General features: G+C 34.9%; 4 protein-coding genes and 1 long non-coding RNA gene across 7 annotated transcripts; 2 read left to right on the top strand and 3 right to left on the bottom strand.

The window, feature by feature from the left end:
• The first annotated feature begins 6 nt into the window (after positions 1–6).
• LOC141343561 (uncharacterized) lies at positions 7–572 on the top strand. The gene is made up of 2 exons (XR_012356775.1): positions 7–176; positions 265–572. It is a non-coding gene; the product is annotated as an uncharacterized lncRNA (long non-coding RNA).
• Positions 573–4,156: 3,584 nt separating this feature from the next.
• ackr4a (atypical chemokine receptor 4a) lies at positions 4,157–7,366 on the top strand. The gene has a single exon (XM_073849564.1). The coding sequence runs from the start codon at positions 4,167–4,169 to the stop codon at positions 5,262–5,264; it is 1,098 nt and encodes a 365-aa protein (XP_073705665.1). The 5' UTR covers positions 4,157–4,166; the 3' UTR covers positions 5,265–7,366.
• Positions 7,367–9,485: 2,119 nt separating this feature from the next.
• Positions 9,486–20,752, bottom strand: e2f5 (E2F transcription factor 5). Of its 3 annotated transcripts, none has more exons than XM_073849762.1 (8): positions 20,612–20,752; positions 18,908–19,017; positions 18,620–18,781; positions 17,271–17,379; positions 16,859–17,144; positions 12,543–12,548; positions 11,912–11,950; positions 9,486–9,695 (listed from the first exon to the last, which is right to left on the bottom strand). In XM_073849762.1, exons 1-8 carry the CDS (start codon positions 20,750–20,752, stop codon positions 9,586–9,588), a joined length of 963 nt encoding a protein of 320 aa, XP_073705863.1. In that variant the 3' UTR covers positions 9,486–9,585. The 3 variants fall into 3 exon arrangements, with proteins under 3 accessions (XP_073705863.1, XP_073705861.1, XP_073705862.1); XM_073849760.1 differs by lacking the exon at positions 12,543–12,548 and adding an exon at positions 12,035–12,169; XM_073849761.1 differs by lacking the exon at positions 12,543–12,548 and adding an exon at positions 15,813–15,834 and having other exon boundaries at positions 16,869–17,144.
• Positions 20,753–21,147: 395 nt separating this feature from the next.
• lrrcc1 (leucine rich repeat and coiled-coil centrosomal protein 1) lies at positions 21,148–38,613 on the bottom strand. Its single transcript, XM_073849660.1, has 20 exons — positions 38,521–38,613; positions 37,942–38,030; positions 37,633–37,838; positions 37,410–37,475; positions 36,164–36,331; positions 34,066–34,235; positions 33,788–33,928; positions 32,718–32,917; positions 30,361–30,535; positions 30,138–30,286; positions 25,845–26,049; positions 25,276–25,415; positions 24,941–25,142; positions 24,176–24,361; positions 23,886–24,060; positions 23,633–23,796; positions 22,994–23,202; positions 22,775–22,912; positions 22,544–22,679; positions 21,148–21,463 (listed from the first exon to the last, which is right to left on the bottom strand). Exons 2-20 carry the CDS (start codon positions 37,983–37,985, stop codon positions 21,353–21,355), a joined length of 2,985 nt encoding a protein of 994 aa, XP_073705761.1. The 5' UTR covers positions 37,986–38,030; positions 38,521–38,613; the 3' UTR covers positions 21,148–21,352.
• A 926-nt stretch (positions 38,614–39,539) lies between these two features.
• ralyl (RALY RNA binding protein like) lies at positions 39,540–55,545 on the bottom strand. The gene is made up of 8 exons (XM_073849289.1): positions 55,287–55,545; positions 44,086–44,158; positions 43,926–43,973; positions 41,937–42,088; positions 41,581–41,694; positions 40,560–40,696; positions 40,399–40,436; positions 39,540–40,043 (listed from the first exon to the last, which is right to left on the bottom strand). The coding sequence occupies exons 1-7, from the start codon at positions 55,540–55,542 to the stop codon at positions 40,404–40,406; spliced, it is 813 nt and encodes a 270-aa protein (XP_073705390.1). The 5' UTR covers positions 55,543–55,545; the 3' UTR covers positions 39,540–40,043; positions 40,399–40,403.
• Positions 55,546–64,216: the final 8,671 nt, after the last annotated feature.

Genomic DNA, 64,216 nt, shown 5'->3' with positions numbered 1-64,216 from the left:
ATTTAAATAGTAATTTCATATTGAAGAAACAGATTGACTTGCTTTACTGTGAATCCATCATTTGCCTACCTCAGTTAAAGCCGCCCCAGGAGACTGACAAAGTCAAGAGGGATGCCGGAGAATAAAGACTCCTGCCAGAAAGTTAAAGCATTACATGCATTCAAGGCTCCTTTCAGGTAACACATTGTAACGTATTTACATAACATAAAGAAAAAAATGGTACTAAGCGGAATAACAGACATTATTGTATGTTTTTCCTTACAGGATTCCGTGAATCAGAAAATAAGGAACTGCATGGAAATACATCACAGTGTTTTATAAAGAGTGTTTCAGGCTCAGGTTATGCTTGTGATAATCATTTATATTTCTATAGCTTTTCTTTTCCAAGTATATTTTGGTTAAGTAATAATCTCTATGGAAAAAAAAAAATGTGTAAGTCTTATTGGCATCTCTAGGGGGCAATATTTAGCCAAAAGATGATGAGCGCTCAAACCAGCTTGGCTTCTGTTAAAACGAACTGTTTATCTGTTCATCTGCATCTATTACAATAAAGCATTTGTGTTTAAATGTCACTTATTTACTGTGTGGAGCCAGTGCAAAACACTATGGAAAAAAAAAAATGTGTAAGTCTTATTGGCATCTTATTGGAAAAATGGCTTTCTATAAAGGATTGGCTTTTGAAACAATTGACATGTTCACACTGTTGAGCATAAATAGTCTGTGTGTGTTGACAGATTCTGTGCGAAATAAACTGCATAGCTATCACTCCTCTTTTGTATTTAAGTAGTTCTGCCAGTTTAATCTGCCAGGAAAGTTGTTAGCCTGAAAAGGCGTCCAAAATAGGCCTATGTTTTATGCCAGGAATTTGTCAAAACACATTAGCGGTCCAAAGCTGAATAGAAAAACACCCCTTCTTTCTTATCTGCATAATCCTTGATAATAACAATAAACTATTTCCTGAATGTTTCCCTTTGCGAAATGCATCTAAGATGTTCTGGGGAAAAAAAAAAAAACATTTAGTATGAGATCACACAAGGCCAGTGTGTAGCACCATCGTCTTCACACTGAGCTCCAAAAAGTAACCACAAGCAACCATGCAAAAGCAACAATTTGCACAGGGTATGTATACATTTAAGTAGACTAGTGTAGATGTTACAAACAAAGTCAACAGCACTTTTTTCTAAAATGTAAAATTTGCAGTTAAATTACCCAAACCACACTAAGGCAGAAAATAAAATATAGCACAAATAACCAGTTTTAAATAAAAAAGTTTACATACCCCTTGCAGTGTCTGCAAAATTTTAATTATTTTACTAAAATAAGAGGGATTATACCATTTTTTTTTTTTAGTTCTGACCTGAATAAGACATTTAACATGAAATGTGTTTAAACATAGTCCACAAGAGAAAATAATAGTTCAATTTATAAAAAAGACCCCATTCAAAAGGACCTTGTTTGTCCTGAAGTTAAACTGCCTGCAGTTCTTCAGAAAAATATTTCAGGGGTGAAAACTTTTGAACAGAATGAGAATGTGTTCGTTTTTTTCTTATTCTGCCGAAATATCATATTTTTTTCATTTAGTACTGCCCTTCAGAAGCTACAGAAGATACTTACATGTTCCCCAGAAGACACAATAAGTTACATTTACCCTGATCTTCAAATTCATTCTTAATGCATTGTTTCCTTCTGAAGCATCAGTAAGCATTTGAACCTTTTGTAATAAGTCCCTCAGTTGTCCTAAGTGTGAAGAAATGGATCTCAAAATCATACAGACAATGTTGGAAAGGTTTCAAATACACAAAAACTCTAAAAAATCAATTGTGGGACCTTAAGGACTTTTGTAAAGAACAGCAGTCAGTTTAGCTGTTCAGGACAAACAAGGAACTATCACTAAACAAGGGTCATTTTTATAATTTCAATTTTCATTTTCTCTTGTGGACTATATGTACACATCTTTTATGTGAAATATCTTATTCAGGTCAGTACTAAAAAACAACAACATGCATTTTGTATGATTGTTTTGGTAAAATAATTACCATTTTGCAGATTCTGCAAGGTGTATGTAAACTTTTGACTTAGCTTTATGTCATGAGCTCTCTGAAATCGTTTCGAAAGACTTTAAAGGCATGTTTGTGGGCACTTGCTGGAACCACACATAAGAACAACTAGGTTCACAGTATGTTTAGGTGTGGGAGCAAAGCTCTGCATGCATGAGTCACAGTAAACAGACTCTGTTCTCACAGGAAGAGCAGACAGAAACAATCTACTCTGCCTTCAGGCAAGAGCCCGAATATTTCAAGGTAAGAAACGCATGGCATTATCAGTTTTTTGAAGATTATTTTCTTTCTAGTTAAAAGTTTAATATGATCCAGATGTTAGCTGCTGAATTTGCACACTGTTTGGGAGATAAATCTTGAACAGAACTTATGCAATTACATCTAATGCGAACATTAAGATAAACTTCCATGAACTGCTTTAAAATGTGCATATCTGCTATTTGAAAATGATTATAGGAACATTTGGTTTTTAACTAATGTTCTATATAAAATCTCCAGAATTACTGGAAATACCATGTTTGGGTTCAAGTCTGACTGAAATAACACTCATTTAGAGACATTTTGTGCTTAATAAGTTTTGAAAGGATGGAAATGCATTCATGTGACTTTTTATTTATTTTAAAAAACATTGCACTTCTCTGAAAGAGGGAATGTTTAAAGATAAACTTAAAGTTTATGACTTGTTTAAGCAAATGTTGGATTGCACAGGAAGCCTGGAAAGGATTTACAATGTTTAACTGATATGCATCTCTACTTTCGGTTTATCTGTGATTTTAAGCATGCATAGAAAAGGGCATTTGATAAAAGCGGAGAGGGAATGTTCGGAATGAAGGTGCTGTTACACGCCTGTGGCAATAAAACATCCTGTCTGTTAGCCATATGCTTTCTTTCTGTTTTGTGAAAGAAAAAAGATCAACACTTTATTTGTAAGTCTGAGAATGCATGATCATTTCCATGTCTTCCTGCACAGTTGAGGTCAAAAGTTTACATACACCTTGCAGAATCTGCAAAATGTTCTTTATTTTACTAAAATAAGAGGGATCATACAACATGCATATTATTTTTTATTTAGTAGTGACCTAAATAAGATTTAACATAAAAGATGTTTACATATATAGTCAACAAGAGAATAGAAAATTAGTTTACATACACTTGATTCTTAATACCTGAATGATCCAAAGCTGTTTTTTAGTAATAGTTGTTCATGTTGTTCCTGTTGCTTGTTTGTCCTAAACAGTTAAACTGCCTGCTGTTCTTCAAAAAAAAATTCACAAATTTTCAGTATTTTCGTGCATTTGAACCCTTTCAAACAACTGAGAGACTCATATGCAACTATTAGAGAATGTTCAAATGCTCACTAATGATGCATTAAGAGTTAAAGGGTAAAAACTTTTTGAATTTAAAGATCAGGGTAAATTTACTTTTGTCTTCTGGGAAACATCCTCTTTAGCTTCTGAAGAGCAGCACTAAATGAAAAAAATAAATATATAGGCAAAATAAATAAAAAAATTACACATTCTGTTCAAAAGTTTTCATCCCCAGCTCTTACTGCATCATTTTCCTTCAGAGGAATCAGTGAGTGTTTGAACCTTCTGCAATAGTTGCATATGAGCCCCTCAGTTGTCCAGTTGTGAAAAGATGGATCTCAAAATCATACAGTCATTGTTGGAATGGATTCAAATACACAAAAATGCTGAAAAACCAAATAATTTGTGGGACCTGAAGGATTTTCCTGAAGAACAGCGAGCAGTTTAAAAAACAAACAAGGGACTCGTGAACAATTACCACTAAGCAAAAAAAAAAAAAAAAAAAAAAACATTGTGGATCATTCGGGTAAAATACAGTATTAAGAATCAAGTGTATGTAAACTTTTCAACAGATAAACTCAACTATTTTCTTCTTATGTAGACTATATGTAAACATCTTTTATGTAAATTTCTTATTCAGGTCAGCACTAAATAAAAAATAACATGCATTTTGTATGATTCCTCTCAATTTGCTAAAATAATTAACATTTTGCAGATCTTGCAAGGTGTATGTAAACTTTTGACCTCTGTAAAATCTAAAAGCTTTCAAACAAACTGTTGTTTTTATTTTCAGAGCTTAAGTATGGAGACCTCAGAGGAACACTACTACGACTACCCAGAGTACGAAAACAGCAGCTCCAACTTCAGCTACGATGACTATCAGACCATCTGTGAGAAGGGCGACGTGCGCTCCTTCGCGAGGATTTTCCTCCCAGCTGTTTTTGTGTTATCTCTAGTGATTGGTTTAGCAGGTAACGCTCTGGTTGTGGCGGTGTACGCGCACTGCAAGCAACTGAAAACGATGACTGACACATTTATTCTTCACCTGGCTGTGGCAGACCTGTTGTTGCTCCTAACATTGCCTTTCTGGGCTGCTGACGCCGTCCATGGCTGGGAACTTGGGGTCGCCGTCTGTAAACTCGTATCTGCCCTGTACACCATCAACTTCACCTGTAGCATGATGCTCCTGGCCCACATCAGCATGGATCAGTACCTGGCTTTGACACCAGGAGCCAGAAACACAGGAATTCCACGTGCTTTTCAGAAGAAGCATTGTAAAAAAATCTGTTTGGTGGTCTGGACAGTTTCGTTTTTTCTTGGCATCCCTGATTTGGTGTTTTCAACAGTCAGAGAGCTTCCTCATAAAAAATCCTGCATTGCAATGTATCCGTCACACATGGCCCTCCGAGCCAAAGCTAGTTTGGAGGTGGTGGAGATCATAATAGGCTTCTTGCTACCTTTAATAGTCATGTTGTTTTGCTACACCTGTGTAGGCCGAGCCCTACTAAAGCTCCCTCAGGAGAGGAGATGGAGGAAATGGAGGTCCATCCGTGTGCTGCTGGCGATGGTGGGAGTCTTCGTGGTCACGCAGCTGCCCTACAACGTGGTCAAGTTCTGCCGGGCCATGGACATCATGTACACGTTTGTGACTCACTGTGGTGTTAGCAAAGAGCTGGACAGGGCTACTCAGATCACAGAGAGCCTAGCATTGACACACTGCTGTCTAAATCCTGTTTTGTACACTTTTGTCGGTTCCTCTTTCAGACAGCATGTATTGAAGTGTGCTAAAGACTTCGGAGATAGGGGGAGGAGGTTGGCACGTGCGAGAGAACAACAAGAAGTGGAAATTTCCTTGAATTCTCAATCACAGTCCCAAGAGACCAGCACTTTTTCCATTTAAGCAAATTGAAGAGATGTTTCCAAGCCTGTGGAGCTTTGCACCATGTGTCCCTTTGCAAAATATGTCTACAAAAGTGATAGTGCAGGGATGTATTTCTTAGTCAAGACATGAGGTGGTATTTTGACCAGAAGAGTAAAATTCTAATTGAAGCAAGCCTAAAAGCTGAGATGCAAGATGTCGATTGTTGCGTTTGTATCTACTTTTTATTCCCATAAGAGTATGCACAGCCATTTGTCAATTTTATGGGTCAGGTTTCCGGTCTAATCCGTGTCCAGCTAATTTTAGCTGTTCAATACAGCTTGTTTTTCTGCTTGATATTGCAAATTGGTGTCTTACTATATAATTTTAATGTGTTATCTTTATTGTAAGCACACTGGTTTGTAGTGCAAACAATTTTACCGTTTACTGCACCTTGTTATTCGTCTCATTTCCCTATAGCGGCTAATGAACTGGAAGTCTCACCCATAGCTTACTGCCACGTTCAAGAAAAAGGTGGATGAAACAAACTAAAAAAAAAAGAACAAGTCTGCAGAGGGGTATGAGAGATATGTAAATAGCACCAGTCTACTAACAGACAGTTAGGCAGTGTTGCCAAGTCTGCAGTTTTTGCCATGGAATTGGGCTATGTTAAAACTGTTGCCGCGGGTTGAAGTGACCCCAATAATATTTAGCCCCTGGGATCCCCAGTGAAATCCGATTTCATTTGCGGTTTTGAGTAGCAATGGGTTGGGTTTTGTTATGAAAACCTTACAACCCTGATCGTAAGTCATTTTTAATGAGTTACATCAAGTGCATTTAAATAACTTTGGTAAAGTAAGATGTAGCCAGGCCTTTTTTTTGCATAATATAAGATTTTCTTAACTCTGCATCTACAACATGATGAATAAACTAGAGTTTTCCACTTGTAGGCTAATTATAACTTTTGGGTGACATTCATGTTCATTCAACTAATTGGCCAAATACAATCTTTCCCACTTTCTCATGTATTGAATACAACTTGATAAACTGCATTGCCACTGCGAACAATGAATATTACGTACAAGTCCTCCTGGGAAGTTCGCATACGAGTTTGCAAGTTGTAATAAAGACTACAGAAATACAAAGACAGTTCACTCCTATACTTATGAATGGGAGAAACTGCAATGCACAATATGGCGGAATAGTCCCGCCTTTAAAATGAATGAGCCATCACTGATTGCAAAAGTCATTGCAAATATGGCCACTGAGTGAACAGACTTTTCTTGAAAGGTACTTTGGTCGTAAAGCTGCCAGATGCCTTCAAGGTACTTGGGTCGGAGGAAGATGGTGATGCAATAAATTAAATTAAATATAAAAAATAAATACAAATTTTAAACACTACTTCTACAAAATTATGCGTAAAAATGTACATGTATTTTATTATTATTTTTTAAATGTTTTTTTATACAAGAGTTTTCACGCTGCATTATCAATCCACCATATTGGCAGCACTGAATGTAAACTATGGCACTGAACTGAACAAAACTCAAATATTTTGCTGATTATTGCTGCTAAAAATAGTCAATTATTGTCATGTTTTGGGCTGTACTAATCGGTCAGAATGGGGAAAAACATTTAGAGTACTATACACTGAAAAAAGTTATAAATCAAGGAGAAGTGTGCAAAAACGTGTCGTTGTCGTTTGCAAAACTAAACCAGGATTTCCAGGTCAAGACTCTTGACAACGTTCTTGTTTGTTCTTATTTCCAGTCAGGTAGGTGAAATATTAGACTAATATCCTAATACTGCTCATACACTTTATCACCTATTAACTTTAGTTGTCAAAATATTGCACCCTCTCCTGCTTACAAAGTTCTTCTCTATATGATTTAGCAGCATTTCACATGTTTTTCCCATGGTTTAAAAACCATTAATTACATAAAGTATTCATTAGCACATTAACCGTGCAATCTATGCTGTTGTTTACATCCAGTGTCGTCAATATGGCCTGTAAACTATCACATTTTGTCAGATGCTTTTTGATAGAATTAGCTTTATGTAAATTTATGTAAATTTAACAAATTTAGCATCTTTAAGAGGCTGCATCCATTGTGTCTGACATGTTTTCTCACTGCCTCCTGAAATAAAAAAATGGCAAAAACAGTTTATGTTGGTTGGCTGGTATTAACTGAATTAAGCTGGTCTCCAAGCCTGGCCTAGCTAGTGTTCAGCTGATTTCAGCTGGTTGTGGTCAAAAAGCCCTCTAAATCAGCGTGTAAACCAGCTATGACTATGCTAGGCTGTAGCTATTTTTTTAACAGGTACATGCCTCTTACTGGAAAAAAAAAAAAAGGTTTAATTAAAGTTCTGAGTTTCCCACTCATAATCATGACTGTTGTGACAATTATGTGCATTTAACTCAATCTTTCCAACATGACTTGAATGCAAGTCCTCTTCAGTCCACTAAATGCCACAACTGACCTAAATAACCTGAATAACAGAACAAAAATTTAAGAAAACATGTTTTTAACCCACATTTACAAAAAATGTGATTTTTCCTCATATGACTTCATAACTAAACAATAAGCTAATTCCTTATGGATGTAGTATCATCATAAAAGAATGTTCCTCTGCATAGAAGATCATGTTCACCGACGTAATCTTCTAGTTTATCACATACACTGTGCACAATTTCAGCTTTTTCATTTTTAATTGGTTCCATGCAGATTATTCTATAACCCTGCAGAAAAGTATTTCAGGATGTTAAAAAATGTTTTAAAGAATTTGAGGAGAACCAGAGCAGCAATCTTGGCCAACTGCTGTGGGTCATCGGGGTGACATAGCATTTGTATTAACTCCAGCTGCAGGATCCAAATAAACATGTCAAACGAAATTCATCAGATCTTTTACCACACTTATAAAAGCCAAGATGTTTTGTTTATCAAATGATACTTCTGCAAGAAATGCAAATAAAGTATAATACTAAGAAGATAATGTATAAAATATGATACGGTAAGATTTATCGGGTTAAACAAATAGTAAAACCATCCTTTACTCAGCCAATTCCTGAAAAGGGAAGATTTTGCTACCCCCTTCTGGTTTGTTAAAGGTCACAAAACCAGCATTTCAAACCATTTTAAAAACTCTAAGATGCAGAGCTGCTGTATACTGAAAATAAACTGAGGCCTTAAAAGAAATGGAGAGATTGTGACACAACCCAAAAGAATGCTTCATGTGTTATATTACAGTGTTACAAACAAATAGGTTTCCTCTCCAAGACGAGATTCCACACAAAACATAAATGGTCGCTGTACTTGAGCAATAGCAAGTGTTTTATATAAAACTTTGGTTAAAAAAGTGCAACAGAACAAAAACATTGCTCTTTTGATTAGAAAAACCTATACAGAGAAAATAAAGTTACTTACAGTAAACCTGCATAAGGCACAATCTTGTGAAATGTACAAACAAAGATTATCCAAGGCAGTTTAACCTCTTTTTGTTCATATTTGTTCACTTTTTTTTAAATAAGGCCTCTACACAAACAATAAAAAACAAATGAGCTTTTCACAACAAGGTGAACAGCATAGTGATATTCCAACATGGCAGTCAAATAACTCGACATAAATATACACAGATGAGTGTCACAGTGTTTCTATCAATGAACTTCAAAACATCCAACATACAAATAATTAGTGTTGTGATTAAATAGTTAGAGACACAATTAAGCCATTCAAATGAATGTTTGTGTGTGTGCGCGCTGTTAAATTATATTATACATTTTCATGTCGAATCGTAAAGCTACAGCTTACAATGTGATAAAGTTAGAACTGTTCATAACGTATCATTAAGTATAAAACAGGGTGCCAGAGAAAGGACAAAAATAATGAACAAAGATGATTATAAGGCACATGTTCTAACAAGTTTACAACCAAAACCTACAGTGTCACGTTTGAGTGGTTTTAATTCCTCAGATTACATTCAAACTGCTCTCTATTCACCCCTATGAATGACTCCATCACTCATTAGGAACAATGAGTGAAGTCACAAAACTGAAAGCAAACTGATAACTGTATTAAACAGAAGGACAATAGACACACAGAAGTGTCTAGAGTACAAGAGGGAGGGGTTTGTCTTCCCTGTCTGTTCCTCTGAAACATTAGTCACAGTTGAAAGCAGACAGGACAACACTGTTAGGGACTTAATGTAAATGAATGTGAAACTGAGTGCAAGCCAAGGTTCAAGGAGCAGACGCTGAGGCAGGAATGCAGCCGTTGGCAGTGTGAGTGGGAAGGGGGGGGGGGCTCATTACCTCTGCTTTTGTCCTATGAAAGCAAGTGTGGACCGGTGTGGCATGAATCATGCTTTAATAATTAAGAATCTGCACATCAAAAAGGTCACAGACTCCCTCGTTGTCATCAAGGTTGAAATTGTAATCCACACCAGGGTTGGGTGAAAGTCTTAACAGGGGGAAAACTAGAGGGGTTAAAACACACACATACACAAAAAGTTAACAAATGGAGCATAGATTTAGTTTATCCAATATACATTTACCACTTTTTTAAAATCTACTATTAAAGTATTATGGGGCAATAAGGTTTTGAAATGTTTCTGAAGCTGTTATGCTTACCATGGCTGCATTCATGTGATCAGAAATAAAGTACAACACTAATATTGTGAAATATTGCAATTTATTTTTCATGCACCTGTAAAGTTTTAGATTTTGGGCTTTTCAGTGTTTTGGACCGAAAACATCCAGGTGTTCATGAAAAGGTGTTTCTTTATCCATTTTTATCAATTATTTCAACTACAACACATATTTTTAAAGGCTGTTTTCTCAAAATGAGTTTTTTTTTCCCCCTACAATGAGCCATAAATCTCCACTTCAGTAGCACTTACACACACCAGACTTTACATTTTTATTCCTGTCTATATCCTAAAGGATTTTACTAAGGGATTTGCTCATATATAATTTGCTTGATTATATACAAAATTGTGAAAATATATTGTTTTCTGTCTGTTCTAAGTATTTTATGAATTATGAAGAGACAAAAATGAGATTCCCTCTATTAAAACATTTGATTCCAATATGCAAAGAATTTTGAAACTGACTTCATCCAGTGTTCAGATTTTTAAATTAGAAATGTATGGAAATTAGCACATATTTCATTAAATGATGACTCATTTGCATATTTAAACCAAACATTTGAGAAAATGTTCAACACAAAAAAAGTTTGCAGTTATTAATGTAATCAATCAACTAAGTAAGGCGATAACTATTATTATTATTTTTACCTTATTCACCTGCACCTCACCTTATTATACACTATCAGTCTAAAGTTTTTGAACAGTAAGATTTTTAATGTTTTTAAAAAGTCTCTTCTGCTCACCAAGCCTGCATTTATTTGATCCAAAGTACAGCAAAAACAGTAAAATTGTGGAATATTTTTCTTATTTAAAATAACTGTTTTCTCTTTGAATATATTGTAAAATGTAATTTATTCCCATAATTTAAAAGTTGAATTTTTAGCATCATTACTCCAGTCACATGATCCTTCAGAAATCATTCTAATATTCTGATTTGCTGCTCAAAAAACATTTATTATTATGTTGAAAACAGCTGAGTAAAATTTCATATTTCTTTGATAAATAGATTTATCTGAAATAAAAATCTTTTGTAACAAATGTCTTTATCATCACTTTTGATCAATTTAAAGCATCCTTGCTAAATAAAAGTATTAATTTCTATAAATTCTGTTCCCAAAAAAATAAAAAAATAATAAAATTATACTGACTCCAAGCTTTTGAATGGTATAATATATATAATAATGTTACAAAAGATTATTTCAGATAAATGCTGATCTTTGGATTTTTCTATTAGTCAAAGAATCCTGAAAAAAAAATTTCTCAACTGTTTTAAATATTGATAATGATAATAAAAAAAAATTACATCTTAAAATATATTCAAATAGAAAACAGTTATTTTAAATAGTAAAAATATTTCAAAATTGTGCTGTTTTTGCTGTGCTTAGATCAAACAAACACAGGCTTGGTGAGCAGAAGAGACTTCTTTAAAAATCTTACTGTTCAAAAACTTTTGACTGGTAGTGTATTTAAATAAATAATTTCTTCATATGATTGCAAAGCTGTATTTTCAGAAGCCATGACTCCAAACAGAGAAGAAGAAAAAAACAGTTTGGTGCAGATGTTATTTATATAGCAAAAAAATACTTGTACATAAAGTAAACACTTTTCATTAAAAATGTATAGTTTCAGTGCATACAAATTCCTCTGGTGATTCTCAAAGAGCAATTGATTTCAGATTTCATTTCTATACCTTGCACAATATAAATAATCTCATAACAAGGCAGCATATTATACATCAATGCCATAACATAACAAGCCAGAGGCAGAAGTGGTGAGGAAAAACTGGCATGCGTAGGAGAAAGAAACCTTGAGAGGAACCATCACTCAGCAGTGGGAACCCATCCTCCTCTGGTCAGGACATATTAAAAAGATTTATCTGCACTGCTGGCTATATGATTAATTGATAAGGACAGCAGTGAACTGCTTCAAGTCAGAACAAATATAACCAAGAGAAGCTGCTCTGCGTGACCACAAGGGGGCTGTGAATGCAGAAGGCCAACACTGATGCAAATAAACGAAATGATAGAATGAATGAAAGAACTTACCATCTGAAGACATCCATTCGTCAATGAGGTTAGAAACACCTGGAGGGAGAAGATAAAGGCAAGTGTAAATTTTCTTCTTGAAAATAATTGCTTTGGAAAAATTCTTAATGGTATCCATATCACCTTCTCTTTCATCCCTCATTTCTTCCAGCATGGACTGCAGATCCTGACCCCCCATCTCCCTCTGCTGTTCTTCGGGAGCACCGAGAGATCCCTGCATCAACAAACACTGACTGACAGGGGACTCAGAGTTGCATTCTTTTTAAGAAAAAAAGGAGAGAAGAGGAAAAATATACATAAATAAAAATAAATCATATTTAAAAGCTGTATAAAAATTATTATACACACTAGTTGAAAAGTTCGGGCTCAGTATGACTTTTTTTTTTTAAGAAATTCACCACCAGTCAAAAGTTTTTGATTTTTAATGTTTTTTAAAAAAAAGTCTCTTCTGTTCACCAAGCCTGCATTTATTTGATCCAAAGTACAGCAAAAAGTCAAATTTAGATTTTTTTTACTATTTAAAGTAAATGTTTTTTTAAATGTATTTTAAAATGTATTATTTATTATTGGGATATCATTGCGTTATTATTGGGATATCATTGTGTATCATTACCCCAGTCTTCAGTGTCACATGATCCTTCAGAAATCATTCTAATATCTTGATTTACTGCTCAAGAAACATGTTTTATTATCAATATTTAAAACAGTTGAGTACATTTTTTTAGGATTCTTTGATGAATAGAAAGATCCAAATATTTTGTAAAGCATTTATCTGAAATTAAAAGCTTTTATAAAATTATACAGCTGTTTTCAACAATAATTTATTCAACAACAATAATAATAGTAATAATACATTTTGAGCATTAAATCAGATGTATTGTAAAATGATTTTTAAGGATCATGTGACTGGAGTAATGATGCTAAAAAACAGCTTTGAAATCACAGAAATAAATTACATTTAAAATACAATCAAATAGAAAACAGTTATTTTAAATAGTAAAAATATTTCTAAATTTTACTGTTTTTTTTTTTACTTTCTAGTGTACTTTTATTATTATTGTATGTGTGGGGCAGTCGTGGCATAACGGTGAGAGAGTCCGTACCCCCAACTGCTCCCCGGGCGCCGCAGCAATGGCTGCCCACTGCTCCAGGTGTGTGTTCACGGTGTGTGTGTGTGTGTGTGTGTGTTCACTACTGTGTGTGTGTGCTCCGTGTGTGTGTTCACTAGTGTGTGTGTGCACTTGGATGGGTTAAATGCAGAGCACAAATTCCTAGTATGGGTCACCATACTTGGCCTCACTTCACCTCCTTACCTTTCCTTTCCTATTCAGGAATGATGCGTTAAATTAATCAAAAGTGACAGTAAAGACACCTACAATGTAAGAAAAGATTTCTAAGTCAAATCACCAGTTTTTCATAACCAAATCATCATATTAGAATGATTTCTGAAGGATCACCTAAAACTGAGAAAAAAAACGTTATTTTTTTTGTATAAATTTAGTCATTTTAAAAGATTTAATATTTAAGTTTTTAGTGTATTTTTGATGGCAAGCATAGGGTACTACCAACATACATGAAAACTTTACTGATCCCAAACTTTTGAACAGTAGTGTATATTGATGTACATTTATAAATAGAGTGGATGGACAAAATAATGTGCACACACACACATTATTATAGGGGTTAAAATAAATATAATGCTTGTTTTATTATCATAGTTTGTAAATCAGAGTAGTATAATTTGTGTTCTGCGCTGTTAAGTGCAAGTGTTCTGTGAAATGAGCGATTTGTTTACCAGAAGCATCTGTAAACTTAACGGCCCAATTATTTTTGTATTTCAAGAACATCAGTCTTCACGATTATGACTGTGTTCACAAAACATGGCAAGACTACATCAGTAAAGAAGAATAGTGGTCAAAAACTAAAAATTAATGATAGGGACCATCAAACACCTAGAAGGACTGTGTCCAAAACATAGATCTACTGCTAAAGAGTGAAAAACTGCAATATTCACCTTAAAGACCCTGTCTCTAGACAAAAACAGACCACAAAGAGCATTATATATAAAGTTAACACTTTTCATTAAAAATGTATACTTCAGTGCATACATTCTTATGGTGTGCAATTGATTTCAAATTTTATCTCTATACCCTTCACAACATAAATGATCTCATAACAAGGCAGCATATTATACATCAATGCCATAAAACACAAGCCAGAGGCAAAAGTGGTGAGGAAAAACTGCCATGCATAGAAGAAAGAAACCTTGAGAGGAAGCATCACTCAGCTGTGGGAATGCAAAGCCAGCATTCACTAAAGACCTGCTGAAACTTTAAATCACAGGCACCAATGCTAAAATGCTCAAAATACACTGCCGCTCAAAAGTTTGGGATCAGTATGATTTTTAATGTTTTTTAAAGAATTCTTATATGCTCATCAAGGCTGCAATTACTTGATCAAAATACTGAAAGAAAAAAATAATATTTTAATATTGTGAAATATTATTACAGTTAAAAATAATGGTGTTAATTTAATTTTAAATGTTAAATTATTTAATTCTTTGAAAATAATTTATTCCTGTGATGCAAAGCTCAATTTTTAATCAGCCATTACTTCAGTTTTCAGTATCACATAATTCTTCAAATCATTCTAATATGCTGAATAACTTCTGTTATTATCAATGTTGGAAATAGTTGTGCTGCTTAATTTTTTTTTTCTGATTCTGTGAATCTTTTTGATGAATAAAAGGTTAAAATGAATAGCATTTATTCAAAATATAAATCTTTTCTAACAATATAAGTCTTTGCTATCACTTTTTATCAATTTAACACATCCTTGGTGAACAAAAGTATTAATTTATATTAAAAAAAATAAGAATAAAAAAAAAATTACTGACCCCAAAATGTACATGGTAGTTTATATGGTTGCATTTTTTTTTTTCTTTTCAACTTTTCATTTGTTAAATAATCTTGGGGAGAAAAAAAAACAAATCACAGGTTCCAAATAAATATTAAGTAGCTCAACTGTTCTCAACATTGATAATAAATCAGCATATTAGTACGATTTCTGAAAGACCATGCGACACTGAAGACTGAAGTAATGATGCTGAAAATTCAGCATTGTATCACAGGAATAAATTACATTTTAAAATATATTCACATAGAAAACACTTATTTTAAATTGAAATAATATTTCACAATATTACAGTTTTTTTCTGTATTGTTATTCAAATAATTGCAAATTCTTATTCAAAATAATTATTCATGCTTATTTATTTCATAAAATAGCGGTTGTACCACTGATGTCACATGGACTTTCAACAATGTCCTTGCTACCTTACTAGGCCTTGAACGCATCAGTTGTGTTGCTGTCTATGCAGGGTCAGAAAGCTCTCAGATTTTATCAAAGATATCTTAATTTGTGTTCCAATGATGAATGAAAGTCTTACAGGTTTGGAACGACGTGAGAGTGAGTAATGAAATGACAGAATTTTTTGTGTGTGAACTATACCTTTAAGGATGATTAGGGTTGGGAATCGAAAATCGATTCCGATTCTGGAATCGGATACTTAAGTTAAAGAATCGGATACTTGTTATAATGTTAAAATTTCGATTCCTCGTTTCGATTCCTGGTTGCATTTTTTCCATCTAGTGATCTGCCAGGACCTTCCGCGCGTGCAATCTGCCAGGACTTTACGTGGTAATGTAAACATCAGTCGAAAAGATGGATCACGGTAAGCGTTCAAAAGTGTGTCTACGCTTTGTAAAAACCGAAGACAAATCTACCGCTGCACGCAAACTTCATCTTAGAGATCTGCAAGGGACGGATTTTAGTCCTGCGCCCGCCCACTCCAGAAGGAATATATGTTATTTCGTCCCGCAAAAGCCCACATAAAAGTCACTTATACCCCCGCGGGAAGACAGGTATCTACTTTATCTCTTGGCTGCATGAAACAAACCCTCCCGGTAATGTTAAGGCAAAGATGACCAGAGTAATAGTAACGAACTCGCACGTGCCTAATGTATTCATTCTTGTATATCGGAGTCGTACATTAGGCACGCATAAGTCCGCTGTTGATTCACAAACTATTCATGCTTTCGGTGCTCTGATCCATAGTATTTTTGCGTGAAATTTCAAAATATTTGCATAGTTTTCAAAATGAATGTCCTGTGAGTTTTTTATAATGAATGCTTACCCATAGAGGTGGATCTTGTAAGGGTCAGTGGTGTTTAAGCACATATGAGCACCAGCATAAACAGATTTACAATGTATTTACTGTATTTTTCATTTATATGTTTATTTTATAATAAATACAAACAGTAGATATTCAGTCACTTAAGAAAGAGTACTCTGAAGTTGTGAAGAATGTCTGAATTAAATAATTTAGGTGCTTTAAATCTGTATGTGTGTATTCATGTTAAAAAGTTAGAGCAGAGGATTTTCTTTTAAATTCAAAAGTATAGCTTTAATTTAAAGTTTGTTTGATTTTTTTTTATAACATGCAGGAGAAAAATAAAAAGGCAAAACTAATGTTTAGGTTAATAAAAAAGGTTAAAAAATAAACACCTTTAGAGGAAATGTCAGGCATAGGGGGGCCTTGCAAAACTGACCCGAGAAGAAGGGGGACCTGATATAAAAAAGGTTGAGAACCCCTGTAATAAAATAATATGTTGCAAGCTAGCACTGAAAATAAACATGTTTAATATATTAATGTTTGACTTTTGTGTTTGTTGTTTTTTTTTTTTTTTACTAAATCGGAATCGAAACTGGGAATCGAAAAGAATCGGAATCGATAAGTGGAATCGGAATCGAAATCGATAAAATTCAAACGATACCCACCCCTAAGGATGATGCATGTAAATTTTCTCCTATCCCATTTGAATATGCAGAGAAAACAATGACTGTTGCTACAAATATCAATCACACAGTAAGGAATAAAAGCAGTACCCATATGCATATCGGGGGACGAGGAGGACGGCGTGAGTTGGTGCTCTGCGGCGAGGCTTTTGAGCGGCCCATGCTTTAGATTGCAGAGCTCTGATGACGAGATGGGGAACCTCTGCAGCCCTGCTGGAGTACTAGGAGGAGTCGGCATGGCAGAAATGTCGTCTACAGGTGGGACGGGGACAACAACAGGCTTGGAGCAGCTCGTCTCTCTGTTTATCAGCATTACCTGGATGGGAGCCGAGTGACTTCGCAAGTTCACTTGGTACTTTTTCTGACCATTGTGGCCCTGAAATTGCATGGAGATTATGAACAAACAAAAATGAAAACCTGAAAATTTGACATTTTGCCATATCCACACTCAAATTATTTTCAAGGACAGATGGTGAATAAACGCAAAGTTGATGTAACGTACCATCTCAGGCACTGGGACCTCTAGTTGTGTTCCTGATGGTGCCATGACAGCTAAAAGAGTATCCCCACTGAACGCATCACATATGTCTTCATGTGTCACGTAGCTATATGTATACAGTGCTAAGGAACGTGTAATAAGTGCTAATGCAATGTATTTTTTGTAAAAAAAAAATTTTACCCAGAAATGCCCCGATGATACAGAGACATTATATGAGGTGGAATATTAAACTATATTTCAGTGCTTTTGTAAGCAAACCCAACATTTTTTAGAGAAATGCAATATTTTTTTAAGAGCAAGCAAAAGCATTAAAATATGAGAATATGAGAAAAAAATTATATATAATTTAGTGCTTTTGCATTCTCCTGAGAATTTGCATTCATTTGCAAAAAACAAAATATGAGGTAGGAGGAAAAACTGTATTTCAATGATTTTGCAATCGCAAGCAAAGCTTCTCAGGTGAATGTTGTTGTTTTGTTTGTTTTTTTGGAGAGAGTGAGAAAATGCATAAGCACTGAAACATGAGACAAAGAAAAATTCATCTCCCTTTGAAGTTGCATTGAAACTGCAGTTTGGATCTTCAACCCACTGGCCACCATTGAAATCCACTATATGGAGAAAAATCCTGGAATGTTTTCCTCAAAAACCTTAATTTCTTTTCGACTGAAGACAGAAAGACATGAACATCTTGGATCACATGGAGGTGAGTAGCTTATCAGGAATTTTTTAATCTGGAAGTGGACTTCTTTAAGAGCCTTCGTACTATGATATTAACTTTTGAGATAAAAGGCTGAACTTTGCAGAAACTACTTTAGGTTTAATCCAAAGAGGAATAACTGGTGGGGTGAGGGTTATGAAACTCTAGCATGAACCGCAATAGACTAGAGACTGGAAAAACTGGACTAGGGCCACTCAAACACTCAACAATAACACCTCACAATAAAAGGGGGACAGGTTACAGCACTCAACATGTAATTAGGTGCACTCCTTTGACAATGGTGTTTTTCTGGGACTGTTAAAGGAAAAGTCCACTTCCAGAATGAAAATTTCCTGACAATTTACTCACCCCCATGTCATCCAAGATGTTTTTTTGTGTTTTATGTCTTTTGTTCTTTAGTCAAAAAGTAATTAAGGTTTTTGAGGAAAACATTCTAGGATTGTTCTCCATATAGTGGACTTCAATGGTGGCCAATGGCTTGAAGGACCAAATTGCAGTTTCAATGCAGTTTCAGAGGGCTCTACACAATCCTAGCAGAGAAATTCTCCTTTAATTGCCTGGGAAACCAACCAAAAATGGGGGAAAAAATTACACAAGCTTAAGGAAAAGCCTCATACACTGACAGTAAGGATATCTGCAGCTGGAGGGGTCTTCATTCAGGTGTTTGATGCTTTGTTGCAGACATGTTTTTTGCATGTCCAGCTCTCTCTCTTGAATCTCCAGGTCAGCTATATTTGTCTTGAGAAGTTCAACCTGCTCAAGAACTTCCTGAGGCTGGCAGCCTGAACTCTCCCCTCTAATTAAGACAAAGCAACCGCTTTAGTGAATTATGTGCACAACTTTACAATATTCAATATAAAATTTTATATTATAAAGAAACATTTGGTATCACACTGATAACTTTCTCAATCTTTGTACTCACTTCCACTGAATGGTGTTTTTGGTCTTTTTTTCAATGAGCCCAATGCCTTCCAGAACATTGGTGATGTCATAGATTCTCCGCTTCTGCTTGACTGCCAAACTGTCTGCAGCCTATGAAAATAATCACAAGAGAACATCCAATCAGAAGAGAGGAACTGGCTATTTAGGGCAGTGGTTCTCAATCCTTGTCCTGGGGGACCCCTGCTCTGCACATTTTGCATGCCTCCCTTATTTAACAAACCTCATCAGCTCGTTAGTTCAGTGTATGTATCTCTCTCCTAACGAGCTGATGATCTCAACAGGTGTGTTAAATAAGGGAGACATGCAAAATGTGCAGAGCAGGGGTCCCCCAGGACCAGGATTGAGAACCACTGATTTAGGGGACCAAACTGTAGCTTGGGTTGATATATACTTGGAAGCTGGGTTTAGATAACTCAATAGCTGTCGACTGTTATCAGGAGAGGTTACCATGAGTAAGTGTGACATCATGATAAGCATGGGCAGGTCACAATGACCCCATGTAGCGAAATTCACATATCTCCATTATCTGTCCTTATACAACAGCTGATGGCATATTCCAATTTGGTGAATGGCAAAAATAAATTAGTAGTAAAAACTAAAACCATTATTTTCATTAATAACTAATCTAATTACTAAATAATAAATATAAATAATATGCAATTATGCAACAGTTAACACTAATTAATATTAAGTTGTAAAAAAAAAAAAACCTTAAAACATTTGTACCCTTCCTACAGCATTTCAGCAAGCAAATACATTTTTAATTTTCTAAATGTTTTATTTTAATATATATATATATTTTTTTTTATTTACTATTATATGTGGAAATAAGTCTATCAATAACTACACTAACAATATATAGGCACAGTTGCTAAAATAAATAAAATAAATAGTAAAAACTAAAATTCTTAATTTCATTAACTTTTTAAATTAGTAAATAATAATAATAATAATAATAATAATAATGTAGCACTGTTACCACACAATCTACTGCATTACAAAAATAAGTTGTCAATAAATACATTTTTAAAATCCTTAAGTCATTTGTACCCTTGCTACATTTCTGCAAGCAAACAAATATAATTGTCAATTTTTACATAAAGTTTATTTTGCATTCCATGGTGGTAGTAGTTGGTTATGTTACTGCTTTGAAAAAAGATCAAATATTTGAATGTGTGGAAAAGTATATCAATAACTACACATTAACAATAAATAGACATATTTAACTAAATAAATTCATTTTCTTAACGATAAGAAAAATACTTGAAATGTTTATTGTAGTTTAGGGTCCCATTTTGTTCCATTTCAGAGGTAAATAGCAGGCGATTAGACTGAATAATGTCTCCAATGAATTCACATGGTGCGTCTCTGCTGCCTCAAGCGTCAGGTAACAAACACCTGCCGTGAGAGAATCCCACGGGTTTCTGTTCAAAATCCCCTCAGTCACAATAACACGCCATTTCTAGTCGCTCTTGAACATTTTTAATTAACTACGAGGCAGGCATATATTATTTTGTACATCTCTGACAATACTAGCCTCACAGGACAGCGAAAGTCCACTCAGGTAAAAACACTCAGGCTTCTTTGTGTAACTCCTGACAGACGTCCTCACTCAACAGCCTGCCGAGTTTCATTCATTCTCCTCGCTCATTCATTCGGCCACTTGTAAATGCATTTAACCCACCACTTTGAGATCAAGCACTCCGTCTTTGGCCTCCTGAAGCAGAGTAACGAACTTGACTGTGAGGAGACCCAAACTCTTCTCATGGCGACTGGACCCGTTCGGTGTCGTGTGAGGAAAACTCGCGCTGTTCGACTCAGCCATACCATCCAAACGCCCAGTGTTTGGGGTGTAATTCAAAAACGTCCTCTTTGTCTCGGTCAGAGGTGTGGAGGTCGACCTCAGTTTGGCTGGTGACGGTGAGGGGGAGCAACAGTCATCTCTTGCACTTATTTACCTCAGGCTACACTTCTACTACTAATGGCTCGAGGGTTTTTAAATGAAGGGAAATGACGTTGGATTACCGTTACTATGACAACGTCTCAGCTTGAGCCGTCGAACAGAGGTACATGCAACTGAAATGCTTTGAGAATTCACACATACTTTTAAAGTGTAATTTAATTCTCTAAAATTACAAAACAAACAGTATAACAAGTAGTTTATAATTTAATATATAAATTTTATATACAAACGTTAAGTATATAATGCTATATGCGCCAGTTAAAAAGTAAAAAAAAACATAAGTATCACAGTTTCGACGATTTTCTATTTAAAGTCCAAAAACCAGTTAAATACAGTAGGCTAGACACTCAGAATTACAACTTTTTCCGGATATGTTCTCAGCCTGACTGAGAGACACAAGTGGCATAAGTCTTGGGAAAAGGCATCTTCCAAGTTTTTGTCTGGTTTGTAATGCATAGGAGGTTAGAAGTCTTTCAGCACTTGTGTGAGGCGTCTCATTTTCTCCTCCATTACCCTTTTATTACTCTCAGTTTCCTCAAGCAGCTGGCGCATTTCCTCCTCCACCTGGAACACCTGTGGTTAAAAATAAATATGTTCTTGAGAAAGCGTTCTCTCAGTCAATCATCCAATCAATCAATCGAGACATTAAATTTAAAACAACTCATTCTAGTCTGCTCACTTTAGTCTAGCAGTTTGCCAACACTAGCAAAATGAGCAAAAATACAGTGAATTAATACATTTACACTGCCGTTCAAAAGTTTTTAGGGGATTTTAAATGTTTTTTTAAATAAGTTTCTTATGCTCATCAAGGCTGTTTATTTGATTAAAAATCAAATCCATAAAAAACGTGATATTGTGAAATATTATTTCTATGTGAATATATTTTTAAATGTAATTTATTTTTATGATGCCAAGTTGAATTTTTAGCATCATTATTAGTCTTTAGTGTCACATGATCCTTCAGAAATCATTCTAATGTGCTGATTTATTTTTAATGTTGAAAAGTGTTGTGCTGCTTAATATTTAGTTGGAATCTGTGATTTTTTTTGTCAGGATTCTTTAAGAAATAAAAAGTTAAAAGGAACTACATTTATTTAGAATACAAATCTTTTGTAAAAACATAAACTACTATTTAAAAGTTTGTGGTCAGTAAATTTTTATTCTTTCTTTTTTTAAAGAAATTAATACTTTTTTTCACCAAGGATGTGTTAAATCGATTAAAAGCAATAGCAAAGACTTATATTATTAGAAAATATTTTTATTTTGAATAAACACTATTATTTTTAACGTTTTCTTCATCAAAGAATCCTGAAAAAATAAATAAATATTAAGCAGCACAACTGTTTTCAATACTGATAATAAAAGTATAAATCAGCATATTAGAATGATTTCTGAAGGATCATGTGACACTGAAAATTCAGCTTTGCATTACAGGAATAAATTATATTTTAAAGTATATTAAAATAGAAAACTACTATTTTAAACTGTAATAATATTTCACAATATTACTGTTTTTTCTGTACTTTTGATCAAGTAAATAGCCTTGATGAGGGTAAGAGAATTCTTTAAAAAGATTAAAAATCTTACTGATCCCAAAGTTTTGAATGGCAGTGTAAATCAATACTCAAATGACAACTTTAGAAGCAGTAATACCTTCTGATTGGCTTTTTCTATTTGTTTCTGTTTGTCATTCGCAAGACGAAGTATTTCAGCCTGATGGGAAGCTTGTAGAGATTCAAGTTGTCTACGGAAGGCATCGTCCACACTGTGAAGCTTCTCTACTGCCGCTCTAATAATAAAAATAAAAAAGGTAGTTTTAAATGTACACTACTGTGTACTGTATAATTCATTGGCCAAATTAGGGCATTGCTGCCCATCTCATACCGGTGTGCTTGTGAAGCCTTGTCTCTTTCCTCTATCAGCGTTCTCTCCTTGGAATCAAAACCCTCCTTCATTCGCTTCACCTGGCTCTCAAGCCTGTTCAACAGTTCTGCCTTTTCCTGCCATTTTTTATTTGAGGCCCTGCAAAAGTAATTTAATTTAAAATATTTAAAATATGTGTGATGGTATTTCTTGGTCAATAATGACAGTGTTATTCGATACCTGTATGTCTCTTTGAACTCATCAAGCTCTGCCTCCTTTTCAAGGAGCTGTTGTTTCAGCTCCTCCTTCCTGAGACTGAGCTGCTCCACTGAGTCTCTGAGCTCCACTGCAGAGGACATTTCTTCCTCCAGCTGCTGCTTCAGCTTTCGCTGGTCCTGCACACTCTCGTCATGAAGTTTACGAATCTGCCCATCTCGCTCCAGCAATGCCTAGAAGCAATATGTCAGAGAAAAGTGAGCCAGACAATGAAAACTGACACTATTACACAAAGTTTTTCTCCTAGACTATTTGATTTTGTACTTAAAGGGACAGTTCACCCAAAAATGAAAATTACCCCATGATTTACTCACCCTCAAGCCATCCTAAGTATATATGACTTCCTTCTTTCAGACAAATACAATCAGAGTTATATTAAAAAATGTCCTGGTTCTTCCAAGCTTTATAATGGCAGTAAATGGCTTTTGAGATTTTGAAGTCTAATAAAGTACATCGTAAAAAAGTTGGGTAATTTTCATTTTTGGATGAACTATCCTTTTAATGCATTAAATTAGCACATGCAATTTGAACAAAAATAAATAATCAATTTATTTCTCATTTATATCTTTGTTTATAGTTTTTTTTTAATGGGTAGGACTTTACCTCTTTCAGTTTACGAATAGTCTCTGTCTGGTCATCAACAATCTTAGCTTTAATCCTGAGTGCATCATTGTCTCTCTCGTTCTGCTTCTTCTGCGATTCCAGTTCGGTTAACAAAACCTCGATTCTAGCCTCCAGCCGACCACGGTCCTGTGCTAAGGATGCACCTAAAATGGACCAACACAAAAATTTGCTCAAATACAACCAACTCTGTCTGGGTCACATTCTTAAAGTTTTCTTTAAGTTACTGAAGTACCTTGCTGTGCAAGTTCCTGGCCCCAGATCTTCCTCTCTGCCCGTAATCCATCTATGACAGACTCTTGAGCAGTTAGCTGAGACAGCATCTTGGACTTGTCCTTTTTCAGCAGCTCCACCTGTAGGTTAAGTCGTTTGTCGTCCTCTAACCTGGATTCCAATGACTGTACACGGATCTAGCATACAAAATCAGAGCATGATTTGATTTATAAAGCATTGATTGAAATCACATGTGTGATGATGTGATACAAATCTCCAAAGGACACAAAAACATGTAAATTTTGGTTATACCTTGAACTCAGCGGTGGCTTCTCGTTTGGCTTTGAGGAGTTCAGCAATGCGTGATTTCTGTTCTTTCACCATAGCTGTGAGCTCCTGCACCAGAGAGGCTGACTGCTTCTCTTTCTGCTGAGACTGACTGAGACTTGACTTCACTTCTAGGAGTTCAGCAGATACCTGATCAAAGCCCTCCTTTACCTACAAATCACACACACACACACACACACACACACACACACACACACACACACACACACACACACACACACACACACACACGTTGGGTTTACATGTTTTATGGGGACATTCCATAGGCGTAATGGTTTTCATACTGTACAAATCGTATTTTCTATGGCCCTACACCTAAACCTAGCCCTCACAGGAGATTGTGCACACTTTTACTTCCTCAAAAAAAACTCATTGTGCATGATTTATAAGCCTGTTTCCTCATGGGGACCTAAGAAATGTCCCCACAAGGTCAAAATCTACTGGTATTCCTATCCTTGTGGGGACATTTGGTCCCCACAACGTGATGAATACCAGGTACACACACACACACACACACACACACACACACACACACACACACACACACACACACACACACACAGTAAGGGTAACCTTTGTCAAAAAAAATCTGGGTTGTGTCAAAATTTCTGATATTTTAGGCAGTATTGTTAAAGGAATATTTCACCCAAAAATGAAAATTTTCCTGAAACTTACCCTCATATCGTTCCAAACCTGTAAGACCTTAATTCATTCATAATTTAGATTTACCTCTGAGAAACGCTTTGCCTCAATGGTGAGAGCCATGCGGAATTCATCCTCTAGAGCAGCATACTGTCTTCTAGCATCAGAGACCTTCTGTTCCAAATCAGTCTGCCTCTGTCCAAATCTCTGCTCTATCGCCACCACCTCTTTGGCTACAGCCTCCTTAAACTCAGTCCCACCAGGAAGCAGCCGCGTTGCAAGCTCTTTCCTGTCCCACAAAGTCAAACAGGTGCAAGATGAAACAGTTGAAATTTCCTGTTTGTAAACTGAACCATTTTCAGGCAATCTCTCTATGACTAAGAAACTGATCATGGATATGATTCCATGTGTTGTTCGAGTACCTGTGCATTTCCTCCCTGGAGGCCAACAGTTCATGCAACTGCTGCATTTTCTCTTTGTGCTGTCGTGCTGATGCGCGGAGTATTTCAACTTCCCTTTTAAAGGCAGATGCTTTATTCGCCAACTCCTGAGTCCTCTTCATCTGAAATAATATACAGTAGCAGGTCATTCACTTTTCCATTTTGAAGTGTGTTTTTCACTTTATAAGTAGATAACTGCTTGAATAGAGCTTCAAGCAGCGTTTTTATGGCAGCCGTTCAAAGACATGCAAAAGGTCAGGTGTAAATATTCCTCTTACTCCATTCAAAGGATTCAAATGTCAAAAAGAAATCGAAAGATGTTTACAATTCAGCCATATGCCTGTATATTTATCTGGGAACTGCTTCTCACAGAAATTGCCCTTTAGATGACTACTAGTATTTCTCTGCCTAAGCATTCTTCTAAGTAGGAATATTTCCTGTCAGGCCAATGAAGATTGGATGTATGGTTTAGACATGAACCATTACCACTCTCTAAACTTTACTGGAGGACTTAGTTCATGCAATGACGATTTGGACTGCAACTCTTCTACCTCTTCTGCACGCTGCTGGACCCTGAGAGCCTCTGCTTTGGTCAAGCTTTCCTCCAGACTGCACAGCGTCCTCTTGTGTTGGTCTTCCCGGTTGTGCAACTGCTCCAGCTGCTCTAACATAGACTTGTATCTCTCCTCCAGCTCCTGTAAACGAGTCTGCAAAGCTGCCCGATCAGAGCGCTCCTTTAACAACAACTCCTTCAACCTGGAATAAGACAGATCAGAGCTTTTCTTTAAAAACTAATTTCACCGTGCATTCATGTACACTACCATTCATAATTTGAGTTTTTAAAGAGGTTTTTACATTTATAAATTAGAATTTTTAAATGTAATATAGTTATGTGAAGGCAAATTTCAAGGTCACTTCTTAGTCCTGTTTAAAGTTATCCTATCAGAAGTAGAACAGCAGTTTTTTGAGCATATTTCATAAATTAATTGAATAGTTAAGCACAGTATATAAAAACTTCACTGAACTCTGATCAAAATGAGAAAACACTTATGGATACCTGTTATTGGTGTTAATCTGGCACCTGGTGCTAATTTCTTTAATTATATGACAAACTGGCAGCGGCGCTCTAAGTTTCACTAAGACTGCAAGATGTTTGCCTGCTATAAGGTGACTGAAGCCCTGCGACAGAAGGTTGTCCGGGTGAAGGCGAAAGTGATGAGCCTTTCAGCCACAGCAATAGAACTGGTCATTCCAAATCTGTGATTACACAAATATTGCAGGTTTACAATGACACTAACTCTTTCAAGTCCCCCAAAAAGGCTGAACATCCACATGAGACAAATGCACGAGAAGACAGGATAATGCAGAGACTCTCAATAGGGAATGGGTTCAACACTGCAGCTGGACTTGCTTGCCAATTCAGTGCTGAACAGGGTAAGGATCTGTCTCGGTATGTTTAAGAGAAGTCAGAGTAAATTTTATATGTTTACTAAGATACTTCTATTATCTACTGAAACCCACAATGATATTTAAACTATTAGTATGTCATATCTAAAATCATCATTTAACCCTTAAAGACCTAGAACATTTTGGGGGCACCTGAGGCACCTGTACATTTCTTTGTTTTTTTCAGACCTATTCTAGCAGTCATCATCAATTGTCATATATCATTATAAACATAACAACTTGAACTTTATGTCTAGCTAATTTAAAATTACAAATTTCCTTTTGTTTTCTCTAAGAATTAGTGAAATACCAGAATTTTAGGAAAAACGGTAGCAACAATTGGGTGTTTTTTACTGTGTGCTCAAACAAAAACTCTTGAAGTTTTTTTTTTTCTTTAGAAATGTGTATTTAGGTGTTTTACACTACCAAATAAAATTTTTCCTATATATAACATTCCCCAAGCAAGTTATAGCCATAAATTACAATATTATTATAGTCGTTTTTCAGTGAAAAACAGGCATATTTATTTTATTGACAATACAGACCTGTCCAAAAACATTTCAGGAGTAAAGTAATAGCAGAAACAGTGTTATATAATAGCAAAACACAGTAAAAAAAGTAACTTTTTCAAATAAATATATTCTTTATCTGAGTATGAACAATAAACACGAACAGTGTAGGAAGTAGTGAAAACAATTGCACATATTGTCTTGTGTAACAAAATATAAAGTCCAAATTATTCACAACCTACACACAAAAGGAGAGAAATATACTGAGTGCACCAGAAAAAATAGTGCAAATAATCTTTACAAACTATAAGAATTAGTTATATAATATAACAACCAAATAGATGGATCTGGTGGCTATAGTCTGTGTCCGAATCTATTTTACCGGGAGATCGCCTAGTGACGAAAAAACCTGTGCTTTATCCAATATAATAATTTGGTTTCATCTGACGAATCAGTGCTGAGGAAATGCGATGACGTAATCACGCTCACTACGGAGCCTCTGAATATCCAGATGAGACAAATATGAGATCGCCAAAAAGAGTATACTCTCTGCATTGCAAAACTTTTTAAAGCATTCAAATTGGATTAGTGGTAAAAGTTATTAAACATTTAAGAACAGTAGTTATTTTGTCTCGGTCTTTGAGGGTTAATGGGTACTTTCAATTGCTAGGTGGCTAACCTGAACCCTAACCCCTAAATTTCAACTACCAAAACAGTGTATGTTTTAGTCCATTGATTTTAACTGCACCCCTAAATTTATGATCAGGAAATATTCCTGTCTATCTTTTATAGCTACATGGTGAGTAGATAGGCCCCATCATTTTGAGGTAAACGTGTTCAAAAGTCTGTGTGTAACTTTAAAGAACATCACTATCGAATACCTTTTTTTAATTAAGCACACTTTTTTGGGAGTTATTCCATAACATTTAGTTTCTTTATGTGTAACACTGTTCAGAACTGTGCTAGCTAACCATGTGCTGATTAGCATCTTTGTGCTAGATTCAAAAGTACCTAAAATTGTCACTACCGAAAATTTGGTGAAGTTTCCGTAATCACATCTTTGTTTTTTTGGGTGTTATTCCATAAAATTGTCACTACCATAACAGTCACAACTGAAACATGTCATTGTTTCTGTAGTGACAAAAGGGAACACATAGTCCTAATATTTGGGGGAAATAAACAATTTTTTGTACAGTTATGCAATATTTTTGTATTTTAGTATGTTTTAGTAGTGTTTTAGTTTGCAAGTTAAAATTCTGTAACATTATGTGGTCGCTACCAAAGCATTACTGTCACTACCGAAAATTTTCTGTCACAACCGAAACATGGGATGATTTTGTTTAAAAAATAAAAGTATACTAAATTATCAACTAAGATGTTATGATATTTTTTGGTTGAATGTATATTCAAACTAATTATTCCTTAATTTTGAAATCTTTTGCCTTTTACAAAGAAAATTTTAATTTAACAAATTACACTTAAAGTAAAAAAAAAAAATGTAATTGTTATTGATTTACCCCTGAGAAAATTGTAATAAAATAGCAAAAAATATATGTATTTACAATTTAGATGTAAGCTAAATCTTAATAGGTCGATACAACCCTTTTATTATTACTGTGTTACGGTAGTGAAAAATTTGGGGAGAGGACAAATATTACAAAAATTTCTAAAAATACAATATGACAATTAACTGCACAATTACTAGAAATGTGTACCTTGGATATTATACAATTTGTATACATATAAGTTTTTTGGAAAAAAGACGTTTCTAACTAATTCTGTAGAATTGCCCATATATATACACACACACACACACACACACACACACACACACAGAGAGGATATATAGATAGATAGATAGATAGATAGATAGATAGATAGATAGATAGATAGATAGATAGATAGATAGATAGATAGATAGATAGATAGATAGATAGATAGATAGATAGATAGATAGATAGATAGATAGATAGACAGACAGATAGACAGACAGACAGACAGACAGACAGACAGATAAATGAACAGTAGTGCATGTTATATAATCGAATCCGGATCAGGAAATGAGTCAAAACTATTTCAAACCAGGTTCAATGCAGAACATCTAAACGAGCACCAAGGCCCCTACACACTAGGCCACATCTTCAATACATTGCACAGTTTTAATAAACACACACTAAAACTTCTATTTAATGATAATTAATACATTATAATAATAATAATAATTTATTTTTACACTATCATATTAATTTACATTCATGCACACTCAGCACATGAAGGGTTAACGAAACAGATACTGGGCTGTGAGGCGAGAGTCATTAGCAGAAAAGTGCTGCAGGGGTGGCAATTAGGATTGATGAATGATCTGCAGCAGACATGTGCCTGTCACCATGACTTTAATCTCCATTATAATTACAATTTATCACCAGGGGGAGCGCGTGGGCTATAATATTAGAGCACAATATCAGGGCCGTCATCATGGCACAGAAACTGTCGTGCAGGTGGGAAGGCAGAGCTTCATACATCAGGGCCCTGCAGTAGGGTCTCTGGAAACTCCTTATAAAATTTAATTATACTCAAGTGTATTCAGATCCAACATTTCAGCTGGAGCTGACACCAATTATGTGCAATACGTCAAGCCAAACATTCTCTCCAAACACTCAGATAGCTGGAGATTGTTAAGGTGTCCTTGATGGAAGAGAATGTTTGAATGAGTGAGATAATAGATGTTGCAGCTAATTGTGGTCGTTGGTAATATATAAATACATTACTTGGACTCTCAGAAGTAGAACTCTTAATTAAGCTGCTTAATATCATTCACACTGATTTCAATGCAAAAGTAAAATATAACAAGGTGACAAAGCTTTAACCGAGGACTGCGTGTGCCCTCACCTGTCTGTGGTGTGTAAGGCCAAACTTTGCAAGTCCTTTTCTTCACAGGCTTGAGTCTGCAGGTTCTTGACCTGTTCAGAAAGTCTCTTTGCAGCCTGCTCAGCCTTCCAGCGTCGCTCTCGCTCCTGGTCTCGCTCTTCCACAATTGCCTGCATGTAAACACACATTTGCAAATTTACATTTCGCTTAATAAAGAGAAGTAAATAAAGTGTAGATTGCATACCCTGTAGGTTTCCTCTTGAGAATGAGCTGGGCTTTTGTTAGGACTGGCTTTAATGCATTTAGGGCCCTTTTTTACAGACTCAGTTGTTTCAATAGACCAAGAACTCTGAACTGATGTCTTCCTACAGGGGCCAACAGCCTGCTTTGCGGACCTCTGCTTTTGTGTATTTGTCAGACTGCAATGAAAAAAAAAACATTTCAGACTAGTAAGAGAGTGAGATTCTTTAATATTTAATATGCAATATATAGTATTATGAACTATAAATATAAGTGAAAACAGAAATTGTGAAATATTATAGCAATTCAAATGAAACTCTACTTTCATGTATTTTTAAAATGCAATTTATTCCTGTGATGGCAAAGCTGAATTTTCAGCAGCCATTTCTTCAGGCTTCAATGTGATATGATCCTTTGGATATCAATCTAATATGCTGATTTAGTGCTCAATTATTGTAAGTTATTATAGTAAATTGTTGTTATTAAGTTATTTGAAATAGAAATCATTTATAACATTGTAAATGTCTTTGCTGCCACTTTTGATGAATAGTTTTATTTGATGAGATGTTGGTCAGCAAATCAGCATATTAGAATTTTTATATTTATACACAGTTGCAATAGAAATTATTCAACCCCCTTGACCAGAGAACAAAAATTTGCGAAAACAATTCAATAAAGACCTTAGTACACTTTTAGAGAAAGTTTATGATTACACATTTGAGTAATTCTGAGAACGTAAGTTGATGAATAATGGCAAAAAAAGTCAAATAGGCTCTAAACAGTCATGTTCAAAAATATTTAACGCCCAAAAGTCAAATTTGGTGCAGAATCTTTTATTCTTTAAAACCACCAATAAATGCTGCTTGCAAGCTTCTGTCACCTCTCTACTGCAGTCTTTGGCCCATTCCTCACCCGAAAAAACTTTCAGATGACTGATAATCTTTGGTTGTCCCTTTGCCACTGCTTTCTTAAAATTCAACCAAATATTTTCAATGAGAATTAAATCCTGAGACTGAGCAGGCCACTCAAGAACATTCTGTGACTGATCCCTGAACCAAGCATGAGTAGATTTGGATGTATACTATGGGATGATTGTCCTGCAGGAAGTCCATTAATCATCAGCTTCAGTCTTCAGTCTACAACAAAGGCATCACAATTCTTGCCAAAAAGGCCTGATATTTCAAAGAATCCATTATGTCCTTCATACAGTCACAATTTCCACTTTCTGTGAACAGTAAAACACCCCAATAACAGGACTAGCCCACTAGCCCAGGACTAGCTCAAAAGTTTTGCCTTTTTTGCACCAGACATACTGCTAATTTATGGGTCCAAAATCACTCCCTAAAACATTCTTCCAGAACTCCACAGATCTATCCAAATGAATATTAGCATGTTCAAGTCAGTGTTTTATGTTCTTCTTGGTAAAGAGCATTCAGCAAGATGTCCCAACATGAAAGCCATGTTTGTCTTGTGTTCCTCTTATACTTATTTCCACCTTTTATTAAGTCATCTTGAAAGTCTTTGGCTGTACATTGCAGGTTTTTCCTCAGTTGTTCTGATTCAACATTTTATGATATTGTGCTTTTTCTTAAACACCCTCAGAGGTTTTCTGGTACAACACATTTTAAGCTAAGGAATAAGGCTACTGGCCATCTCTAGGAACTTTTAATGTCTTTAAAAATCTTCATGTGTTATTAAAAAAATCCTAGAACTCAAAAATATTACATTACATATTGACATTATCACTATGACAGTATTAATATGACAGTAATCTGTAATAGATGCAATTCTTATAAAGTCCTGGATCTTCAGAAAAGCTTGTATTTGAAAAGTACTGCAGTTTCTGGTGGGGGGGGGGTGAATAATTTCGATTGCAACTGTTTATATTTTTAAATTAACATAAATCTTCATTAGTGCATGTATTAAAGTAGTATTGCTGTAACTTCTCATTAGCAACTCTCTTTACTGTTCTATGTTATTGCAGCTTAAGTTTTGATTAAGCTAAATGAACTGTACTTGACAATGACAGTGTAATCATTCATGTGTACAAGCAATTTTAAATGGGAGGAGTAGGGACCATTTATAAACTACCCTGATTACTAAACTACTGCAAAGGCTTTGTCTAAAGTATGATTCTGAACTTTATTAAGATAGATACAAAAAAACAGTTCTACTGAGGAAGAATGCCGCAAGTAAATATTTTGATGTCCTGTGCTGGAGAAAATGACAATTATTAATCAAATCCAGTAAACTGTAGTGAGACGTGTTTGTGCAACTCAAGTCCAAATTCTCAATAAGCACTTGAAATTCTGATTGAGACTAAATGCATTTCTAAATATGAATGTGTACAAGTTACTTCACCAGTCAGATTGTTTGGCTTTGGTGTCCTTGGTCAATTTTTTTCCTGCAGAGCCTCTAGGATGAGCCAGGATCCTAGAATGTCTTTGGTTCTCTTTTCCACTGTCACATTCGCTCTCTGATGTCTGATCAGTATCTCTTTTTGCTTTACGTACCACAAAAGGTCCAGCACTGTTCATTTTGAAGCCATCTCCAGTAGGGACCTAAATACAAATGTACAGATTAGAATGAAACTGCCGGTCAAAAGTTTGGGATCAGTACGATTTTTAATGTTCTTTAAAAAAAAAGTCTCTTCTGCTCATCAAAGCTGCTTTTTTAAAAACAAAAATACAGGAAAAAATTGTAATTTAAATAAATAAATAAAAAAAAGTAAAATAACAGTTCTCTATTTTGATGTATATTAAAATATAATTGACTTCTGTGATGCAAAGCTGAATGTTCGTCAGCCATTATGTTCCTTCAGAAATCATTTTAATATGCAGATTTTTTATCAGTGTTGGAAACAGCTGTGCTGCTTAACATGTTTTGGAACCTGTGGTTTTTTTTAAGATTCCTTGATCAATAAAAAGTTTAAAATAACAGCATTTTTTCAAAATAGAAATCTTTTCTAACAATATAAGTCCTTACTATCACTTTTTTTAAATTTAGCATATCCTTGCTGGATAAAAGACCCCAGACTTTTCAACAGTAGTAAATATTGTTACAAAATATTTTCAGGTTAAAATAAAATGGTTTTTCTTCTTTTTTTTTTAATTAAAAAAAGAATCCAGAAAAAAATTATGACAGGTTCGAAAAAATATTAAGCATCACAATTGTTTCTAACATTGAAAATAGATAATAACATATTAGAATGATTTCTGATTTCTTGATCAAATAAATGCTTGATAAGCAGAAAGATTTAAAAAAAAAAAAAAAACATTTAAAATCTTACTGATGCCAAACTTCTGAACAGCAGTGTATACTATTTCCTATATTATGGATTGTGCCAGTTTTATGAAAAGACTAAATTAACGATAATCAATGATAAAATTAATTATAACTGAAAAGTAGTAATCATTTTCTCTTTACTGTACCTTCTGAATGAGATGGGAAACCTGCTGCTCTAGTTTTTTAATTCGCTGCTCATTTTCTGCAGTTGGTTTTCCGCCTCGTTGCCGAAACTGGGTCAGGACTTCATCAATCCGTGGAGTAGTGAGAGGAGCATCTGACTTTGCCTTCGTAACAAAGAAACACACTGAACATAAACATGCTTCACAAGTACTTCAAGAAGATTCAAATGTCATTCTCAGTCTTAAAGCAGATAAATATCTGAGGAAGCTGAGAAAATAAATAATTTCATAAAATAGTTTACCAGTTCTCCATAAACACTAGCATCTGATGAAATAAGAAACTCGAGAAAGTCCTCAAGACCAGGAACATCCATAGGACTGTCCTCTGCTAAAGGAGATGCATTTCCTAGGCGATCTACTCCATCTAGTGTAGTGACTTGATGCAGAGACTGAAGAACCATCTCCCTGTAGCCTACAAACAGAAGAACATCATACTAGTGAAAACAGCTGCTAGCTATATATTCTTTTTGGCCCTTTTCAGGGTTCATACACATTTTTACCAGTAAAATTCCATGACTTTTCCATGACTTTAAGTAAATATTCATGACTTAATGTTTCATGAAATGTATATGTATCAGGGCTCGAAATTTACTTTTTTACTTGGTAGCACTGGTGCTCCCAACTTCAAAAAATTAGGAGCATCTAAAAAAATGGGGAGATGTCTATTTGACGTCTGCATTTACATCTGCAAGGCATCTACAAGACGTAGTTTGCTCATCTGCAATATGTCTATTGGACGTTTCCTATCAGATGTCAAATAGACCTCTATTAGATGTTTGTGATTCAGAATGTATGTAAAACTGACATCTTACAGACGTCTGCCAGACGTTTGTACACAGCAGATGCTTTCCAGATCAATAGATCTTTAACAGACATCTTGCAAACGTACGTGTGCTTTGTGCGTTGTACAGTATATTGACACGGAGGCACCAGAATTGTATCTGACAGAATGTGCGCTGTAGCACGAAATATACTATATTTCAACAAAAGAAGATTGTGGAGACCTTTTAATTGTCCACAAAAAAAAAAAAAAAAAATTTTCATACCCTTATAATAGCCATGCAGTTTGTGCAACGCCAGAACAGGGTTTTGTGACCCTGGACCACAAAACCAGTCTTAAGTCGCTGGGGTATATTTGTAGCAATAGCCAAAAATACATTGTATGGGTCAAAATTATTGATTTTTCTTTTATGCCAAAAATCATTAGGAAATTAAGTAAAGATTATGTGTCATTAAGATTTCTTGTAAAATTCCTACTGTAAATATATAAAAATGTAATTTTATGTGATTAGTAATATGCATTGTTAAGAACCTAATTTGGACAACTTTAAAGGTGTTTTTCTCAGTATTTTGTTTTTTTTGCACCCTCAGATTCCAGATTTTCAAATAGATGTATCTCGGCCAAATATTGTCCTATCCTAACACACCATACATCAATAGAAAGCTTATATATTGAGCTTTCATATGATGTATACATCTCAGTTTTGTAAAATTTAACCTTATGACTGGTTTTGTGGTCCAGGGTCACATATATAAAAAAAGATATATAAGATATATAGATAATTGCAATAATTTGACCATAAAAACCTGGGGGAAAAAATAATGGAAATAAAAATAATTCTTTGTCACTAGGGGGCGCTTTAGGAGCGCTGAAATATTAGTTTCCCTAGTAACGGCTGTACACAAATCAGCATTTACGCTGTTTTGTCAGACAAGAAATGAACATGCAACACGTTTCGGAGGACAGTCGGTTCCCTTCAGATACATTCATATAAAGACATCCGTGCAGCGTTTTGACTTTGAAACTTGCAGTGCACATATTTATTCAATGACATCATTGCCTTTTTGAAGATTTATCCAACCCTATCGCGATCGTCTTTCCGTCCCCAACTGTAAGACCTCTTAAATTATAATCAAGACTTTTTTTTACTATTTTAAATATTTATAACTTTTATGGCCTTACATTTGATACAAAACTGATAGTCGCCGTTACCCCCCATAGACTGGTTACCCCGCGCGACCGATCACGTGACCGTTTGTGCGCTCGTTAACTGGAATTTAAACAAAATTATCAGCAATATTCTAATATACAGAGATGGTGAAACAAATTTCCATGACTTTTCCAAAACTTTGTGGGTTAATTTAATTTTCCAAAACTTTTCCAGGCCTGGAAATTGCCATTTTAAAATTCCATGACTTTTCCAGGTTTTTCATGACCGTACGAACCCTGCCTTTTAGACTATTTTAGATTTTCCACACCAGTTCCTTTACATGTGCCAGAGTTTGTTTGTCTGAAATAAAAGGAGTCTTGATTTTCCTTCAGGGCTTTTTCCTACAAACCTGACAGCGAGCAAACAGGATTCTGTGCTCCATCCTTGCTAAGAGTAATATTTCTCAGATTCTGCAGTCCCACCATGCACTGCAGCACGTGGTTCATGCTATCCAAACGATTGCTGTGGAGCTGTAGGTACTTTAGTTTGTACTCTGCTCCATGAAGATACAAGAGACCTAAAAGCAGAGAGCAGAAAGTGAATATACAGTTGTCCAGTTGTGAATACTTTTATTCAGCAGGATGCATTAGATAAAAGTGATAAAAGACTTTTACATATTCTACACTACCAGTCAAAAGTTTTTGAACAGTAAGATTTTTTATATTAAAAAAAAAAAAAATCTCTTCTGCTCACCAAACCTGCATTTATTTTGCCTTTATAAGCAAAAAAAACTGCAAAATGTAGACATATTTTTACTATTAAAAATATCTTTTTTCTATTAGAATATATTTTAAAATGTAATTTATTCCTGTGATCAAAGATACATTTTCAGCATCATTACATCAGTGGCACGTGATTATCAGAAATCATTCTAATATGCTGATTTGCTGTTCAAGAAACATTTTTTGATTAGAAAGATCCAAAGAGCAGCATTTATCTAAAATAAAAAGCTTTTGTAACATTATAAACTATACCATTCAAAAGCTTGGAATCAGTATTATAGAAATTAATACTTTTATTTTGCAAGGATGCTTTAAAAATAAAGATATTTATAATGTTACAAAAGATTTCTATTTCAGATAAATGCTGTTCTTCTGAACTTTCGATTCATCAAAGAAACCTGAACAAATTATACTCAGCTGTTTTCAACATAATTCTAATAATAAATGTTTTTGAGCAACAAATCAGAATATTAGACTGATTTCTGAAGGATAATGTGACTGTAATGAGTGAGTGATGATGCTAAAAATTCAGCTTTGAAATAACTTACACTTTAAAATATATTCAAATAGAAATAAATGTTTTTGCTGTACTTTTTACTCAGGCTTGGTGAACAGAAGAGACTTCTTTACAAAATCTTTTGACTGGTAGTGTATATTTCACAATAAAAGTGTTATTTTAAGTTGTAATATTATTTCACAATATTTCTGTATAATTCTGTATTTCTCATCAAGTAAATTCAGCTTCGTAAACATAAGAAGCTTCTTTAAAAAGACTTTTTAATGGTAGCGTATATTTCTGATCTTAAATGTCAATTTATTCAGAGAGCTAAAACAAACAACTAACACATTTTATCTGAATGCAATCCAACCTACCAGTCAGGTCATTTATTTGATTGTAGGCCAAATTCAGTCTTGTGAGGTTTGTTAGTCCATTAAGTCCTGAAAGAAATCCATGCATTGACAGATCACAAACCAAAAACACCCAATTATAAGTAATAACAGGAACTTTTTAAGATCAAATTCAAAACAGACATGCTTTCATTTTACCGTTACAAAAATTTACCACATTTTCTGCCTAAAAAAGTGTGAGCTCTACCTTCTAATTTGGTGATTAAGTTGCAGGACAGGTTTAAGGTGCGCAGTGAGGACAGGGAAGCTAATCCCTCTATACGACAGATGTGGTTGGATGACAGGTCCAGATGTCTGATGTGCCATGCTGTCGTCAAGCCCTCAATCTTAGTGAGCCGATTACAGTGAAGATTCAGAGATGAAACACTGGGATTCAGTGGGACCTCTAGTAGACTAAAAAGAAATATCTCCAGTGAAATCACAATCACACACAACTTTGTCTGAAATACAATCCAGACCAATTCTGCTGTAAAACTAGACTATGAGTTAAACCCACCTTGAAATATCCTTATCAATAAGACAGAGCTCTCCAACAGCCATGACCTGCTACAGACACACTGAGAACAAGCTTCTGTCTTAATCAACCTGTCAAATATAATAACCCACAGTCACAGGGATACATTAACCACAACATAACGTGTTACTGTATCACACAGCTAGACGTTGATTAACATTGCTGGTACGAAAACGATTGAAGCTTCAGTGAAATATCTGTTAACATGGGTTTTACAATTCTGACAATGCGAATTAAGACGACGAACTGACATTAGCTACGTTTTAGAAGCTGGCTGCCCGACAGTTCAGCACTTGACAACACAACACATGATGTAAACAAAGCCCAGTCTGATTATGTACCGCACAAATTTGATCGCATAATTTGTGATAATAACAGGCCAGTTCTCATATTAAAAGGAATGCAGAGTTGCCAGGGTTGTATACAACTATTGAAAGGTAAATGTGACGTTAGTTACGTTAGTTCTTCTGTTAGCCTTGGATCATATTTGTTGATTTCACGATAGCTTCCTCTTCCGTTATACTATAAATAATATGTATAAACGATGTGTGTTATAATTACCTAACGTTACCTGCCTTGTAGTAGACTTTAACTGCCTGCGAAGGATTCAAATATCTCCATTATATTTTTACCGCTGCAGAAATTAAAAGTCCCGCTTGCTAATTCTTACTTCCGGTCGGGAACGTAGTCACTTCCTATTGACGACTTCTGTTTCAAAAGTTTCAGAAGAGCTCAGTTGAACAGAAAATAACTCAAAAGTAATCGTCTTTTGTCTTTATAGAAGAGACAATTGTACATCGTTTTTATGAATGTGTTGGTGTTATTATTATTTTTTTGAGTCATGTAGCTACCTATCCCTCTCAAAAAAAGATTTGTAACATATTATGATATTATTGATATTACCTTGATATTATTTTCTTTTATTATAACTCTGACTCCCGTATTTAATATATAGTTAATCTTTTTATTATACTTTTATTATAATTTGTATTCACTGAGATTTATACATCATCTGAAAGCTGAATAAATAACCTTTCCATTGATGTATGGTTTGGAAAATATTTGACCAAAATACAACTATTTGAAAATCTGGAATAGAGTGCAACAAAGCAAAATATTGAGAAAATCGCCTTTGAAATGTCCAAATGAAGTTCTTAGCAATGCATATTACTAATCAAAAATGAAGTTTTGATATATTTACAGTAGGAAATTGACAAATATCTTCATGGAACAAGATCTTTACTTAATATCCTAATCCTAATGGTCCAGGGTCACATCATGTTTTTATTTGTTTGTTTAGTTTATTTATGTTACATTCTATCTTTTATTATTTTTTATATTTTGTTCTCTATTGTTTTTGATAATGTTACATAATGTTGATAATGTACATTTTCTCAATTATTTTGGCATCAAAAATAATAATAATAATAAAAAAAAACTGTGTCTTTAAAATTTGTTGAGCTGCCTATCTAGTGAGTATTTTGTGTTTTTTGAGTTGACTTACATTAATGCAAAATACCCCACAATCAGTGTTAAATACCCAAAAATCAAAAACCTGCTACAATTTATGTTTGGCCGATTTTATTTCACAAATGCGTCACACAATATTAAACACATAAAAATAATTTTACCACACTTTTCAGATGACTTGAATAACTGAATAAATAGTAGCTTAAATTCCTAATAATGGGTGAGACATAAATCATTGTATGATAGTTTACGTATACATGAAAGTGCATTCAATAAACATTATTTAAATATGTACATAATTATAATGTCCAAAAATCAAATGCACATACAATTAATTTTTTCATTTATTTATAAACCTTTATGACAATGACACCGAAGTTTATCACATTTGCTAGGTAAAATTAATTACATTAATTATTTTACATATTAAGTTATGGTTTCATACTTTTGTATTGTCTGACTATACATACGTATATGTATGTACATGTATAACCAGTTGAATGATGAAAAATACATATAAACAAAGAAATAAAGAAATAGACATGAAAGGGTAAACATTTCTATCTGGATGTCTTCCAAAAATAGTAAACTTGATGGGTGTTCTGGTCCCAGTCCTACAGAAAGATAAAATCAATAAAAAAAAAATATATATATTTTTTAAATATAGAAATATCACAGAATTGCTGTTCATGCTACACTATTATGTAATATGTTAAGTATTTTCCAAGAAACTGTTGGTTATACTGAATGTAGCAAAAGAGAGCTTTCAGTTTGCTTCATACTGAAGGTCAAATCGTTCGGTTCAGTGGCATTGTTTACATTCAGTGTACCAATATGGCAGAGTGATGACTTGTTGTAAAAACACTATTAAATTTTTCTTTCATGAAGAGCACAGAGGTAATATACTTTTTTGCTAATATCAATTAAAAAGAGAGAAGTATGTTAAATATAATGCGATGTGTTACAAACCTGGCTCAGTTGTCTACATCAGATATGTGGTTTTCTATCTGGGATTTAACACACACACAAGCACACACACATACAATTATATCCTATACAAGTGTATCTTGCTCATATATCAAAAAAAGCAAATGACATTTCAGATTCAGATGAGTTCAATGACAGCTCACCAGGTCACCATCAGCCCTGTCATTATATCCATCATCACCTTCATCAGTCACTTCCCAAGACCCTGCTTCTGGATCCACATCCTCTTCTGTCTCACTATAGAGAGATTGATAGGCCTTCTCATGCTTCCTGTGGGCTTCTACACAATATTGAGATCACGGACAGAAAGGGGAATGAGAAAATGAGATTAAAGTGCCAACAGCTACAGTAAATATTTAAAGAAAATTTACAAAAAAGCTATACTAAAAACCTGTTAATGCTCAATTCCTTACTCTCTATGGTAAAAATAACCGTAATAAATCCTTCTTTGTTCTTTTACTAAGTTTGTTAGTTATGTACATTATGGTTTTAAGTTACATCTTACATGTTGATAAATCAATGTGTATTGCATTACTTAGTGTTGTGTATGTTGTTTGTATTTACATGGATGACACTGTGGACCTTCTATTTCTCGGCTGGGATAGTTTAGAGTCCTCTGAAGCTGCATTTTTAACCTTCAATACATTGAGCACCATTGGAGTCCACTAAATGGAGAAAAATCCTGGAATGTTTTCCTCAAAAAACTTAATTTCTTTGCGACTGAAGAAAGAAAGATATGAATATCTTGGATGACGTGGAGGTGAGTAAATTATTCGGAAATTTTTATTCTGGAAGTGGAGTAAAAATAGTGCATGAAGATCAAGCACTTTAAGTACATTACAGAAGTGCACTTTTTTCGTCTGGGAGTGTAGTAAACTTTCAAGTAAATAAAACTAACACAGGTATTTGGATGTCTCCTCTCCTAGTACAAATTTGTGTGTGTGTGTGTGTGTGTGTGTGTGTGTGTGTGTGTGTGTGTGTGTGTGTGTGTGTGTGTGTGTGTGTGTGTGTGTGTGTGTGTGTGTGTGTGTGTGTGTGTGTGTGAGTGGGTGCTGTTTTCGATTTCCTGCACTGACATTGAAAGTGATGAAGACAAGTGTTTTTAATCTACCTCCTGCCAACATGGCCTCTACCCTGACAGCAATGTTCATTTCATCCTCTTACCTGCTTCTGCTAACTGCTTCTGTTCAATCTTCTCTAGCCTTCCCAGTAAGGAGTCGATCCTAATCTTTATCTGGGACAGTTCTTGCTTGATTGTCAGGAGCTGATCGGATTTCACTTCGATAAAAACAACCAAACAAACAAAAATGATGAGGATGAATTATAGCTCTTTGCTGTAGAATATTATTTACAGTTTTAAATAGTTATAGTTGACAGTAAATTATAGATGGTATATACAAGTCCAGATTATTAAAGTCACCTGATTACAGTTCTAGGGGCTAAAAACATGATAATGGAAATTGAAATGATATGACAAAAATAACTTTGAATGATGGACAAAAACATAGAGCATAAGGAACCTGATGACAGCGTTCTTATATAAGAAGAGCAGGTGAACATCTTTGGCTGGAAAGAGTTTTTTGTCCTTCGCGTTGATAGTGCAACCAAACGGGAATGCTTGATAGGTATAGCCCGATGGGATGGTGCTATCCTCCCATGAATGTCAAAAATCCTGAAGAGAAATATGTAAAATATTAGTTAAAAAAATAATTCAATCACTTAAAAGTGTATCACAGATTTATATTATCAAACATATTAAGCAGCACAACTGTTTTCAATATTGATTTCAATATTCTAATAATCTTTCAAAATATTACTGTTTTTAATGTATTTTTTAAATCAAAAATAAAGAAATACATTTTAAAAATGTGGAATTGAATCATTTACACTTTAAAGGGAACTCAGGTATTAAGACTTGTATGGCTTAATATTACGTTAATTATCCGGGGGCGTTTAGACTCTTTGTGGGGAAAATCGATGGTACGGCATCTGGTTTAAAGGAGTAGTTCACTTTCAGAACAAAAATTTAAAGATAATGTACCCACCCCCTTGTCATCCAAGATGTTCATGTCTTTCTTTCTTCAGTCGTAAAGGAATGATGTTTTTTGAGGAAAACATTTCAGGATTTCTCTCCATATAATGGACTTTTATGGTGCCACCGAGTTTGAACTTCCAAAATGCAGTTTAAATGCAGCTTCAAAGGGCTCTAAATTATCCCAGCCGAGGAAGAAGGGTCTTATCTAGCGAAACGATCGGTTATTTTCTAAAAACATTTACAATTTATATACTTTTTAATCTCTATAGAGAGTATACACAGAGCTAGACAAGACGAACATTTGAGGTTAAAAAGTATGTAAATTGTACTTTTTTTTAGAAAATAACCAGTTGTTTTGCAAGATAAGACCCTTCTTTCCTCAGATGTGATCGTTTGGAGTCCTTTGAAGCTGCATTTTGGAAGTTCAAACTCGGGGGCACCATAGAAGTCCATTATATGGAGACAAATCCTGAAATGTTTTCCTCAAAAAACAATTTCCTTACGACTGAAGAAAGAAAGACATGAACATCTTGGATGACAAGGGAGTGAGTATTATCTGTAAATTTTTGTTCTGAAAGTTAATTACTCCTTTAAGCCTATGCTTATATCCATCTCCACCTTATAAGCTCTTTCAGCAGCTGTGGTCATCGTGTCAGTATTTTTTATTAGCAGTAAAGTAGCAACAGGTAGCGCCAGTAGCTCACCGAGTGCAACCATTTTACATCATTGAAATAATGGCGGCCCTCATGGTCCAAAATATGGATTTTTTTAAATAACATAAATCTTTTGTGGGTTTTCTACTACATATTTCAGTAAGAGACATCATTTACATTTTAAGCCATAAAATACCAAAATAATACCCAGGGTTCCCTTTAAGCTAGATAATATAAAGAGATGAGAGAACATCTTAGTCTACATGCAAAAGAGACAGATCACTTTTTAGTCCCTCTCCCATGAGATAATGCCTGATGAGCATAATTAGCTTTTACTTGCATATTTTTAAATAACCACACTGAAGGAATTGTGCTCGTTAGCACACATATATTTTCCATGGAGATGTATAAAACTCAGCTCTGCCAAATGAGGAGTGAAAGCAAACACATGAAAATGTCAGAGGAAAGATGACCGGCGTGTCTGCGCCGCTCGGTTAACGACCCAGCAGCTTTCTGACATTCAGCTAATGTCTCACAGGAGAGGACTGCTCATCATTAGCCTGAGCAAAGGATCGAAGTTAAATCAATAAAATGACATTAATTAAGGTTATTAGGGGAAGCTCTTCCTCTACTTTTTAGCTTTTAATTTTTTCTTCACCTTATCTCAGTTTTTGGAAAAGGTCGTGCGAGACAAGGTGGATCTTAACTAAAAATGTAATTAACAAAAACACATTACAAAGAAAGGATTTTACCAATCCAACTACTAAACTACCAACGTGTTTCTTTGAAATGCATTAGCATAAGTGAATGCATATACGTACCTTGAATAGAAATCATCCCTGTAGAAATCATAATCAAATTCATAGCCACTTGAAAATAAATAAATAAAAAGATGAGAATGTTATTTCAATCTTTCCGTATCTGTCAATTACAATATATATATATATATATATTTTTTTTTTTTTAAATTAGGTGGCTCACCTATACAAAGAGAAATGTCTCTTGGATCCCACTTTTGGCCTGTAAGGACGTGGTTCTCCAGCCATGTTAATGTCTGTGAAAAGAGCAAAGAACATTGTACAAAAAACAGTATAGGTTTTCCATTTTAATCATAGCTTCCTTCAAAGAAATGACTAACAATGGCCGGTGAATATAATGGACTTAGAAAAGCCTCTGCGCCCTGAGAAAGTGCATAGGCATTATGCCACAGAATAAATGACTGATGGCTCTCATCTGTCTCATCAGAAAGAGAGATGCTATCAGAGCAACAGCCTCACTCAACACACACACACACACACACACACACACACACCGAGATGCACAATCACTCCTGAGTGCCTTTCAAGGTCACCCGGCACGTTATCCAGAAGGACGGGCTGCCTGAGTGCCTGACTAAATCACAATTCGGGGCTTTAAGACATTTACAAGCAATTTCAGCCTTCACTCTGATGAAGCACAAAACAAAGCACTAAATCTGTGAAGAAAAGTAGTGCACTTTCAGAGTTTAGATTAGTCTTTACCTGACTGAGCCAAATTCATTATGGAAGCATACAGACCTTTCAAATGGAGACAGTCACGCTCGGAATATATTTATGAGATTGAAGTTTCAAAACATTTGAATGAATATATTGGAAAATACATTCAAACGAAGCAATTGAGAAGGAGGAAAAACAGTTGATCAGGAAGATCAGGTTTGATTCATCCTCTTTAATTAGCCGTTTCTAATTAAAGCTAACCTTCTGCGATGAGAACGGACGTTTTCCATGGAAACATAATAATTAGTTTGACGTTAACGCAAGAGCTTTTTAAAAAAGAAGTTCTCCTCAAATTACTGTAATTACACTGACTTCAAGTGTTCGAGGTTCAAAGGATATCTTCAAGAGGTTGATGTTGGTTTGTAAAATGTTACACTTTCTACCCAACTGTTAGGTTGAGCCTGTTGGGTCAAATGCGAAGCGTGGGCTTTTTGCGTCCTCTACAGGAAGTTGTCAGTGCCACCTACATTTTATTTTATTTATAAAGTCTTTACTGTGCTGTAAATTATATTATTTTATTTATTATTTTACACAAAGCAACATACAGGTACGAGATGTCAGTCACAGTGTTCCCAAGTCCGCAGTTTTTCGCAGATTTTATCTACTTTAACACTGTTGCCGTGGGTCGTTTTTATGTCCGCAGGTTAAAATGACCCTATATAGCATAATAAAATTTGCATTTTCCCCCCCGGAACGCGGTTTTTACCGGGGGACCCCTCCTAAAACAGGGCTAGTTTTGAACTAGTTTTAAGCAGCAGTTGGACCGGGTTTGTTATGAAAACCTGGCAACCTTGGTTAGCCAGCTAAATGCATTTCCTGCGGTCGTTTCGCATAATGGAAACGCCTTTTGCTTTGCATGACATAAACTGATTTTATTTGTTATAATACTGAATTTATTTTATTTTGATGGTAAAATATGTTCTCTAATCTCAGTACTGTTTGTTTATGGGCAGGTTATGGAGTCAGTCACGGCTAAAAGCAGCCCATCAACGGCTCAGATTTCAACGACACACCGGCATAGGGATTACAGAAAACGGTTGAAAATACTTGAATTAAAATGTTACTTTTAAATGCTAACATTTTTTCTTTCGAAAATGCTTGTTAAACAAGTTATATTTAAACTTGTAAATATTTACATGTAATATTGTAAATTATGCTGTATTTCCCCAAATGAATATATCATTTTCTTATATTTTTTTCCATGGGTGTTCTTGCTCAATAATAAATGCTCATCTTTTGATTATTGCTGCTGCCTCTATAATTCTGTGTTTGATTTTTAATTTCCAGCCTATTTTAAGCCTGCAATACAGTCATTTTTAAATAATAGCTGACTTAAATAAAACAACCCAGGATGTTGGGTAAAAACATTTGGTCAAATAACCCACATTTTTTGTGTAGAGAAACATAAAGGGATATTTGATCCAAAAATGAAGATTCTGTCATCATTTTCTCACTGCAAACATTTGACCAACAAAAAAAAGTTGAATTGCAGAATCTGCAAAATGTTAACTATTTTACCAAAATAGGAGGGATCATACAAAATGCATGTTACTTTTTCATTTAGTACTGACATGAATAAAATATTTCACATAAAAGACATTTATATATATAGTCCACAAGAGAAAATAATAGCTAACTTATAAAAATGACCCTGTTCAAAAGTTTACATACACTTGATTCCTAATATTGTGTTGATACCCGAATGATCCGAGCTGATTTTTTGTTCTTGTTTTTTTTTTTTTTCAACAATGACTGTGTGATTTTAAGATGCATCCTTTCACACTGAGGGCAACTGAGGGACTCTATTACAGAAGGTTCAAACGCTCACTGATGCTCTAGAAGGAAAAACAATGCATTAAGAGCTGGGGGGTGAAAACCTTTTGAATTTGAAGATCAGGGTAAATTTAACTTATTTTGTCTTCTGGGGAACATCTTCTGAAGGTAGTACTAAATAAAAAAAATATGAAATTTAGTCAAAATAAGAAAAATGTACACATCCTCGTTCCATTCAAAAGTTTTCACCCCGGATCTTAATGCATCGTTTTTCCTTCTGGAGCATCAGTGAGTGTGTGAACCTTCTGTAATAGTTGCAGTTGCAGTTGCATATGCAGTTGTCCTCAGTGTGAAAAGATGGATCTCAAAATCATACAGTCATTGTTGGAAAGGGTTCAAATACACAGAAATGCTAAAAAAAACAAAGAATACGTGGGACCTGAAGGATTTTTCTGAAGAACAGCAGGCAGTTTAACTGTTCAGGACAAACAAGGGACTCATGAACAACTATCACTAAACAAAACAAAAAAACACAGCTGTGGATCATTCAGGTAACAACACACTATTAAGAATCAAATGTATGTACTTTTGAACAGGGTCATTTTTATAAATTCAACTATTATTTTCTCTTGTGGACTTTATGTAAACATCTTTTATGTTAATTATCTTTTTCAGGTCAGTACTAAATAAAAAATAACATGCAGTTTGTATGATCCCTCTTATTTTGGTAAAAGAATTAACATTTAGCAGATTCTGCAAGGTGTATGTAAACTTTTGACTTCAACTGTATTTCTAACCAATACTACTTTGAAAGCTTGTATATGGATGCTTGCAAATATCAGAAGGTTTAGTCTAATGCTAAGATAAGACTTTAATATTCTGCTCAAGTATTTCTAAGTTCTCAAATACTTCTAAGGTGAAGTAATCTGCATCAAAAGTTCATGAACTGGCTGGGGTCAAAAATTGTTCTAGTGTTTGATGTTCAAACGAAAGTCATCGTGCATTTGATCACAATGTTTTTTTGGTTGATGAATGTGACACAATGAACAGTTTATCTCTATTGATTTACATTTGGCAGACACAGCCATACATTTTTTTTAGTTCTTACATTCCCTGGCAAATCAAACCCTGGACGCAAATTCTCTACTTACAGGAACGACCTCATTGAGTCATTTTGACAACATTAATAGGGAAGCAAGTGATTTAAGTTCTCAATAATGATTTGTGAGATCTTAATAATGGTTCCTTGAGAGACAACACAATCCAAAACAGGCTGAATCATTCAACTCCTCCAATAATCAGTGGATGGTCCCATGACACGCCAGACATTTCACTCGATATGTGTTGACTATCTAAAATACCACCATATTTCAAACATGGAGCCATATCAATACTTTAATCTGAGTTTACCAACAGGCCTCCTCTACTCAGTATGCTGTTCTCTCAAAGGTCTGTCGGGCTAAGCGTAGAGAGAAGATTGGCATTTCTCTTAGTGATGACCTCTGCTTAATGTCAATGTGTCTATCTGTCAGCTTAAAAGAGTTTTCTGAGCGATTCATTTGACGAGACATAACTGAGGTCTAATGCCTAAACTTGTGCCTGAATGCCAAACTCTAAATGAAATATCTGTACTGATAAAGACTATAGACACCTGACTAAGCAAGAAACAACTTCAAGGACTTTCAAAGAAACTTTGCAGACATAGAAACACAATATTCATATAATTCTGTTTTAGCTAGTAGCCTATGAATATTATTCAGACACCTCTGGCATTTGTTGTCTCTCCTTCACTAATGAGTGTTTTCCACACATGACCTACTTATCAAACAACTCTTTCGCTTCCTTTATTCATTCCTTTGTGGCGTGATGTAATTCGGTGACTGATGCGTGCAATTGTCTGGAATGGTTTTGTTCACTTGAGGACATCATATCCATTTTCGGTGCCGCTCATTATCCCCGGAGTCTTGTTTGTGCACAGCTACAAAACTTTGCTTTCTAACTTTGATGTACCATCTTTGATTAGACACACACACAACATGGATGCTCATCATGTACAGATGCAACTCCCATGCAAAGTTTACAGCTTTTGGGATTTAGAAAACTGTTTCTGGACGTCTAATTACTAAGAAAAAGTATGAAAAAGTGAAAGGAGAGAATTCTACTCAAAGAGAAAAAAAAACACTGGTGTACTTCAATATGGAGAACACATACTGAACCCTCTGACAAAAATTAAAGGCAGGTTATCATTTCAGACAGATTACAACATTTTTTAACTTGTACAAGGTTCTTATGTTCTTTTCTTCCGTGTTTTTTTTTCAGCATGGCTGACCAAAAGGTTGTGGAAGGACAGAAAGAAAGAAGAAAATAATGAAAGAACGAAAGAATTGATTGTAAATAATATCATTTTATGATATTAATTATTATTGCATATTATTATATTAATTAATATAATATTTTAATATAGAGAAAAGTTTTTTTTCCTTTTCCTTTTTATCAGGAAGCATTGAAATGAACATTTTATTTAAGTCAAAAATATTTTTATTGTAAATAATATTATATTAATTATAATATTAAATAATATAATATTTTAATATAGAGAAAATGTATTTTAAAAATAGTATTTTAATATTTTTAAAATGTAACAACTATATTAAGTTGCAGTTATTTTTTTATATTATTTATTTTTTCGGCACGGCTGACCAAAAGGTTGTGGAAGGAAAGAAAGAAAGAAAGAAAGAAAGAAAGAAAGAAAGAAAGAAAGAAAGAAAGAAAGAAAGAAAGAAAGAAAGAAAGAAAGAAAGAAAGGATTTATAATCTTAAAAATATGTTTCATCTGACAGCATTAAAATTAACTTTTTATTCATGTAAAAAATATAATATTGTAAATAAAATATTTGATGATACTAATTATTATTGCATATTATTATTTAAGAAAGAAAGAAAGAAAATAATTTTTATTGTAAATAATATTATTTTATTATATTAATTATTATTGCATATTATTATATTAATTAATATAAAATTTTGATATAGAGAATTCTTTTCCTTACTAAAAGATCTAAATATGTTTCATCTGGAAACATTGAAATGAACATTTTAAGTCTAAAAATTGTATTGTATTGTAAATAATATGATATTAATTATATGATATTAAGTGATATTATAATATAAAATGTTGTATTCAAGTCAAAATATAATTTTATTGTAAATAATATTTGATGACATTAATTATTATTGCATATTATTATATTAAATAATATAATAATTTAATATAGAGAAAACATATTTAAAAAATAGTATTCTAATATTTTTTAAAGTGTAAAAACTATATTGGTTGCACCAAAAAAAAAGTGATTGTTTGTTTTTATTTTACTAAAATGTCAAAATATGTTTCATCTGGGAGCATTAAAATTAAAATTAAAATAAAATTAAAATAAATTGAACTTAATATTTCCAAAGTGTAAAAACTATATTAGGTTGCACCAATTTTTTTACTTAAGTAATTTTTCATGTTTCATCTGGCAGCATTAAAATTAACTTTTTATTCAAGTAAAACATATTTCTATTGTAAAAACTATTATTTTATTATATGAATTATTATTGCATAATATAATATTAAAAAATATAATATTTTAATATACAGCAAAGGTATTTAAAAAATAGTAACTTAATATTTCCAAAGTGTAAAAACTACATTTTGTTGTCCCAATTTTTTAACTTAAGTAATTTTTTCATGTTTCATCTGGCAACATTAAAATTAACTTTTTATTCAAGTAAAACATATTTCTATTGTAAAAACTATTATTTTATTATATGAATTATTATTGCATAATATAATATTTAAAAATATAATATTTTAATATACAGCAAAGGTATTTAAAAAAATAGTAACTTAATATTTCCAAAGTGTAAAAACAACATTAGGCTGCACCATTTTTTTTACTTAAGTAATTTTTCATGTTTCATCTGGCAGCATTAAAATGAACCCTTCAAGTCAAAAATATTTTATTGTAAAAAACTGCATTAATTAATATAATATTTAATATAGAGAAAATATTTTTTAATAGTATTTTAATATTTTTAAGTGAATTTTGAATTTTCCTTTTTTTTTTTTTTTACTAAAAAGTCATTTGACATCAAGTACAGTAGAAATATAAGTACATTTGGTTACTTGTCATTTAGAAGATGCTTTCCACAGGAGTTTTCCTGCACTTAATTACAAATAAATGTTTCATATGAACATTTTGATTCCATTTATTAAATGTATTTATTAATTATTAATTAACAGATTTAAAATATTAAACAAGAAAAACAGTCCTATAATATTAACATTTCCTAAAAACATTAATTTTAATTTACAAAACTGCAAAAGTATTATTATACATATTTACATATTATTGATTCTGATACAAATCAAGTTTTAAAAGCACTTAAAATTTGTCTGTAAAATACTTACATCTCTGATTCCGCTTCCCTTTATGCATTGTCCTTCTGTACATGTCCATCAGGTTGTGCATACTATATTTTGAGAATAAATGATTCCCTTCCCTTGAACTCACTTCACCGTAGTGTCACTGTGAGAGACTGACTGAATAGAGTTCAGCGTACAGGCATGCACCGCTCCAGACCGTACCACTCACACATAACGGGGGTGTTGACAAATATGACACACAAAAAAAGCAAAACAATTATAATTTACTAATCAGGACCTAATAAATACTGCACTTTTGAATCAATAAAAAACTAATTTAATAAATAATCTACCATATGTATTGTATCAGAAAACAAGCTTTCACAAACATGTACAGTATGTACTAATGTATGGTTAGTATAAATATATCTATATCAACAGTAGATGCAGTTTATACTGTTGTCTCAGATTGTCTCTGATCTTAGATCATATTATACACATCAAACGAACAGCATCCCACAGCTGCTGTCGTTCATTTGAAAATTCTTGGTAGTTATTGACATTATAAGCCCGGAGGCTATTCATGCAGGAATATGCTTTTTCCTTTGAAATAAAGACAGGCTGTAAAATTGAAGACATTGTGATGCCTTCATATCTGTCAGAGGATTTCAGATATAGAAAAACTAATTATAGTGACATGAATACACACACACACACACACACCTGCTGTGACACTGATATTCTTATAAAGCTTCTTAAGACAATTCAATTCAATTCAATTCAAGTTTATTTGTATAGCGCTTTTCACAATACGAATCGTTGCAAAGCGCTGTACAAAAGTTTAGGCTACTACAATATATTTAGTAATTTTAGTATTTAGTGGTGAATACTGTATGTCAAGTCGATGTACATATGATATAAATGTTAAAATCAGTAACTGTGTAATCAAACAGATGATGAACACTAATTGCAATGATTATGTGCTGTGATCAAACTTGTAAGAAAATTATGTAGTGCTGTATGTTGTTTCAAGGCTGGCATCATCTGCGGTCCTCTGAGGGGTCGGCATCATCTCTTCTTCTGAATCCAGACTGAATCTTGTGTAAATCCTAGTTACCACGGGATGGAAATCCCGTGGCAGAAACAGAGAAACAAATAGAGAAATAATTAGCGTAGCTGCTGTTCCAACTTCCAACCAAACAAAAATGATGTGTTTAGCCCAAGCCGAAGAATATTAATGTGCATTTGATCAGATGTAACTGAAGTACAACGTTATGAGATACATTATGTGAATGCTTGGCTAAAGAGATGAGTCTTTAATCTAGATTTAAACATAGAGAGTGTGTCTGAACCCCGAACGTTATCAGGAAGGCTATTCCAGAGTTTGGGACCCAAATGAGAAAAGGCTCTCCCTCCTTTAGTGGACTTTGCTATCCTAGGTACTACTAAAAGTCCAGAGTTTTGCGACCTTAGGGAGCGTGAGGGATTGTAGCGTAGTAGGAGACTAGTTAGGTATGCAGGAGCTAAACCATTAAGGGCCTTAAAGGTAAGAAGTAATATTTTGTAAGTGATACGGAACCTAATAGGTAGCCAGTGTAGAGACTGTAAAACTGGGGTAATATGATCATATTTTCTTGATCTGGTAAGGACTCTAGCAGCTGCATTTTGGACTACCTGTAGCTTATTTATTGAAGAAGCAGGACAACCACCTAGTAGTGCATTACAATAGTCCAGTCTAGACGTCATGAATGCATGAACTAACTTTTCTGCATCAGAAACAGGTAACATGTTCCGTAGCTTAGCAATGTTTCTAAGATGGAAGAATGCTGTTTTAGTAACATAGGAAATATGATTTTCAAAAGACAGGTTGCTGTCTAATATAACACCCAGATTTTTGACTGTAGAGGAAACAACAGTACATCCGTCTAATTGCAAGTTGTAGTTTAGGAGATTCTGTGTACTCTTTTTTGGTCCAATAAGTAATATCTCAGTCTTATCTGAATTTAACAGTAGAAAATTATTGGTCATCCAGTCTTTCACATTTTTAACACACTCTGTTAACTTTGCTAAGTTAGAAGTTTCATCTGGTCTTGTTGAAATATATAGTTGAGTGTCATCAGCATAACAATGGAAACTAATCCCATATTTCCTAATAATATTACCAAGGGGTAACATGTAAATTGAAAATAGTAGAGGACCTAGGACAGATCCTTGTGGCACTCCATACTTTACTGGTGTTAGCTGCGATGACTCCCCATTTAAATACACAAAGTGATAGCGATCGGACAGGTATGATCTGAACCATCTTAATGCCTGCCCTTGAATACCTGTATAGTTTTGTAATCGATCTATGAGTATTTCATGATCTATAGTGTCGAACGCAGCACTAAGATCAAGTAAAACTAGCAATGAGACGCAGCCTTGATCTGCCGCAAGTAGCAAGTCGTTTGTGATTTTTACAAGTGCAGTTTCTGTGCTATGATGGGGCCTGAAACCTGACTGAAATTCTTCAAAGATATTATTATTTTGCAAGAAGGAGCACAATTGAGCAGACACAACTTTTTCTAGAATTTTAGACATAAATGGAAGATTAGAAATGGGTCTGTAATTTGCCAGTTCACTAGGGTCTAGCTGTGGTTTCTTAATAAGAGGTTTAATAACTGCTAGTTTGAATGGTTTTGGGACATGACCTAAAGATAATGATGAGTTAACAATATTAAGAAGCGGTACTTCTGCTACAGGTAACAACTCTTTTAGTAATTTAGTGGGTACAGGATCTAATAGGCATGTTGTTGGTTTAGATGTGGTGATAAGTTTATTTAATTCTTTCTGTTCTATAGTTGTAAAGCACTGCAGTTTTTCTTCCGGTGTAATGACTAATGTTGAAGTATCAGTTGCAGTAGTAACTATATTTGTTATTGTATTTCTAATGTTGTCTATTTTATCAGTAAAGAAATTCATAAAGACATTACTATTAAACTGTGCAGGAATATTCAGGTCAGGAGGTGTTTGGTTATTTGTTAATCTAGCCACTGTGCTAAATAAAAACCTTGGATTGTTTTGGTTTTTTTCTATGAGTTGGTGGATATACTCGGCTCTAGCAGCTTTTAAAGCCCGTCTATAGCTGGACATACTGTTTTTCCACGCAATTTTAAAAACTTCTAAGTTAGTTTTTCTCCATTTACGCTCAAGATTACGAGTTTCTTTTTTTAGAGAATGGGTATTACTGTTGTACCATGGCGCAGTACGTTTTTCTCTAACCTTTTTTAAGACAAGCTAAAGAAAATAATGATTGGAAGATTGTCAAGTCTTATACTGAGATCTGGGAGATTTTAAATTGTCCTGTTCAGACTAGTACTCTTTCTGAAGCTTATATAAATTATAAGTTTGAACAATATGGTTTATTCATAGGTGTTCTTCAAATATTCACAAATATCAGATGCTGCTTTTTATGAGACTTCAGTATTCTTCTGGAGTGCTTTTACGTTCTGCTATACTTTAGAGTAAAAGCAATCTGCATGAATTGAGCCGGGTCAAGAGTTATGAATAAATCCTCTACAATCAGCATTTGTTAGGATTCGTCTTTTCCACCGCAGTGCCATGGATGTCTAAGGTATATTTATATTGCCATCTAGTGGTTGTCATTGGTCTATTTTCAATCAGTAAAATGACTTTTAGAGCTTTTGAAACACTACAAAAATTGCATAATATTGAATGAGACTGCCTAATAAGATGCACTTATTAAAAACAGACTTTCTTCTCCAATGCACTATTTGTAATATATATATATTGTTTTCAGCAATATGGTTCATGCAGTTTTACCTGTACTTCCTCTTGCCAACATAGGGGGGCAATAAAACACTGCATATATATATATATATATATATATATATATATATATATATATATATATATATATATATATATATATATATATATATATAATTATATTAAAATGAGGAGCAGTGATTTCCCAAACTGACAAGCTGGAAAGTGCCCCAAACCACCTAAAACCGTCTAAAGCCATTAAAATACTAAATAATTTCATCAAAATATTATTTGTGAAATTAAACAAAATATTTTGCTGGGTACAAAGAAAGATCAAGTCATCTGAAAAAAGAAAGAAAGAAATTTAGTTTTAAAAAAAGTAACAGTAACCTAAAATAAAATCAGTCCAGCACAAAAGACCCACTGGAGTTTAACTCAAACCACAGCTGCAACAGGGACAGCAGGAGTTTCATTTTTAATAAAGGATGATGAATATTTACCAGGTAGCCATGGGAACGGCCATGACCTAAGATCAACTGTCTCTGTGTCTGTGGATTTCACATCTTTCTTTCCTTTTCTCATTTTCTCCTGCTCTGCTTTTTTTCTACCTTCTTCCTCGTTGTCATTAAAATCACTGTCACCTATTTGAGTCCAGTCATTTACACAAATAATGAAGAGAAATAAATTTCACTTACCTAAGGTCTGTCCAGCCAGCACCCTGGTGTTCTCACCAGCCACAGCGGATCGGGCGTTCCTCTCGCAGGCGTACTGGACGAAAGCAAAGCCCTTGTGGACAGAGCAGCCGGTGATCTTCCCATACTTGGCAAAAATGATCTCAATGTCAGTTTTCTTGACCACAGCAGTGTTGAGGTTACCAATGAACACTCTTGAATTCAGAGAGCGAGGATCTGTCTTGTTTGTTATATTGCTGGTTTGAGTTTTCCCAGTCATCCTTCTCAGGATGTCCTGAAACAACATAAAAACAATTATCAAAGGAAACAATTTGAAACCTTAACATCAATACAACACAAAGAACTAGAACTATGTGCCTGACAGAGTTTCATGACAGACTTTTTATGTAATTTTGTGTATTTTTTTTTTTTTTGACTTTGTAGCCCCCTACAGTTGAGTGTAATTTACTGTCATAAATACATCACTGCTCTTTTCGTGTAATTTCTTACCGGCTCACCAAATTTACATAGCCTACTGCTGGAATAGATGTTTGGGGAAGCGTTCAGTAGGGGTTCAATCTTCAACTGGCTGGCAGGAGCCGCCACTGACAGGTCATGTGACCTGTCAGTGGCTGGTGGCAGCTGCCAGTCTGTCTGTCAGTGGCTGGTGGCAGCTGCCAGTCTGATTCTGGCAGGTCACGTGACCTGCCAGTGGCGGCCTGGTAGCTGGCACTGGCAGTCCAATGGTTTTAGATCTGTGAGTGTAACACCTTCTCTGTCACTCTGGCTGCAAGGAAATACAGTATTTTATTGTTATGAACGTATTTTTATGACTTTGTTCTTTTGTATGATTGACCTTTTAGTTATTTTTCCATAATTAAAGCAGTCAAATTAACTTGATCACGACTGGTTGCTTACTGACGCTTCGCTTAAACTTGGAGCGCTCTTACGGCCGTCTGAGCTGCCAGTGGAAGTGATAATAAGCTGCCAGTTGAAAGCATGGCCATTTAAACACTTTATTAATAATAAAACTCAATAAAATGTGGATAAATTAAAAGACTAGACCCATAAGAATATATTAACGATCATGAAATAATATATTTCCTTGTAGCAAGAGTGGTAGAAAACGCGTTTCCTCGGAGCGCTCTCGCAGCTGAGCTACCAGTGGAAGCGACAATAAGCTGCCAGTTGAAACCACGGCCATTTAAACACTTTATTCGTAAGCAACCTCCATAAAACGTCGGCACATTAAAAGACTATACCCATGAAATAATATTAATGATCGTTAAATAATATACACAAGACACACACACGCACACAAAAGTACAAACAACATATCCTTTCTCAATTACACCAAAAAGAAAAAAATACATGACAGTCGGTTTAAAGATAAAAACATGAAAGACTAATTAGTTTAAATTTGAAGCAAAAAAAAAAAAAAAATGGAATGAGTGCGAATCAATTGCGGCTGGTTGAGCGTCCAGAGAAGCATCAGTAAGCAACCAGTCGTGATCACAGTAATTTGACTGATTTATTTACCTGGGGAACAAAATCTAAAACGTCAATCATACAAATGAATAGAGTCATAAGAATATATTTATAATATTAACATAATGTATTTTTATGCAGTGAGTGTGATAGGAAACGCGTTATATTCGCTGGTCAGCGGCGGCTGGCTAGTTGAACGTGACTGACGGGTCACGTGACCTTGACCTTGGAACGAGGAAACGGAGCGCTCTTGCGGTTGGCTGACTAAGCGACCAGTAGAAGTGGCATTAACCAACCAGTAGGAATCACCGCCATTTAAACACTTTAATCGCGCTAAAAATAAAGAACTGAACAGGTTCACAATAAGAATCAAGCACAAAACACAAAATCCGCCGAAAATCTGTTGTTGCTGAAACTTGCTGAGGCATACTGCCAGCTGGCAGCTGCCAGTCAGCCCGCCACTGACAGGTCACGTGACGTACCAGAATCAGACTGGTAGCTGCCACCATAGACATAAGGTGTGTTCGGACTTGAAGTAGTGCATGCCGGTTAGAAATTTTGTCCGACTTGAACCGGCGCCGACGCCACGTGACGTTCACGTGTGGCATCAAAGTAACGCGAGAGCGTTTCGAGAACAGCCGGCTTGCTCAGCCAGCGCAACATTTCAGAAGGGACTGCGCCAGGCTGTGATGACGTCACAGCTTCTCATGATTGGCCACATTCACCACATGACGATGATCACGCGTGTTTCGTGCATAACAAATCAATTTGGATGCCATTTCGTAAATAGTTTACGATCTTTTGACTGCAGTACATTTTATTCCCTTAAATTCTTTATATTGGATTTGTGCATAAGTTTATTATTGTACTTTTTTCATACAGACCACTTATAGTATTCAGCTGCATATTTAAGTAATATTTTTAATGGAATAACTAAAATGTCACAGACATTTAATCTAATGTGGTCAACATTGATTGATGCTGAAATCTGTAGTTGCTACTTCACTTGCATGTGCTGCATTTCTTCCAACAAAAAAAGGTATTTCTATAGCTTCCAGTTCATCTGCAATAAAGTAGGCAAACGCCACGTGATCTGCCATGTTTGAAGGAGCAACGAGATCTCCAACTTGTCCGACTTGACGGCTCCGTTTTCAGCTCCTCCCTGACTGCTTTCGGCTAATCTCGCCGATCGGTCTGCGCAGCGCAGCATGAGCTCGAATACACCTATATATAGAGAGTAGACGCCCCATCGACCGATACTCCCTACTGGCGCTGACGAGACGTGAGGCTGCCATCTTGGACCGGTCACCCGCTCCATTCAGTGTAATCTGTTTGGCAGGTGTAACGAGCTGTCAGCGCACTGTACTGAACTGATTTTCACGCGTTTGTTTTTTTGCTGCAAAGGTCATAAATATAATTCATTACATTAAATATAATTCAGTTTAATTAGAATTTTGTTATGCGCAACAAGACTTAAGTGTCTTGCTTCCGGTTTAAGCGTTTTGCATAAGGTTTGTTAAAGTAGATACAAAGATGTTCATAACCAATGTCTATCACATATGCGGATTCATATCTAAAAGTTTATTTTTATTTTTACTCTTTTTACTAATATTTAGATACAAAAATTGAATAGCTAAATTAAATTAACTGATTACCTTAAAAGTCCATAGATATCTATGGAAGCATGTTTCTGTCACTGAATAAAAAATTAAAAAAGGTAATTGCGACTTTTTTCTCACAATTCCGACTTTTTTCTCAGAATTGCATGATACAAACTCGCAATTCTAACTTTTTTTCTCGCAATTGCAAGTTTGTAGCTCGCAATTCTCACTCTTTGTTTCAGAATTGAGAAAAAAATGAGTTATAAAGTCCAATTTTGAGGGGGAAAAAAGACTGATGTTCTCAGAATTTTGAGTTTATTTCTCCCAATTCTGTCTTAGCAACTTGCAATTCTAAGAAAAAAATTCACAATTGCGAGATATGAACTCGCAATTCTGAGAAAAAGTCACAATTCATATTTCACAATTTTGACTTTATTTCTCAAAATTGCAAGTTTGTCTCGCAATTCTCATTTTATAACTCGCAATTGCCAATTTATATTACGTAATTCTGAGAAAAAAGTCACAATTGCGAAATTTACTCGCAATTCTGTCAGAAATGTGAGTTCATGTCTCGCAATTATGACTTTATAACCCACAATTGCCAGTTTATATCACGCACTTCTGAGAAAAAAAGTCATAATTGCGAGATACCTACTTACAAATCTAAGAAAAAAGTCACAATTGCGAAATTTAAACTCGCAATTCTGAGAAAAAAAGAAATGTGAGTCCATGTCTCGCAATTCTGACTTTATAACTCGAAATTGCCAGTTTATATCACGCAATTCTGAGAAAAAAGTCACAATTGCGAGATATAAACTCGCAATTCTGAAAAAAAAAGAAATGTGAGTTCATGTCTCGCAATTCTGACTTTATAACTCGAAATTGCCAGTTTTTATCACGCAATTCTGAGAAAAAAGTCACAACTGCGAGATATGAACTCGCAATTCTAAGAAAAAGTCACAATTGTGAGATATAAACTCGCAATTCTGAGAAAAAAGTCAGAAATGTGAGTTCACGTATCGCAATTCTGACTTTATAACTCACAATTGCCAGTTTATATCATGCACTACTGAGAAAAAAGTCACAATTGTGAGATATGAACTCGCAATTCTAAGAAAAAGTCAGAATTATGAGTTTATGTCTCGCAATTCTGACTTTATAACTCGCCATTGTGAGTTTATATCTTATAATTCTAAATTTGTATAACGCAGCTCTGAGAAAAAAGTTATTCAGTGGCGGAAATGGATTTCATAGATATCTCCAGATATAACATTCTCCAACAAGGAGCAGCGATGAGACCTGTTTTACAGGTTTCTTCTTTCTACAGATCTGGCTGCAGACTATATGTATAGAATATTGCTTTGCGTACACAATGTATATCATAATTTTATTGGGAAGTTGTGAAAGGACACAAAAAACTATCTATCTATTAACTATCATTTATATTTCAATTATAAAAAGAGAGCTGATTGATTGATTCATAGTACACGTATTGGTGAAATATTGGGGTTCCAGCAGATACTGACTCGTTCATTTCCTATCCCATCTCCATGGCAAAAGACATAAAAGTTTATGGTCAAGAAATAAAGTTGTTTTCGGTTAATGTACCTACTCCACCCATTTATCTACAGCTAAATGTCTAACTTGCATTTTCAACTCCTCCTTACTATTCTCTGTACTGCGGTTGCTATAAATGGAGCGAAAAGAAAACAGATTTCTTTGCTGAGTGCTATTTATATAAGATGACCGCGTGATCCTGTCAGAATATTTTTTAAACACTCTTTTCATGTATGCAGAGCCTATACATCTGGCTGATGTGGCAGCACAAGGGTTGACACCAGAGAAGACACCAGTCAGGATGAGCTGTGAGGAGCACTAGAGTGTGAGAATGCGGAGACGTGTGAAGTTCACACTTAAAAAAGCTTCTGATATAAGGCTTCTCCGGTCTTTTGCTGCAAGTGATAACAAAGTGTTGTTTCAGGAATCTCTTGCCTGTATTAAATATCAAAATCATTGTTGTCAAGGGTTTAGTTAAAATATGCTTTATGACAGGGGTCTCCAGCTCCATCTCTAATCAAACACATCTGAACAAGCTAATCAAACCCAACTCCAAACACATATGAACAAGCTAATCAAGGTGTTCAGGGTTAGGTTTGCATGTAGCTCCTAGAAGAGATCTCTGCTCTATGTAATTTAAAAGAAAAAAATTATCATGGTGAGACATGTTTTAAAAGTGAAACATCCACTTTCACCTACAATTATGAAACCCAAATTGGAATTCTGTGGCATTTAGTCTAAGTCTGTTAGCTTTAAAGGATTTACTCACCCCTATCCAAGATGTTAATGTCTTTCTTTATTCAGTTGAAAAGAAATTAGGGTTTTTGAGGAAAACATTACAGGATTTTTCACCATATACTGGACTTCAATGGGAACCAACGGGTTGAAGGTCCAAATTGCAGTTTCAACACAGCTTCATTTTGACTTCCTTTGCACGTTCCGCTTTGTAAACACTGGGTCACCTATGTCATGCGTGACCTTTCCAATAAGACTATGTAATGCGTGCGTTTTGGGAGCTGGGATAGTGAGAAGCCTTTTGAAGCTGCATTGAAACTGCAATTTGAACCCGCTGATCCCCATTGAAGTCCACTATATGGAGAAAAATCCAAACCAAACAAAAATATAGCTGCAAGCAGCGATTACCGGGGTTCAAGTGCTTTAAGGCATTTAGGCAAATATGAAGAAAGACATTATGTAGCAAGCCTTTTTAGCAAATACAGCTACTTTACCATATAGAAATATTATGTTTTGTAAGGTTTATGACTGTTATAGCACCAGCTATGGTGCTATAACAGTGGCCGATTTCTTTCAAATTTCTCACAGACCTTTTCCGAACGGCCTCCATTAACCCTGTTTAATAGGTGCTCAAACTTCATCGGCCAGTGGCAGCCATGTTTTTTTTATAGACACTTGTTGCACTTTGAACCAAAACTGTGTGCAGTGATTTATTATGTTGATAGGTCAAATAGTTGCATAGGTATAGCTATTTTTTTCATAGTTTTTTTCCTCTTATAGCACCACCAAGTGGCCAAGCTCCACAATTATTGTCCTGCAACCTCAGATTGAGCTTTTACATGTCCTGAGTTTGGCAGAGATATCTCTTTCTGTTCAGGAGTTATAACCATTTTACTAAACATGTCCCTGCCCCTTTTGAATGTTTTGGCATCTCTTTGCAACAGTGAGTCGAAAGTTAGACTTTTCTGCACTGGTTTGGTTCCAATCGAGCAAAAAACCTAGGACTAGTTCGCAAAAGTAGGTTTTGCAAAAAAGTAGGTGTTCCAACAACATAAGACGCTTGAGCCTGTTTAGGAGTTATGAGCAATTTCGTACTTTTAATCACTGTAGTGCCCCCATCAGGCCGATTGGGGTGAGCCTTGGTGACGTTGTCGGCGGTGTGAGTACTACCATCCCTCCAAGTTTCAAGTCTCTACGCCTTATGGTTTGGTCTGCACGGTCAGTTTTACGTGGATATTGCTGATCCGTGACCATTCTAACGATTACAATAGGGGTTCAGTGCTACGCGCTTAAACCCCTAAATATTAATGGCTCATCCTGCACTCTTTAGCTTTTTGTCCAATCAGATGTTCTTGAATGAAGATGCCCCTCCTCCCAATGCCTCCTACTTCTGACTACCAGTAGTCTCGCGTAGCCTGACCTTCAGACTGACGGCTGAAGGTCTGGAATTCATAGAAGCATTAATTGGCCAAGGCCCGCCCATAAGGCCGTTTGACCGACATGTCAAACAACCAATCACAGTTCGTTTCGTTCAGGGTCACATTTCGGGGCGTGAAAATGCCCCCACAACAACAGACTGGCGTGCAACAATTCAGCTGCAGTCACTGAAATAAACAGCATTGAAAGTTAAATAAGAAGAGGGAGAACAAGCAGTAAGTCAGTAATTTGTTCGCAAACGTTGTATAACAACAATGGCGTCTGCATAAGCACCTCTTAACAAAACAATCAGTCGGCGCTTTGTTTCCCGGCGGACCGAAAATAAACGCGACACTCGCGTCAACCGGAAATCCGATCAAATTCAACTAATCAGATGACGACTTCGACATTCCTGAAGTGTTTCCAGTTAAGTGTACCATATGCATCAGACATTTAGCCAACGTTCCGTGGGCGTGACGCCTGAGGCTGAGACTAGACTACCAGTAAACAAGTTTCATGACTGTGACTGTAAACTAAAGTCTGTTAGCTTTTAAAAACAAAGTATTATCTTTTAAGGAATGTGCTTAATTTTTGTTCTGAAGGAACAATGCAACTTTCTCAGATTTCCTTTATATCAAATCCACTATTCAACACAAGAGAAACAAAAGAACATTTCATCTGTGAGACAGTGAGTCAACGGCTCTGCAACACCAGCATCCTGCTCTCATCATTCCTATTGAATCACTGATGCATAAAAACTTTTTGCTTCCTTGTGTTAACAATAACCTCACCTCATTCTCTCAGGTTGACAGGCATGGCAGAGCTCAGGCATTGTGACTGGACATGACATTTCTATTCCCTTTCAGACTCCATCATGTCACCAGCTCCACTGAGCCCTTGCACTGTCTGTTATTCTATTATACATTCCCTATTCAAACACTCTCTCTTACAGTACTTCACACTTCTCCTAGATTTGTTTTCTTGTTGAGGGAATGCACGTGACCATCAAAATGAAATAAATGTGGCATCAAGCCATCTCCATTCTCTATTAAAAGCATCTCATTAATGTATTCACATTTAATTAGTTTAAATTTAGTCATGAATTAAGTCATTTTTATATAACGCTCTAATACAGTTTCAAAGCAGCTTTACTGTAATAAACAGAACCAGCGATAGAAACTAAGGAGACCTATTCAAATTCTGCTGTAAAGCAGCTCTACAAAGACAAAGAGTGTCAATATTCAACTCAAGTCATCAACATCATCAATTATAAAATGCCTTTTCTATAGGCAGCTCTACAGAAGACCAGTGTGTTAATATTCAGCTTGAGTCAGTTCAGTGTTGATTCAATTCAGTTCAATAACAGTGTCGATTCATTACATGAATATGTAATTCATTACATTTGAAACAAAGATGATAAAGCTATAAAGCAGCTCTGTAGACAACAGTAGTGTCATCATCTAGCTTAATTCAGTTCAAGTTTTGTTCTCATTCAATAGTACCAGTGCAGTCAAATCAATAATGCAGTATTACTGAATAGTAGGTGTCTTTAAAAGCCAACTAAGCAATCCAAAGGCGACAGTAGCAAGAATAAATTCCATGCTGAAGCAATCAAAAGGGATAGTGTCATGATCGGGGCTGTGGGGTTTCCCTCAGCCACCCGGGGTCGCTGTTTTCCCTTCCCTGCACTGCACTTCCCTGAGTGTTCACTTGTCCTGATTATGTCACCTGTTATTCCCCAGCTGTTCACAATCACCAGTGTCTTTATAATCTCCACACTTCCACTACCCTGGTGAGTCTGCATTGTTTTCATGTTTTCATGTTTTCATGTTTCCTGTTTCCATGTCATCTTGCTCAAGTCTTGCTCTAGTCGTGTTTGTGCCGTGTTGGCCTTTTGTTGGTTTGTTCGTTTGTTTAGTTTGTTTGTTTTATTAAATATTATTTCTTACCTGCTTTTGGACCCAGACCTCCCTTACTCCAACGTGACAGATAGTTCACCCAAAAATGAAAATTACTGCATTATTTACTCACCCTCAAGCCATCCTAGGTATATATGACTTTCTTCTTGCAGACGAATACAATCAGAGTTATATTTATTCCAAGCTTTATAATGGCGGTAATGGGGTAAACAGGCTTCTCTTGGCTTCCTCCGACATT

Source organism: Garra rufa, chromosome 10, assembly GCF_049309525.1.
Source record: "Garra rufa chromosome 10, GarRuf1.0, whole genome shotgun sequence".
Classification (NCBI taxonomy): domain Eukaryota; kingdom Metazoa; phylum Chordata; class Actinopteri; order Cypriniformes; family Cyprinidae; genus Garra; species Garra rufa.
This window is presented reverse-complemented; position numbering and strand designations above follow the sequence as displayed.

Bases quoted from the DNA above. Each gene is read 5' to 3' on its own strand.
- ackr4a (XM_073849564.1), top strand. From the start codon at position 4,167: ATGGAGACCTCAGAGGAACACTACTACGACTACCCAGAGTACGAAAAC.
- e2f5 (XM_073849760.1), bottom strand. From the start codon at position 20,752: ATGGCTGAGTCGAACAGCGCGAGTTTTCCTCACACGACACCGAACGGG. The intron at 19,018-20,611 runs GTGGGTTAAATG...TTATTTTCATAG, and splicing joins GAGTGCTTGATCTCAAAGTG to GCTGCAGACAGTTTGGCAGT. The intron at 11,951-12,034 runs GTGATATGGATA...TTCTCCCTCCAG, and splicing joins AATGAGGGATGAAAGAGAAG to GTGTTTCTAACCTCATTGAC.
- lrrcc1 (XM_073849660.1), bottom strand. From the start codon at position 37,985: ATGGCTGTTGGAGAGCTCTGTCTTATTGATAAGGATATTTCAAG. The intron at 22,913-22,993 runs GTATCGAATAAC...TTACTTTTGCAG, and splicing joins GAGTTCAAAGAGACATACAG to GGCCTCAAATAAAAAATGGC. The intron at 21,464-22,543 runs GTATTACTGCTT...TTTTAACCACAG, and splicing joins TAGAAAAAGCCAATCAGAAG to GTGTTCCAGGTGGAGGAGGA.
- ralyl (XM_073849289.1), bottom strand. From the start codon at position 55,542: ATGACTGGGAAAACTCAAACCAGCAATATAACAAACAAGACAGATCCT. The intron at 42,089-43,925 runs GTACGTATATGC...ATTTCTCTTCAG, and splicing joins AGGGATGATTTCTATTCAAG to GATTTTTGACATTCATGGGA. The intron at 41,695-41,936 runs GTTCCTTATGCT...TTTTTATCGAAG, and splicing joins TATAAGAACGCTGTCATCAG to TGAAATCCGATCAGCTCCTG.